General features: G+C 46.5%; 2 protein-coding genes and 1 pseudogene across 9 annotated transcripts; 2 read left to right on the top strand and 1 right to left on the bottom strand.

Annotated features, from left to right (window-relative positions):
• Positions 1-12,698: 12,698 nt before the first annotated feature.
• BLCAP (BLCAP apoptosis inducing factor) lies at positions 12,699-41,305 on the bottom strand. Of its 6 annotated transcripts, none has more exons than XR_004179069.1 (4): positions 41,150-41,296; positions 22,493-29,867; positions 22,363-22,421; positions 12,699-12,733 (listed from the first exon to the last, which is right to left on the bottom strand). XR_004179069.1 is itself a non-coding variant. In XM_031656750.1 (3 exons), exons 1-3 carry the CDS (start codon positions 41,283-41,285, stop codon positions 14,524-14,526), a joined length of 384 nt encoding a protein of 127 aa, XP_031512610.1. In that variant the 5' UTR covers positions 41,286-41,305; the 3' UTR covers positions 13,316-14,523. The 6 variants fall into 6 exon arrangements, 3 of the variants coding, with proteins under 3 accessions (XP_031512610.1, XP_003904816.1, XP_003904818.1); XR_004179068.1 differs by lacking the exon at positions 12,699-12,733 and adding an exon at positions 13,316-14,712; XM_031656750.1 differs by lacking the exons at positions 12,699-12,733; positions 22,493-29,867 and adding an exon at positions 13,316-14,712 and having other exon boundaries at positions 41,150-41,305.
• On the top strand, positions 33,772-37,068 carry NNAT (neuronatin). Of its 3 annotated transcripts, none has more exons than XM_003904766.5 (3): positions 33,772-34,772; positions 35,735-35,815; positions 36,044-37,068. In XM_003904766.5, exons 1-3 carry the CDS (start codon positions 34,701-34,703, stop codon positions 36,134-36,136), a joined length of 246 nt encoding a protein of 81 aa, XP_003904815.1. In that variant the 5' UTR covers positions 33,772-34,700; the 3' UTR covers positions 36,137-37,068. The 3 variants fall into 3 exon arrangements, with proteins under 3 accessions (XP_003904815.1, XP_009214408.1, XP_003904814.1); XM_009216144.4 differs by having other exon boundaries at positions 35,735-35,810; XM_003904765.5 differs by lacking the exon at positions 35,735-35,815.
• A 794-nt stretch (positions 41,306-42,099) lies between the features above and the next one.
• Positions 42,100-44,962, top strand: LOC101026120 (annotated as a pseudogene).
• The last annotated feature ends 25,779 nt before the right edge of the window (positions 44,963-70,741 follow it).

Below are 70,741 nucleotides of genomic sequence, written 5' to 3' on the forward strand. Positions count from 1 at the left end.
CTGCCTCAGCCTCCCGAGTAGCTGGGATTACAGGTGCACGCCACCACACCCAGCTATTTTTTGTATTTTTAGTAGAGACAAGGTTTCAGCATGTTGGCCAGGCTGGTCTCCAACTGCTGATCTCACGTGATCCACCTGCCTAGGCCTTCTACAGTGCTGGGATTACAGGTGTGAGCCACCATGCCCAGTCTCTTTGCATCTTTGTCTGTATTCTCATCCTGAGTAATTACTAATGACTCCAATTTCATGCCCTCAGCTCTTCCCTCTCCAGGCTCACATACCACATACCCAACTACCCCATGACAGCTCAATCGGAATGTTAACTTCTCCCCAAAACTACTCCCCCCACCTCCCACCCTCACTTGTCTTCCCCTTCTCTGCAAACGGTCCAACCTTCAATCCAGTTTCCCAAACCAGGTTCTTCAGCACCACCCTTGGCTCTTCCATCATCCTCTCCCCTCCCATCCAATCACAGCAAATCCTGGCAGTTCTGTCTTCAGGGAATCATGCCCAAGATGGCCTTCTCTCCACCCTACTGCCCCATCCTGGTTCCAGCCACCTCCCATCTCTCATCCTCTTACTGTGATGGCCTCACAACTTTCTCTCCTTCTGACTTGCCCATCCACTTAACACCCCGAAGAGCAGACTTCTTAAGATGTAAATAGGATCATGTCATTTTCCTTCATATCACCAGCCTTCAGTGACCTTCCATGGGCCTTAGCACCAACTCTGGTCTCTTTCTCAAGGCCTGCAAGGCTCACCTGCTCTGCCCTATCTGTCTCTTCCATCCCCCTTGGGTGCTCCAACTCACTGTCCTCCAGCCATAAGCAAATTCTTTTCTTTTTTTCTTTCTTCTTTTTTTTTTTTTTTTTGATACAGAGTCTCGCTCTGTCGCCCAGGCTGGAATGCAGTGGCACAATCTTGGCTCACTGCAACCTCTGCCTCCCAGGTTCAAGTGATTCTCCTGCCTCAGCCTCCCAAGTAGCTGGGACTACAGGTGCATACCACCACGCCCAGCTAATTTTTTGTATTTTTAGTAGAGAGGGGGTTTCACCGTGTTAGCCAGGGTGGTCTCGATCTCCTGACCCCGTGATCTGCCCGTTTCTTTTGTTTCTGGTCATTGGCACGGTGGACACAATGCCTGGAGTGACTACAGCCATCCTGTGACCGTGGGGACAGGAGCCCATATGCTGAGCTTGGGAGAACTGAAGGATGGACAGAACCTGGGTTGTTAATGACATTACATTTGTCTCCCTTGGGACTTCTCATTATATGTCACAATAAATCCCCTATTGTTTAAACATTTTTGAGTTAGGTTTTCTGCCACTTGTGTCAAAATCATTCTTGCTGATAAGTGCCTCAGACTTAATGGTCTTCTGGCTTCTGGAACGTGCCATCCTCCTTCCATGGAGCTTCAGCCCTGTTGTTTCCTCACGTGTTCTTCTCGTCCTCGTTAACCTCCAAGCCCCTGGTTGAATGTTACTTCTCTGATCTAGCAGGGTTTCTCCATGCCACCTATCACCATTTAAAATTATGGACTTCTTTACTTTTTTAAAATAATTTTTTTTGAGACAGAGTCTTGCTCTGTCACCCAGGCTAGAGTGCAGTAGCACAATCAGCGCTCACTACAGCCTCATCTCCCAGGCTTAAGTGATCCTCCCACCTCAGCCTCCCAAGTAGCTGGAACTACAGGTGTGTGCCACCACACTTGGCTAATTTTTTTTTATTTTTAGTAGAGACAAGGTCTCACTATGTGGCCAGGCTGGTCTGGAACTCCTAGCCTCAAGTGATCCTTCTACTTCAGCCTCCCAAAGTGCTGGGATTACAGGCATGAGCCATGGTGCCCGTTCTCTTTACTAGCTTGATTAACATCTGGCTCCCCCACTGGTGTGGCAGCTCTACACAGGTAAGACCTACGGCTGTTTTTGCTCACCATTGTGTACCCTCCCACTGTGATGGCCAGAGAACTTATACAAGTTCACTTACTCAGTCAGGGACCTGATAGGGGAGAGAGATAATGCATTCCAAAGGATTAAAGTGAGGCTAATTTAATGAAAGGACCATTCACAGAGTGTAGCAGGCCCCAGGGTTGATCAAGCACCCAGGGATGAGCAACAGCTGGAAGCTATCACACTTCTAGGTTTGAAGGGATGAGAAAAGAATGTGGGCTTTTGGAACCTGGAGAGAAAGCTGCTGCTTTCAGAAAGAGACCCCACCTGTGGCAATACAAAAAGGATTGCAGACACTGCCAACCCACAGCCAAAGGAAGGCAGCCAGAGAAGCTCACTCTCTTCTCTCCCTCCAACCTCTCCTTGGTTCCTCCATACAGATGCTTCTTGACTTACGATGGGGCTACATCCAAATTAACCCACTATAAGTCAAAAATATCATGTCATTAAATGCTTTTATTTTGTTTTTTTTTTTGTTTTTTTTTTTTTTTTTGAGACAGAGTCTCACATTATCACCCAGGCTGGAGTGCAATGGTGTGATCTTGGCTTAATGCAACCTCCATCTCCCAGGTTCAAGCGATTCTAGTGCCTCAATCTCCCAAGTAGCTGAGACTACAGGCATGCGCCTCCACGCCAGGCTAATCTTTGTATTTTCAGTAGAGATGGGGTTTCGCCATGTTGGCCAGGCTGGTCTTAAACTCCTGGCCTCAAGTGATCCGTCTGCCTCAGCCTCCCAGAGTGCTGGGATTACTTACAGGCTTGAGCTACCATACCAGGCCCATTAAATGCTTTAATACCCCCAATACACCCATTATAAAGTTGAAAACTTATAAGTTGAACCATCATAAGTCAGGGACCCTCTATAGAAGCCAGAAGGCATGGAGTCTGGGTAGTGTGAAGGTTGGCCTCCCAGGCACAGGACAGGATGGAGGATAGAGAATGGCTCTGGAGGGGACAGCGAAGACTATCGAGACCAGTCACCAAATGACCTCCTAGCTACTCATTTCAGTGCACCCTTTCCCTTTCTTAACCACCCTGCAGAATTTGATAATTTTAACTCCAACATTTTCAGGATCAGAAAGTGTACCACGAGGGTCTTTTCCATGCCTTGCCCTCCTCCCTTGAGACATCTCCAATCAGACCCACTTGTTTCCTTTCAGCCGGGCTCAGAGGATAGATCCTAGCTCACTTACAAGTCTTTCTTCTTTTCATCCTCTCCCTTTCTGGGGGTGCCCTCTTTCAAGACCAGGAAATTCTAGGGTTTCTCCTGTTTTCAGAAACCCTCCCTTGATTGCCCACATTTTTCTTGCTACCATTCAACTCCTTCCCTAGTCATCCAACCTTCTCTAAGGAAGGTTCTGCTACTCCTCCACCTATTCAGTCCACTGACCCTGGGGAAGCTAGCTTTTGCCCCTTTGCCCCCAAAACAGTTCCTGCCAAGGTTCATAGGAGCCCCCTGATTGCTGGATTCAAAGGACTTTGTGCTTCTTATTTTTCTGAGATTCGGGGCATCGAGCTGTGGCGATTACTTTCTCCCTGAAACTCTTCCTTACTTTGGTTGCTATGGCAACCTCCTCTCCTAGTTATTTGTCTCATTGCTCAGGTCCTTCCTTTTCCTCTCTCCTTTGTAACCCACCCACACCTCCGTCAGCCCCTCACATGTCTCCGGGACTTATGATTCTGCTGTGAGCCCTCTCCCGTCTTCCCTCTACACTCTCCACCTCCCATCTTCCCTCTACACTCCCTGCCTGGCGGTCTTGCTCCTTCCTGGAGTCCTATTAACCTCTGTCCCCAGGTTGGTCCCTCCAATCAGATTTCTTCCTGAGTCCCAGCTCTGGCATCCAGCTATCTGCCAACCTCCTCCTGGCTGTACCCCAGGACCCTCAGCTCTACTTCTCTGAGACTGAGCCCATTTTCCCTCCTCAAACTGGCTACCATGCTGTGTTCCCCTTCTCAAGCACCTCACCATCTGCCAAAGATCCCAACCAAGACACATGGGAATCACCCTTGGTTCTACCCTCTCTCACACCAGCAGCCAACAATCCTTATGCATTTCTGACTTTATTTTCTAAATTGGTCTCCCTGCCTAGAGACCATCTCCTTCCAAATATAGTCTTCACACTGACCATCTCAGTGGTCTTCCCAAATAACAAATCCAAACACATCACTCTAGTGTAAAAACTTTCAACAGTGCCCAATGACTGCAGGACAGTGTCCGAACTCCTTGACATGGGGGCATCCAAGGCCCTGCAGGGTCTGGTCTCTGTCCACTTCATTTTACTCTTCCCATCCTCTCCTTCTTTTGTTATAGTCCAGGAACACCAAATACCCTCCAGCTCACTCTTGCTGCTTCTCATTCCCAGGGCTATGCTTGTGCTTTCCCTCTGTTTGAAAGGTCTTTCCAATTCCTTCTACTTTGCTCATTCCTGCTCATCTCTAAGAAGTCAGACCAATGGTCACCTCTTCTGGAAAGTTCTGTGCATATTTATGTTTCATTACTGCACTTACCATACTGTACTATGATGGTCCATTTAAATGCTGTGTAGTAGGATCATATTTTATTTATTATTTGATGTGCTTCCCCACCCGCCAGCACACTTCCTTGCCCATCACTGTGTTGGTGCACAACAAATTACCCCAAACATTAGTGGCTTACAAACACTATTCATTGGCTGGGTGCAGTGGCTCACACCTGTAATCCCAGCACTTTGGGAGGCTGAGGCAGGCAAATTACTTGAGCTCAGTAGTTTGAGACCAGCCTAGACAACATGGGGAAGCCCTATCTCTATCAAAAATACAAAAATTAGGCAGGTGTAGTGGTGCATGCCTACAGTTGCAGCTACTTGGGAGGCTGAGGTGGGAGGATTGCCTGAGCTTAGGAGATCAGAGGCTACATTGAGCCATGATTGTGCCACTGTACTCCAGCCTAGATGACACAGAAAGACCCTGTCTCAAAAACAACAACAACAAAAACACAGTTTATTATTCCTCATGGTTCTGGGGGTTGATAGGGCTCAGCAAGGTGGTTCTTGCTTAAATGTTTCATGCAGTTGCAGTCAGGTGGCAGCTGGGGCTGGAGTCATCTGAAGGCTCATTCACATAGTTGACAGTCGGCTGGGGGTTTGCTGAGGCCGTCGACTGGAGTGCCCATGTGTGGATTCACCACAGGAGTTGCACTTCTCATAGAATGGCAACTGGTTTGCAAGAGGGAGTGTTCCAAGGCCAAGCATTGCAGGAGGCCTGGCAGAGGCTACAAGGCTTCCCGCAACCTAGTCTTGCAAATCCCAGAATGTCCCTTCTGCTATATTCTTTTTTTTTTTTTTTTTTTGAGACGGAGTCTCGCTCTGTCGCCCAGGCTGGAGTGCAGTGGCGCAATCTCAGCTCACTGCAAGCTCCGCCTCCTGGGTTTACGCCATTCTCCTGCCTCAGCCTCCCGAGTAGCTGGGACTACAGGCGCCCACCACCACGCCCGGCTAGTTTTTTGTATGTTTTTTTAGTAGAGATGGGGTTTCACCATGTTAGCCAGGATGGTCTCGATCTCCTGACCTCGTGATCCGCCCGCCTCGGCCTCCTAAAGTGCTGGGATTACAGGCTTGAGCCACCGCGCCCGGCCCCTTCTGCTATATTCTATTGGCCAAGAAAGTCACTAAGGCCAGCCTAGATTCATGGGGAGGGAATTACACTTCTCTTCCTGATACAAGGAGTATGATATATATTATAGGAAGGCAAGTATTGGTGGTGGCCATCTTTGGAGACTAGCTACCAAGGTCGCTCTTTCCTGATTCAGTCAGAGCTTTGCAGGATTTGGGTTGCTGCAGCATGAATGTAGTGAGAACAATGGTCAGTAGTTTCAAAGAGTCTCTTGAAACTTAAGCAGAGACAGACAGGATAGTTGGTTGCAGTAGCTGGGCTTTTGTAGAAAGGAAAGAGCTTGAGGGACTGAGCACTTGAAATTGATGCCAGAATGGTAAACAGGGAAGAATGCAGAAGCTGTTTTTCTGCCTGAAGCTGTTTTTCTGCCTAAAAGGAAATAAAAGGGCCGGGCGCGGTGGCTCAAGCCTGTAATCCCAGCACTTTGGGAGGCCGAGACGGACGGATCACGAGGTCAGGAGATCGAGACCATCCTGGCTAACCCGGTGAAACCCCGTCTCTACTAAAAAATACAAAAAACTAGCCGGGCGAGGTGGCGGGCGCCTGTAGTCCCAGCTACTCGGGAGGCTGAGGCAGGAGAATGGCGTGAACCTGGGGAGGCGGAGCTTGCAGTGAGCTGAGATCCGGCCACTGCACCCCAGCCTGGGCGACAGAGCGAGACTCCCTCTCAAAAAAAAAAAAAAAAAAGAAAGAAAGGAAATAAAAGTTAGACCAGCTAGTGGGAAGAAAGGAATCACATAGAGATGTAGCTATACAGTAGATACTAGAGCTCCCAGAATAAATTTGAGGTATCCCAGAGCAGAAGGGACCGTTACCTGGCTCCTCAGGTGTTGCCTGGGAAACCACAAGCTCCTGGCATGGGCTGGAGAGGCTGAGGAGCCCTAGTGGGAGAAGGTGGCCTAGAGGGGTCCTCCAGGGTCCTGTTTGTCTTTGTAACACGGTGGTGATGGTGAGGGTGTAGAGAAGAGGGTGAGTGTAGCCGGTGGACTTGTATGTGCCTCATGGTCAGGACAAAGATTCAGCAGGGATTCTGTGGCTAGGTGGATTGCAGTGGATAGTTGCTGGCAGACCTGAATCACTTGCACGCCCCTGGTGCCAGATCAGAATAGAAGCTCCCAGAACACTGACTACCCACAAGGAGAAGGAGCAGTGGGAAGCAGAGGAGCTGGAAGTGGACCAAGAATCTACTTAAGAGAGTCTTTGGAAATGTCCAGATGTGGCTGTGCTTACCTTCAACTAAGTTTGTGCTACTGAGCAGCATGGAGTGGCGGTGGTGGTGGGAAAAGTGAACCTGAGTAATGAAGTGACATTTTGGAGAGGCTGTTTGTAGGTTTCTGGGCTAGCACCTGAGGCCACCTTCAACCTTTCATTCTGTCTCATCTCTCCTGTGCACTTGGCACCATGCCCCCTATTTCTACCTCCAAAACTTCTCTTGGCTACGCCTTCTCTCCATCTGCACTGTTGCTTAGCTCAGGCCTGCGTTATTTCTCACCTGGACAACTGTGGTGCCTCTTAGGTACTTCCCTGCCTCCAGGCTGTTGGGGCCTGATCAAACCCTTTTCTGCTGGCAGCCAGAGGGATGACCTCTGTTCTCTACCTAGAACTGTGCCAATCCTTCTTGGAAAATTCTGCACCCCAACCTATTTTTTTTGAAATTCACCTTCTTATTTATTGCACAGCCCACTTTAATGGCCATCATTGATTTGCCAGAGGTGAACCCCAACTCAGCTGGGCCAATGGAAACCTTTCTCCAGATTTCTGGACTTGGGAACAGAGAGAGTTCCTAACATGTATGGAGCACTTAGTGTCCATCCCCGAGCTAAATACCTGATGGACATCATCTCCTTTGATCCTCACAACATTAGGCTGGTGCTGTTGTTATCCCCATTTCCCAGGCAAGGACATGGAAGACAGAGAAATTAGACAAAACAGTGAGTAAGCAAGTAGCCCTGATGCTTAACCAAGTTCTTGCACACCTACCTCGATCTCTTTGTGGTCATGAACCTGAGAGGTGTGAAACATTGGTAGTCATGAACGCCAGTGTGTGGAAGAGGCATGCCTGAGAGAGGGAGCTGGCAGGCAGAGAGACGTGGAGACATGGAGATAGGAGAGGGGCAGGCTGCCGGTAGGGTCCCTGGCCCCGGGGGACCGGAAGGTCAACTGAACCTAGCTTGGCCTGTGGTTTGCTTATAGAAGCCAATTAAGTTCCCTCTGTGCCTGAGCTGGTTTGAGTTGAGCTTCTTTCACTGACAAAGAAAAGAAACTTAACTAAATGAAAGTGATCACACCTGTCTCCCTGCTTAAGCACAGCCACGGCCAGGCATGGTGACTCACGCCTGTAATCCCAGCACTTTGAGAGGCCAAGACGGGCAGATCACCTGAGGTCAGGAGTTTGATACCATCCTGGCCAACATGGTGAAATCCTGTCTCTACTAAAAACATAAAAATTAACTGGGCATGGTGGCACACGCCTGTAATCCCATCTACTTGGGAGGCTGAGGCAGGAGAATCGCTGACCTGGGAGGCAGACAGACATTGCAGTGAGCCGAGATCACACCACTGTACTCTAGTCTGGGCAACAGAGTGAGACTCCGTCTCATAAAAAAAAAAAAAAACCAAAAAAAAAAAAAAACAGCCACTGGTTCCTCATTACCCTTGGATAGAAGCTCACTCCTTGTCATGACACAGCAGCACTGCACGTGTGGCCAGCCTGATCTGTCACTGCTCTTCCTCCTGCCACACCCATGCCCCCAGCCCTGTGTGTCCCAAATCAGCTTGATTCCCTGCAGTTCCCTTAAGAACCCAGGAAGGTTGCTGGCCCTCCAGGATCAGGTGAGGTGAGATCCACCCACAGCTTGCTCCTCATCCCTAGCTCTAACGCCCCTTGAAACCATCTAGGATTTTACCCGGGCAGTCTCACCAGCTGTGGGCCTTCCCTTTTCTGGAGTCAAAACTTAACTTCTCTTATGTGTCAGCTCCTAAGAACATTTGACAACATCTTAGAAAATTGCAAAGTACCCAAAGGTACCCAGAGACAACCATGTTCACATCTTGACACTTTTTATCAGAATTGTTTTTAGGGACAGTGCCTGGTTCTGTTGACCAAGCTGGAATGCAGTGGCTATTCACAGGCATGATCATAGCGCACTGCAGCCTTGAGCTCCTGGGCTCAGGTGATCCTCCTGCCTCAGACCCCCAGGTAGGTGGGAATACAGATGCACAATGTGCCTGGCTTATTAGAATTTTTTTTTTTTTTTAATCCAAGAGAATAGAAGGGCTTTTGATGAAGAGCAGCAAGTTTGGGATGGGCCCTCTCCCAACCCCAAACTCTTACCCAAGAGTGTGTGATCTCTGCTCCTGGATGTTGTCTCCTAGCTCTAAGCTCTCAGATTGCTTGTATTAGGAAGAATGCTTTCATCAGAATGTAACAGATCACCTAAGAGTGGCTAAACAACAAGGACATTTATTTCAAGTAATGAAAAGTTCAAAAGTCAGTGGTTCTAGGTATCTGAGATCTGAGTGAGCAGAGAACCACAAGTCTCCTGGCCTTCTCCTCCTGGTCACAAGATAGCTGTCAGGGCTCCAGGCATCATATTTCCACTAAACAGCACCTAGGCAAAAAAGAAAGGGGGCAGCCGAGAAACTTCTCCAAGTGCATCTCTCTTTTTCTTTTCTCTTTTCTTTTTTTTTGAGACACGGTCTCACTCTGCCCCCGGGGCTGGAGTAGAATGGCACGATAATAGCTCACTGAAGCCTCAACCTCCCAAGCTAAAGCAATCTCCTCACCTCAGCCTCTTGAGCAGCTGGGACCACAGGTGCACGCCACCACGCCTGGCTAACTTTTGTATTTTTGTAGAGATGGGGTTTCACAATGTTGCCCAGGCTGGTCTCGAACTCCTAGGCTCAAGCAATCCACCTGCCTCAACCTCCCAAAGTGCTGGGACTACAGGCTAGAGCCACTGTGCCTGGCCCCACGTGCATCTCTTTAATTAGGGAGGAAAGTGTTTTCCTGAAGCTGCCTGAAGATATCCCCTTACAAGTCCCAAGTCAAAACTGGGTCAGGGAGCCCTCTAGACAGCATCTGCTACACCCCATTTCTAGTTCATAAGATCCACTGATCTCCCAGTGGATTAGGCATTGGGTCACTTGGAAACTACTCCCCTCTATCCCTACTCCTCCCGTGCAGTCTTTAAGTACCTCTGTTGGTTATCTTTTTAATTTCAAGAAACTTACTTGCCCCTTCGTTCCTTATTCCACCACATGCCCACAGAAGCTCTTGCCTCCCCACTATTGTCCCTGTCAGCCTTCCTACCCTCTTCCCTTCACTGCTACCTCCCAACTTTTATATCTTTACTTTAACATTGTGACAGATGATAACGCTGACATTCCATTCTGCAACCATAATAAAATTCAGGTCAATACAAAAGTTGAATATTAATGAAAACTAGAAAGATAACATTTTCATTATTTGAGACAACTATACCATATATTTCCTTTGGGTACCTATATATGTAAGTTTTTAGAAACGTCTAGAAAAGTACACATTGAGCCCATTACTGTGGTTACCTCTGGAGAGAAGGAAGGGAATAGGGTGGCAATGGATGGCCCAAAGGGACTCTAGCTTCATCTGCAATGTTCTCTTTTTTTAAAAAGCGGAATGTATTCATGTTTTGCTTGTGTCATTTGACTGCAATTTTCAAAAAAATTCCTATTCATTTTCAGGCAATTATGTGGGCTCCGTGTGTTTGGATGTGCTTGAGTGTTTGTGCCCAGGGAGGAGGAATATTTACTTTGTGTGTGCCTGTGAATGCAGTAGAGTGATTAGTAAGTAGATAAAAAAGAAATGTAGCAAGCAAAAGCAAAACAAAAAAGGGGGCTGGAGAGAACTAATTCACAACAATAATAAAAACTATAGGAATAAACCCATTAGGAAATGGGCAAGTTCTTTATGGGGAGAACAACAGTGCATGAGTGAAGGACATACAAGCTATTAAGAATAAATGTAGAGCTCTACTGTATTCATGAATTCAAAGGCTCGGTATTATATTGATGTCAATTTCTCCAACTTGACAAGCTGGCTTTACAATTCATGTGGAGAAGTTAGTGTGTGGTTCTAGTTAGCTAAGAAAGCTGAGAAGGAAATTAGTGTGTGGTACTAGTTAGCTAAGAGAGCTGAGAAGGAAGCACAACGAAACATGGCATTTTACTTCACAGATACCAAGAGGTGGAATAGCAAAGAAAATAGTCTTGTACTGAAAGGAATACATGGATTGTTGGGAAAAACAGGAGCTTTAGACCCACCTGACTCAGAATATGAGGGAGTTTTACTTCGGATCACAGGGGAAAGGAAGAACTAGTCAACCCCCAACACTGCGATAATTGGCTGCCCGTTTGGAGAAAGGTTAGAGCATACATCAATATGATCATCAAAATATACTCCAGATGCATTAAAGAACCAAATAAAAACAAAATTATAAAAGTATTAGAAAAGAAGAAATAATATATTTAAATATTAGGAGTAGGGAAGGACTAAACATGGTATCCGTATAAAAAAAGATCAAAGGAAAAGATTGACAAATTGGATTATGTCAAAACTGATAACTTCTAACAAAAGATTCTACAAAGAGTTAAAGGCAATGACAAGCTGGAAGAAAATATTTGTCACATATCTACAAAAGATCAATATCCAGATAACATTAGAAAACTCCACAAGCCAGTGGGATAAAGACAACCTAATGTTTAAAATGAGAAAAAATAACAGGCAGTTCAGAAAAGAGAAAATACAAATGCTCAATATACATATGAAAATCTCACAAGCAAACAGGAAAATACAAATTTTAAAAAGGATTCAATTTTTCACCCATGAGATTGGCAAATATTTAAAACAACCGCCTATGGCTGTGGGGATTATAGCCCTCTCATACCCTCTGGCTGGAAGCTTAAATGGCACAGAAATCATGGAGGACACTGGTAGTGTCTGCTAAAACTAAAACTGTGGACATCTTGAGACCCAGCGTTCCATTTCTCTATCACTCCCAGAGATATCCCGCCACAGAGGAACATGCAATGTGGTTTCTGCAGCACTGCTCATGATGGAGGAAACAAAAAGAAGCAATTAAATGTCCATGGAGCTTACAGAAGATAAAATGTGGTACATTCATGGGAATGAATACAATATAGCTATTAAAGGCAAAAGCTATGTGTAGCAATAGGAGTATATTGTAAAAATGTAAGACTGAGTGGAAAAAACCTGCAGCTTATAGTAAAATCCCTATAATGTGGTATGACTCATTGAAAATATATCAGGACTATGTGTTACTGTGGATGGAGACACATAAAACTGTGGAGGGGGTGGGAAATGAGGACTGCAGAGGGTGGTCAAAGGGGACTACAGTTATATTCATATTGTCCTACTTTTAAAAAGGAGAATGTATGCACACTTTGCTTGTTTAATTAAAGTATAATTTGAAAAGATTCTAATTTGTTTTCAGTCAATTATGCTGCTTCTGTGTGTTTGGCTGTGCTCAAATGTTTGTGCCCAGGGAGGAAGAACATTTACTTTGTGTGTCTGTGAATCAAGCACAGTGATTAGTAAACAGGTTGAAATGGGATATGAAAAAACAAGGGCCAAACAAACAAGAGCAGAGGGCAATCTACTCACAGTTAACAGCAAAACCTATAATATACCTAGGAATGAATTCAACAAGAAATATGCCAGGCTCTAACCAGAGAAAACCATAAAACTGTCCTGAAAGATGTAAAAGAGGACCTGAATTGAGAGTAGAGCCATGTGCCGTGGTAGGAAGGCTCTAAATGATAAAGATGTCAGTTTTCCTTAAATTTATTCATAAACTCAGGCCAGGTACAGTGGCTCACACCTGTAATCCCAGCACTTTGGGAGGCTGAAGCAAGTGGATCACGAGGCCAGGAGTTCAAGACCAGCATGGCCAGCATGGTGAAACCCTGTCTCTACTAAGAATACAAATATTAGCCAGGCATAGTGGTGCATGCCTGTAGTCCCAGCTACTTGGGAGGCTGAGGCAGGAGAATCGCTTGAACCAAGGAAGTGGAGGTTGCAATGAGCTGAGATCATGCCACTGCACTCCAGCCTGGGCAACAGCGCGAGATTCCGTCTAAAAAAAAAAAAAAAAGAAGAAAAAAAAAGTTATCCATAAACTCAATGTAACCCCAATAAAATCCCAGCAGAAATTTTCCCGAAACTTGAAAGGCTTATTTTAAAATTCATTGGTAGGACTAATATGCAAGAATGACCAAGGTAATTTTGCAAAAACAACAAAGAGGGTGAGATTTGTCCTGCCAGTTAGCAAAGCATATTATCAAGCTCAGGAGCAGACAAATAGATCAGTGGACCAGAAAGGACCCTATTGGGATTTAGTATCGGACAAAGGTAGCAATTTTAAATTAGTGGGGAAATGATACAGAATTCCACAAGTAGTATTGGGACAATTATTTAACCATTGTTGGGGGGATGAGGGGGAACTAAAGTTAGATCCTAAGATTCATGCATGCATATGGAATTTATTTTTTGTATGTGGTAAAAAGGCATATATACATATACACATACACACACACATATATGTAAATGATAAATGTTAGAGAAGAAATACAGGAAAAATGCATATGACCTCAATGCAGGGAAGGCTTTCTTAAATAAAATTGCAAAAAAAGACATACAATTAAACAGATCGATTTGACTGTATCAAAATTTAAGATTTCTCCAAAGACACAATACAATTAAATGACAAGAATCACAATACAGAAAATATTTGCAATACACATAAAGTATACAAAATGCATAAAGAACTTCTAAAAAATCAATAAGGAAAAGATAACATACCCTAAAAAAAAGAAATGGGCAAAAAATTTGGACAAGTAATGCAGAGAAGGAAATATAAATGGATAGGAAACACACAGACTTTAGCCATCCTGGTAATTCAGAAAAATACTAACTAAAACAAGATATTATTTTTCACCCACCAGATTGGTTAAAATGTAAAACTTGGAGATGGTCTGGAGAAATGGACACACATACTGCTGGCATGAAATTAAATCAGAAAGGCACTTTGAAGAACATTTTAGCAGTTACTATTAGAATTTAAGATGTGTAGACTCTATGACCCACCAATTCTGTTTCTAAGTATCTGCCCCAGAGAAATACTTGTACATGAGCAAAAGGGGCATATACAAGAATGCTGTTACAGGTTTGTCCTATTGAAACAAGACTGGAAGCCTTTTAATAGTCGATCAATAAGCAACAACTAAATAAATCATAGCACAATCGGTTCTGGTTGCCGGCGGCCAGCTGAAAGGGGCAGTGGAGCCAGCTGCGGCAGGTGACACGCGACACGAGGAGAGTCCCGTAAGGCTCCCTGAGCTCAGGAGCAGCACCTCCAGTGTGTACACCACCACATCTATGCAAGCAAACAAAAACAACAATAGAACACAGGACATGTTTCAATGCGCATAGGAAAACATTTTGGATCAATAGCAAATGCCTAACAGCAGCTACCTCTAAAGTGGGGAAGGGGCCTGAGGACAGGTTGGGGAGGCCAGTAGAGACTTCTTTACCTGAAATGCTCTAATTTTATTTAAAGGAAAATATATTCATGTATTACTTGTATAATTAAAATTTAATTCAAAAATTCTAATTCATTTTCAGCCAATTAGCTCTGATTTACATGTGTGCTGTGTTTTCATTTGTGTGCCCAGGGACAAAGCACATTTGCTGTGTATGTGTCTGTGAATGAAGCACAGTGATTAGTAAACTGATTAAAATTTGGAAAGCAAAATGAAAAAAGGAAAAGTTTTTCCACTCACAAAAGCAACAAAATTAATAAGGTACTCAGGAATAAACCTATTAAGAACTGTGAAAAATCTTTATGACAAAAGCAACCAACCTTTATTAAAAGGCATTAAAAACAAAACAAAACAAAACAAATACAATTCTGATTAAAAGGAGATAGACACCATGTCCATAGATGGGAAGAACTGATACTCTAAAGTTGTTAATTTCCCCTTCAATGCAATTCTTCTCAGACTTCCAACAGATATTTTGTTCACAGAACTTTGACAAGCTGATGATAAAATGTACCTGAAAAAGTAAATGTGCAATGTGACCAAGACAATTTTAAAAAAGAATAAGGAGGTGGGCACGGTGGCTCATGCCTGTAATCCCAGTACCTTGGAAGGCCGAGGTGGGTGGATCACTTGAGGTCAGGAGTTCGAGACTAGCCTGGCCAATATGATGAAACCCTATGTCTACCAAAAAATACAAAAATTAGCCAGGCATGGTGGCGCGTGCCTGTAGTCCCAGCTACTCATGAGGCTGAGGCAGAAGAATCACTTGAACCCGGGGGGGCAGAGGTTGCAGTGAGCAGAGACTGCACCACTATACCCCAGCCTGGGCGGCAGAGGAAGACTCCGTCTCAAAAAGAAAAAAAGGAATAAAGGCCTTGGGGGAAGGGCGGAGTGCTCATCTTATCAGGCCATAAGACACTTTATTAAGCTTTGCTCATTAATATGTACTATTAGCTCAGAAATAGACAAATAGATCAACAGAACTGGAGTCTAGACAGGGAATTGAGAGAAAAGATGGTGTTGGAACAATAAATGCTTAGCAAACTGGATACCTATTTGGAAAAAGAGCAGATTAGAGTTCTGTGTCACACCATACATGAAAATACATCTCAGATGGGTTAAAGATTTAAACATTTCAAACAACTATAGAGGTTTTAGATGCAAACACACAACGTATATACGCTGCAGTGGGGACCTGCTTTCATCAGCACAGTGTGGCAGGACACTTTAGCATCCGGTAGGGTTCCAGGCCGACCTCACCTCCCACCTTTGGAAAGGGCCAGCTGAGCATCTCCATCTGGACCTCATAGACTCCTCTCCCTCTTTCTCTCCAGCTCCACCTGGTCCTGGGAAGAGGGACTGCCATACCGAATGGACTGAGGTCTGAAGCCAGCTCCTGCCACTTGTGTTCTGTGTCAATAAGGCATCTCCCTCTCTGGCTTCCAGTTCCTCCTCTATGAGTAGGTAATGGGGTAACGCTCCATTTCTTGTGGGGAAATGTGAAGCTCGTATGAGATGATGAATGTGAGCATGGATAAATGGCATGGAGCTTACAAGGATGAGGGGAGCAGATACCTCTACTTTGTCTTGATCCACTCCCCATAATCCCTGCTACACAAGACTTAACATCCAGTTCTTCTTCCTTGCATTGTAACTTCTGGATAACTGTAGAATCTTTTTGGTCAAAAGAAGTTGGAGTGCTGACTTCTGACATTTAATTCCAAGGCAGAAAATACTGATTCGGCACCAAAGGAGCTTACTACCTGTTGCTAGGTGCTAAGAAACACACAAAATAATAAGACATAATCCCAGCCAAAAGACAGGATAAAACTGGTGCTAATTAGAACTACAGTTGGTACACGGGTCGGATAAAAGCTCCCAAAAGAATATGGAGATCAAGTTACTCTCTAAAAGGTACATAATTTAATTTTGCCCCATTCAGTCAAATACATATTATTGCCTCCAAATGAATTTATCCACCTCCACAGTTGATCCCAGCCCCTTCGGGAGCTCATCTCACTAATTGTCTCCATCCCCAATCGCTCAATTACTCAGGCTCCTTATCCTCAGAATGTTCATCTGCCAGCACTGCTCCCTCCTTTAAGATGAGAAGTCCTGGATCTTGCTTCTTCTTTCCTTAATCAACTCCCACCCAAACTGCTCTGGCAGAGATTCTCAGAGGTCCCCCAATGGCCCTTTGGGGTGCCAATCAGCAGGGCCACCATGCTGCCCAATTCCAGAGGCACCATGGAAGTTGTGCAGGTGCACACTGGAGGAGCTCAGGGATCGCCCTGGTCCTCCTGACCTCTCTGCACACACCCACTTGCTGACCACCCCATCTTTCCACTGAGACACCTTCCAGCTCTTTCTTTTCAGTGCTCTCAGAGGATTCTTCTTCTCTTTTCTAATCTCCAAATGTTGGTGCTCCTTGGGCTTGATTTCTTTGTTGGGCCTAAAAATGCCCCAGAAGCCTGTCAACATCTGGATCCATATTTCCATTTGGGAGCCCCCCAGAGCCCTGGACTGGTCTCCGCAATTTCTCACCTTGTGCTCTGGAGCTGTGCCTTCAGCCATTTCTTCCCCATCTCCATTGGGATGTCTCAGCTGTTACCACTGGACTTGGGGTCTACCTTATAGACCTGGCCCCTTTCCAGTGCTCCTCAGCTCTGAAAATGGCATTGCCATGTCACCAGTAAGGCAAACCAGAAGCTCAGGGGTCATCCTGAATGATGCCCTCTTCCAGTCCCTCTTCATTCCATCTAGCATCAAGACTAACCAGAATATGTAGATCGTGTCCAAATCCTGTCCACTACAACAAAGCTTCCAAACTTGCCTCCCTGTCTACCCATGCTGCTGTAATGATTTCTCCACAGAACAGCCAGAGTCTCAGGCAGATTACAGCAACATACCAGGGCAGGTCACATCCCCTGCTTCCCTCGCTCTCAGGATGTTGGCAGGAGCTCAGCCCTGGTCTCCAAAGCTCTACATAGCCAGAACCGCTTGCCTCTCTGGTCTCACCTCTCCTTCTTCCCTAGTCAGGCCCTTTGCTCAGAATGCTTTCCAATTTGCTTTGTTGTTAACTTTGTTCTCTCCTCCCTATCTTGGTTTGGAGGAACACCTCCTCAGGGAAGCCTCCCAGAGTCAGATGAGGGCAGGTCCCCTGGTTGCACACCCTTCAGTACTCAGTACCTTTCCTTCAGAGTGCCTATCAGTGTTGGAAATTGTACATTTACATATGTGATTGTCTGACTATGTCTTTCTCCCCTACTACCATGCACGCTCCATGAGAACAGGGATTCTATTTTAATTCATTCACCCAAGTATCCACAGGGCTAGGCACACTGCTGGGCTGGGCACACAATTAGGTGCTACAAGAGAATTACGTGGAATGTATCAACTTTCATATTAAACAATGGATGCTGAACACTTTGGGAGCTCAGCCTATACACCTGCTCATCTTTCCTAGCCCCAGCCTCCCAGCCCCTACCCTTCACATCTCCAAGTCTTCCTTCTGGACTCCTTAGAGGACTCTTAGTGCCAGATCCATGTCCTCTCACATCTCACCATTATTTTAGCCAAGGCCATCACTCCCTCAGCATGCTCTTAAGGCCATCAAAACTTACTAATCATGAAATCCAAAGGAAAAATTCTCTGTCTTATTGGAATTCTCTGCTGCATTTGACAGTGTTGATTACTTTCTCCTTGAAACTCTTCCCTACCTTGGTCGTCATGGCAACCCCCTCTCCTGGTTGTTTGTCGCATCTCTCAGGCCCTTCCTTCTCTTTCTCCTTTCCTTTTTTGCCTGCCCACACCTGGCTCCTCAAATGTCACTATGACTCATGATTCTGCCCTGGGCCCTCTCCCATTTTTCTCTACACTCTCTCCCTGGTGATCTCACTTATGCTCCGGGTCCCCATTACTCTGAGTGGTGACAGCCCTGGGCTAGTGCTTCCAACTGAATCTCTTCCTGAGCCCTGGACACCAGGATCCAAGTGTCTGCTGGGTCCCACTTGGCTGTGTCTGAGTCCACTATCCTGTCGCTCAAACTGGCTCTCCATGCTGTGTTCCCCACCCCAGGGGCCTCCCCACCATCCACCCAGGACTCTACTCAAGATACATGGGGTTGGGCACGGTGGCTCATGCCTGTAACTGCAGCACTTTGGGAGGCCAAAGTGGGAAGATTGCTTGAGCCCTGGAGATGGGAGACCAGCCTGGGCAACATGGTGAGACCCTGTCCTACAAACAAACAAAACCAAGACACATGGGAATTACCTTTGGCTTGACTTTCTCTCTCACTCTCACAGATAAGCACCCACTAATTATTTCTGGGTTTTATCTACCACAAGTTCTGATCTCTCTCCATCCCCACTGGTCTAGTTCAGGCCTTTCCCTCTCTTACCTGGAAGTCTCCTGCCTCTGAGCTGGCTACTTCTTCTAATGGATATCTGAGAGTTTTGGCTTTTTAGCATGACTTACTCTTCCCTGAAGCCCCTTATTACTTCTTGGGAAATTTTCCATCTTATGTGGCTGTGGTGGGACCTGGGCCGTTCTCTCACATGGAAGCCATGGAGGCCCCTCCTCCAGATCCTGCCTCTTACCACCCAGGTCCTATCAGAGGGTGGCACAAGGCCCAAGCCCAGCCAGCTAAACCAAGCCTCTCTCTGGACTTTTGACTTCTGTCCAGATAGGGAAGAAATAGAATTCTTTGATGTCTAGGCAATACCAACAAATAGAACTACTACTGAGACCCTGAATGTCCCATTCAAGCCTGTGACCTGGGCCTCACCTACTTCATTGCTCCCTGGATGTTGTCACAAAGTCTTTTTGATACAAAGAAAAACTTCTGAATCTCCATTTCAGACACTGGATTTCAAGCAGAAAATAATTATTCTGCCCCTGCCTAGCTGGCTGCCTGTTGCTAGGTGCCGAAAGGTACAAAAAAAATGAGAAAGACATAGCCCCAGCCATGAGGCAGACGAAACCGTGCTAATTAGAGCTGGAGTCAGTACGCAGAGGGCAGAGAAAAGGGCTCCCAAAGAACATGGAGATCAGGTTACTTGCTAAAATGTACATCATTTACTTTTGTCCCTTTCCACCAATACGACTAATCCCTTCACCTCTACACTTAATCCCAGAGCTCCAGGGCCCCTCTCACTGCCCAGCCCTGCTCTTCCGACTGGGCTTGCACTGCTTCCTCCTTCCCGTGTCTCCTGGAAGAATCAGGTCCTTCCTGGACCCGCTGCCTGCTCCTGCTCCAGCTCCCCCTCCCTCCTTTCTCAGCCAGACTCAGTTCATTCCCCCTACACCAAGAGGAGCTTCTACCCCTTGCCCCAAAGTTGCTGTGACAAAAGTCCCCAAAGGCCAGGTCTGGGAGATGCCTGAGCCTCTGCTAACCTCTGTGCATATGGCCCACCAGTGCCCACTCTGCCCTTTTGGAAACTCTCCTCTGGGTTCTAGGAACCCCATGTTTTTGGTCTTCTCCTCTGGCCCCTCCTTCTCTGTCTCAGCAGAACTCTCTTCCTGTACCTATTCCTAAAATGTCATGAACTCGTTTCTGGCCTTGTCCTTCTTCTTTGAGTGCATCTCTGGTTCTTCATCTATCCCTGTTGAGATGCCCACACTTTCTTTGGTGAGCTCCCAACTGGCACATATACTTTCCTACTTGATGCCAGCTATGCACATTTTCCTTCCTTGCCCACCCTCGCCCTTTGCTCCTGCCTCTGACTCAGACAGGCGGGAGGACTCTAGGTGATAGCCTTCTGGACTGCTCCTATCACATCTATCCTTATGTCATCTCAGTCCAGAGCCAGCTAAGAAATGTCCCCTGGCCCAAACTGTTACTCTAGCAGCTTTCCCTGAGAGGTGGCCATGCTGCCTGCTTTCCTTACCCTTTCATTTTCCTCTGTCCCATCTCTCACAGGAAACTGCTCTTCATGAGGGTCTAGTGGCCCCTAATGACCACATCCAGTGGGCTCTCGGTCCCTGTCTAGCTGGCCTTTCTCTTTTGTCTGTTGGTGGCTCTCTTTTGAAAGTGCTCCACATCCCCAGGTTTCCATGCCAACATAGCCTGCATGTGCTTTTTCTACGTCTGACTTCTTTTTCGCCTTTGTGGGCTCCCCTCTCTCTGCCCACCCCTCAAATGGGGGCAAGGCTCTTGTTCTTGGACCCCCTCTTTTCTCAGCTGGCACGTTCTCCTAGAGCCAGTTCACCAAAGCCCATGGCTACAAGCACCAAAGTTTCAATCCAAATCTCTTGTTTAAATCTGCTGCTGGGATCTAGACCCTCTATCTAGCTTCTTGCAGGCCACCTCCTCCTGGATGCTCACCTCTGACTCAACCTGTCCAAAACTGAGCTCAACAATTTTCTCTCAGCCCCCAAATCTGCTCTTTCTCCTGGGTGTTCTTCCTTTCACCCAGTCACTCATGACAGAAAATAGGAAAGGTATCCTTTACTCTCTTTCTTTAACACCAGCAACCAACCAGTCAGCAGATTCTCCCAATTTCACCTCCTGGATCTGACCACTTCCTCCCATCCTCTTGGCCCCTACCCTTATCCCTCCTGGACCCCACCTGGACCAAGGCAATCATCTCCTCTCTGGCCCACATGCCTCCAAATTTCTCTAAGCAACCAGAGTAATCACTCCAAAAGAAAAATCCTACCATGGCACCTGCTTGCACAAAATGCTTCAGGGGCTCCCTGTTGCAACTGAACACCCAAGTCTTGAATTAGACATACTAGCACTATGTGAGCTGGTTCTGCTTTCTCCACCCCTAGCCTCTCATTTCATACTTCAGCAACCCCCAGCTGTCTATGAGTTCATCCATGATGCCTCTCACCTCTACCTCTGCCTTCTACTTGAATAACTTCTACCTATCCAGTCACCTCTTCTAGGAACCTCCTTGGATATTCCCATGAAATCTGCACCACCAACCCCAGCTGCCCATGCTCCCATGTCCCAGGCATCTCTCTGGCCTTCTCCTTCCTATGTATCATTTTAGTGTCTGTCTGTGTGTCTTTCTTAACTCTGAACTCCCAAGGGCAAGGATCATATTTATCTTTGTGTGTGTGTGTGTGTGTGTGTGTGTGTGTGTGTGTGTGTGTTATACTTTTATAGATACAGGGTCTTGCTATGTGGCCTAGGCTGGTCTTGAACTTCTGAGCTCAAGCAACCCTCCTGCCTTGGCCTCCTAAAATGCTGAGATTACAAACGTGAGCCACTGTGCCTGGCCAATATTTTAAAACATATCATCACGCCTGACACAAAGTAGAGACTCAATAAATGTTGAGTAAAGTTACAGGCCACTTACTCTCTGAAAATTTCTCTCTTCTTCCAACTTTCCAAGAGGTGTACACCAATTCACATCCCCCCCAGTAGTGTAAAACAGTGCCTATTCCACTATCCTCATCAACATTGGGTATTCTTAAATTTTTCCACCTAATTTGTTAGGGAAAATTTGTATTTCCTTGTTGTTTTTATTGTTGATCTTTGGTTATTAGTGAAGTTGAATGTTTTTTCAAAAATTTTTTTAGTCAATTCCATTTCTTTTCCTGTAAACTCAATTTAGGCGACTTACACACACCTGTTTTGCTTTTACTATTGGGTTTTGGGTGTGTTTTTTTAATACATTAAGAATCTGCAACCACTCTGCTTTTTGGTTGTGATATTACTTGACTTTGAAAATATTTAGTTTTAATGGAGTCAAATTGGTTGGCCTTTGCCTTCTTGATGTCATTTTGTTGCTTTTTAGCTTAAATGGGCTCCCCATTCAGTCACTTGTTAAATATTCCTTTTCCCTCTGGTTTTTAATGGGCTCATTTTTCCTTTTGACCTTTGAAAATAATTTTCGAATTTGGGTGTGTGCTCTGAGGTGAAGTTGGAATGGACTTTTTCTCTTTTTAGTCAATCAACAGTCCATGCCTCAATTTTGGGTAACCCTTCCATTCTTGGCTCTGGCTCTGAGCTTAGCTATTCCTGGCTGATTATAGCATTTATGGTCACAGCCTTCTCAGAGCACATACCACCTGAACAGGAACTGAAAGGCTACAGGAGGGTATGATTCCAGGCACAGTGACAGTGAAAGACAGGGAGGTGTTTAAGGGATGGGAGCAGAAAGCCTTTCTGGAAGCCCTGACAGAAGAGTGTGTGGAAAGATAGATCACCTACTTTGCCAATGTGAATGGCTAAATCCAGCTGGCATCCACCTGTCCTGGAGGCTTCCAATTCTGCAAGGAAACATTATTCGGGGTCACAAGAGACAAAGTGCCCACCCCACTCCTCACCTGCAACAACCTACCTGTATAGACTCTGCCAGCACATTTCACCATCGGCTGAAAAATCATCTCAGCCAGCTCCTCTCGAGTTCATCTTCTGGGGGCTGCAGCCATCATCACGATTCCTCCGTGCCGCAAGATGAGGACCTGACCCAGAACCTGGGGTCACCACGCCCCTTATTCAATTACTGCTTTAGGCATGAGGGTATCTGAGGGTAATGCTAGAGCTGGAAGGGAACTGTGGAATATCTAATCCAACTACCTCATTTCACAGATGGGGAACCCAAGGCCCAGTGAGGGGAGGTGACCCGCAGCCACCCAGCAAGTGAGTGGAAAGCATCCTTGCTGGGAGAACTCAGTGTGAGGACTTTGCCCATCGAATCTTGACCATAAAAATATTTGGACCCTGGGTTCTAAAATAATTACATGATGAACCTGTATATTGTTCAGGAAAGTGGCATGGTGTGTAAAGAAGACAGTGAAGTTAGAGGAATACAGGCCTCTTTTTGCCAGTTCTTTCTGGAAGACCTGAAGTTTGTTCCCTCCTCTAAAAAATAGGGATAATCAAGAATCCAAGATGATAGAAGCAAACTCACCCATCAGACTGAGGGTAAGTCTAACAGGGTCCTCAAACCTCAAGACCCTAAATAGGGAATATCATGAGTATGTGAGACCCCCCCCCCCCCAAAAAAAGAAAAAAAAAAACAAAACCCTTGTAAACTGTACAGAACTGTGCCCATAGGAGAGTCTGGTCGTCCTAGTACTGACCACCATGTAGGTGTCAATTCTCAACACTCCAGGCAGCCCGACTTAACGAGCCAAGGGTGGATCCTGGGCTGCTTCTATCGTTTTTTTTGTTTTTTTTTTTTTTTGAGACAGGGTCTCGCTCTGTCACCGAGGCTGGAGCACAGCAGCATGATCTCAGCTCACTGCAGCTCTGTCTCCTGGGTTTAAGCGATTCTCATGCCTCAGTCACCTGAGTAGCTGGGGTTACAGGTGCATGCCACCACGCCCAGCTAATTTTTTGTATTTTTAGTAGAGATGGGGTTTTGCCATGTTGGTCAGGCTAGTCTGGAACTCCTGGCCTCAGGTGATCCACCCGCCTTGGCTTCCCAAAGTGCTGAGATTATAGGTGTGAGCCACCACACCCAGCCCCTTCTTCTATCATCAATAGCTTAACGCTGGTATTTTTCCTCTTTGATCTAATTTCCCATTTCAGTTATTTCACCCCAACAAATATTTATTGAGCACCTCCCAGTGATGGCTTGAGGACAGATGAGGTCACCTGCTGAGTGCTAAGCCTCCCAGGTTTGGGTGGGTGGGTCGTTGCATGCTTGCTATCCAAGGCTAAGCCCCTACCTGTCCATCTAGTGCCGTCCACTCCAGGCCACTTGGGACACAGGCCATCACTTATCCCTGTTCACTGTTGGCCTTTGTCTTCTTGATGTCATTTCATTGCTTCAGCTTGAAGGAGGTCCTCCACTCAGACACTTGTTAAACATTTTATTCCTTTCCTTCTGGTTTTTAATGAGCTTATATCTCCTATTTGGCTATTAAAAATAGCCTCTCTTCCCTGGCCCCTTCCCCCTCTGAAAAGTGTTATGTCCCAGACTTCCAGTCCTATCTGAGCACCGGGAGCCTCCCTGGTGCCTTTGCCCCAGCTCCCTAACCTCAGGCAGCCCTCTACCTCCTTCCCCTCATGACTATAGAGAAGACAAGGACAGTGGTGAAAGTGAGGCTCTGAAGGGCAACAGAATGGGACACAAATCCCAGCTTTGCCCCCATCTTGGGCAAGTGCCTTCATGTTTTGAAGCTCTGTATAGTGGCTAAAACCATGTCAACCCTAGGATGTTCTCTTAAGGTTTCAGGGAGGTACTGTTGACAAAATGCTCATCAGGGCCTGATCCAGAAAAGCACAGGCCAAATATTAGCTAAACCAAAAAAGAACAGTCCAAACGGGTCACGTCCACTTATCCTTCTCTTTCCCTTTATAGTTGGAAGAGGTGATCTGTTCCTCTCGTCTCCACTTCTTCCTCTTATTCTCTTCTCTTCCCATAGTGATGTGGTATCTGTCTCTATTGCTCTGCTAACCCCAAGATGGATGACAAGACCTCCTAACTGACCAACCCAACTGCCTCTTCTTGGTCGTCTTGCTGGTGTTGCTTACCACTGGGGACTTCCCATTCCTTCTCAAAACCCCTCCCTTCACACCTTCTCCCTGGGCGATCTCCTGGACTCTCAAGTGAAAGGGGACATCTCTTCTGGGAGGACAGGTGGGCTCCTCTGGCTGGGTACCTGCAGAAGCAGAGCAGGAACGCCTAGGGGTAGGGAACCAGACTGTGAAATGCTCTGCTCCATTAACAGAATGCCATCCTCTAGGCAATAGGGATGGACAAAGTTAGGCCAAGAGCCACAGAACATGACCTAAGCTGGTAAAGATGGCCAATGGTGGCCATTTGGTTGATGGGTTGAAAGAGACAAGATTGAAAGCAGAGAGACATCTGGTGCAACTCTCCTGCAAGAGTGATCTGAATTAAAAGAAGGAGATGGATATAGGAAAGATCAAGGGACCGGAGAGACGGGACTAGAGGTGCAGTGGTGTCATCACAACCAGGGATCGGGAGGCCCAATCCAATCTTACTGGTTCTGGACATCACTCATACTGCACACCCAGACTGTAAGGAGGGCACAGCTGCCAGGGCTATTAGTCACAGTAGCTGTGGTGTGTGCTATGTGCCTGTGGTCCCCAGTTCCTGTCAGTACAAAATGGAACCATATGGCATTTATAAAAATGGCTCCGAGGGTAGAAATAAGAACTAGATCCTATTTGGCCAGTAAGTAAAAACAAACAAAACCAAAAGCCAACCACCAAAAAGCAGCCCCCCAAATGGCCCACCCCATCAGTGAATAGTAGTCTAAACCCCACAGGATTGCAGCTGGAGTCTGGGGGTTGGACTGAGGACAGGTTTTTCCCCAGAATAGTCTGAGGGAATAGGACCAAAGAGCTTAAATCTTGGTGATGGGCTCACACGGGTGTGTGTGGCAGTAGGGCATGGCTGCAGGAGTTCTCAGATTGTTACTCTAAAGAGGACCCTCATGATCTAGGAGGGGAGGAGACGATGGAAATGGGAAAATGAGCAACGCAGAGGACCACCTAAGATGTGATCAGAGTTCAGGAATCAAGGGCAGCCTGCCCTAGCTGTGAACTCTTGGGCAAGTCGAGAAACCTCTCAGCAGAGCTTCGGTCAATTCTCTGTGAAACAGTGGTTCACGATCTGCACTCCTGCAAGCTCACCTGCCTGTTGGCCTATGGGGAGGAACTCATAAAAGCGGGAAAGCTGGGGAAGTCCCATATGCAGTTAGGGTATGGGAAATGTAGAGGGAGGGAAGAAGAGGGAATCCCCTTGGCTTACAAGTGACTCAGGAGTCCACCGACATCCAGATCTTACAGGGTGTCTACCACCTGGTGGGGCTACTCCTAAACCACATGTGGGCTGTTGCCACAGTGAGGATGCCAGGCTGGGCAGTCTTTTATAAGGTTCTTCTCACATATCTTTGTTCAAAATACTAGTCTGGAGGCTGAAAGATAATCTCTGTCACTTCAGAGTTGCCAAGAGATTTGGGAGGCAAATTGAGTTCCTTTCCTTCTAGGAAAGACTGGGCCACCCAATTACTTAGGGACTCTTAGCAATTGATTGAACCACCTATCCATCTAGCCACCAGGCCAGCCAACCAGCAGGTACTATGCCAGGCCTGGTCAGGTAGGTTCTGTGCTTGGTCAAGGAACAAAGACTAAGCCCCTTATCTTCAAGGGTTGTGCAGGGCCTTGATGACCAAGCCAAAGGATTGGGCCCATAAACAATATGGAATTACTGAAGGGCTTTGTCTGCCTTTCCTGCCTCATAGACACTTCCATGTCTTCTTTGGCTCTAAGTTATGATCCTTGACAGTTCTGCAGGCAAGAGATTTCAAGTTTATTTTTAAATGCAAAAGATCCTTTGATTAAACACTTGATTGTCTTAATACACTTTCTTTCAACCACTATCTCTAAGACTAAAATAACAAGGAGATAAATGTCACTGATGTTTCACAGAAGACAGCTTTGGAAATGTTAAAGACTTCTTCGTCCAGCCCCCTCCTTGACCTATAAATGGGGAAACAGAGGCCTAGAGAAGAGTAAAGAGAGCAAAGCCACGTGGAAAGTGGATGGGAATCAGCCCCAGGGCCTTAGCACCTGCCTCCCTGCCCCCTCCTTGGAGGTTCACCACTACCAGTGTGGGGCAGGAGGCTGTCAGAGGGTTTGGCTTTGGAAAAGGTGTTGAGCTGTCCAAGTACACGCTCCACACAAGCTGCCCAGAAAAATAGTGAGAGGCCAGAACCACCCAGATTAGTCTCTGGAGAAGAGTCATATCTGACCCTTTGGGATATTTGACAAAGCGCTCTCAAACATATGCCTCCTCTGGTTCCTCACTGGGAGGAGGATGGACAGACAGGGGTTACTCTCCAAGAGAGGGAAATGCATGTTGGGTTGCTGGGCAAGCTGGTGGCTAAGTAGGGGCTCAAACTGAGAACTTTGGTCTCCCAGAAAGCAAGCTACACCTTGGTGTTTTCCTTTTTAGGATACCGCCTTTACAGAGAAGGTAAAAAATAATTGACTTCACACAGAGGTACTGAGATATGGTCTCCCAAATAATCTCTACCTAACACCACTAAAGCCCTAATGACATGGTATTATCTACCCACAAGAATGACTCTGTCCTCCCTCCTGCTGATCTGAGCTCCTCAAGGAGGGCATAGTCATTCTGCGCCAGCTTCTCAGAGCTTGGAAAAGAACCTGGCAAATGCTCCTCATATGAATGAATGAGTGGGAGAGCTGGGGGATCAGATCACATCCCTAACAGGCTGGAGCTTAGTAAGGGCCAGTGGCAGGGAGCCATAAAACAGAGGAAATAACATTTATGGAGACTGTGCCTTGGGGCAGATGCTGTGGTGGTGGTGTGTTCTCTATGCGACAGGTGAGGTACAGTCACAAAGGCAGGGCATAAGGGCTGGGGCTCCCTGAAGCCTTGCATCAAGATTCTTCAGTTCTTCAAGTCTCTCTCTGCCCAGCTTTTGAGCCCCTTTTCTAGTATCCCAAAGGGAGACCAAGGGCTTCTGTCTGAAGCCTTCAGTTGCTGCTTAGCCGGGTTCTCTTTTTTACCTCCAGCCTGCCTAACAATAGAAGTTTTTCTCAACATACTTCATTCTCCCCCTGAAGCCTGGCAGATCAAACTCTATTCTTCCTGGGACTTTCAGGAAGATACTGGGGAGGGAGGGTTGTTGGGCTGAGACAGGCCAAGCTCCCCAGGCAGGACCATCTTCCATCAAGGAGAGCACTTCTTCAGTCATTCCTCTTTTCCGAACAGTGGCCCTTTCACACAATTTGGTGCACTGGGGAGTGAGCTTTGCATTGGATGCTAGGAGACAGGGTTCTGGCTCTGCCCACTGAATGGACACATGTGACAGCCCTTCTCTGGCCTCCTTTCCTGCAGCTATTCAACAGGAGTTGGCTTTCCTTTTATCATCTTTCACTGCTTCCTTCTCCCCAGCCTACCCTTTCTCCTGTGTCCCTGCCTCATTCACACTCACTCCTTATGACTACTTCTCCCCATTCCCAGTGATCTAGAGAAGCCAGTAGCCTTCTCCATGCCCTGCTACTTTCACCACTCAAATGCTGTCCTGTTTCTTGCTGACAGAATCCCATCTCAGAGGCTGTTCTGACTGGGTTACTCCCCACCTCCCATCAGATCCTTGTTTGTGATGGTTCCCAGTCGGATGGAAATGAAGAGTTCTGAGGGCTGACTTTTGAAGTCTGCCAATAGCATTTCAGCCTTAGATTCCCTTAGTATCTCCCAACAATTCGCTAGCTTTAGATAGACTGACCTCTTTATCCCAAAAAGCCTTTTTGGGTTCTGATTCTAGGGCAGCCAGATAGTGGTGGTCCTTCATTTTACTTTCATCCCAGTCTCTTTATCTGTAAGCAGAGATGCTTGATTAGATGGTAAAATAATAGTAATAACATCTCATTTATTACTTCACTGCTCAAACCTTTATATATTGTTCTTCAGGGCTCCACCTGAAAGTTAATCCTTCCAGGCCCATATTGGGTCCCCTCTTAGACCCTCTCTTGTAGCAGCTGACACAGTCCATGGCTGCGTATCGCTGGCATTATCTGCTCAATGTTGTGCCCTTTCCCATTAGCCTGGAGGGCTCCTGGACGGCAGGAATGGTCGACCCTATAGTCCCAAGGCCTATTCCTGCATGGGATTCTGCCAAATACCAGCCAAATGACTGACAATGCAGGCCCCCTTGGGAGACAAGAGGAGCCCTCATGGGCCATGCCTTGTAGGAACTCAGTCGCTACAGAAGGGGAAGTCTGCCTAACACTAGCAGTAGCACTCAACAGAAGGCTGAGTGAAATGCTCCAGTCAAGTAGATCTCCAGGGAGAAGAAATCCAGGGAAGTTTCCTGACAGAGGAAGTACCTGGGCTCACATGGTACACTGACTAAAGCATAAAGCACATGCTATCCTGAAAGTGCACTGCCACCTACTCAGAGCCCAGCTAACATCCTCAAATGGGTCCAGGAAGATCCTAGATCTTGGGAGAAAGAACTCCCAGGATATTAGGACTAGAAAAACTGTCTGCTCCAAAGATCACATTTTACCCATCTGGAAACTGGGGCCCACAGCAGGGCAAGGACCAGTTCCTAAAGCAGCCCAGACCTAGGCCTCATGGGGTCTTGTGGTCACTAGGTACCATGTGGGCAACCATTTCATACCAGGAGCCATAGTGACCAATGGAATTGTATGTTTTTCTAAGGCCTGCTGCCCCTACTCTTTCACAGAAAAGGTATCTACTTTTCATTTTCCTAAAAGGCAGTTCAGGAAGAGGGGGCAGTGGCCTGGCAAGGTAGGAAGCATTATGGGGTGACAGAATGCTGATTTGGCAGTCACTTTGGGAAGGGGTGGCTGCAGGGTCCCTGCTGGAAAGGGCCACAAATCTTTCAGAGGGAGGCCTGTTTGTGACTCTTAAGCAGGCTTGACCTGAAACAGAAAGCTGCTTTCTGAGGGAGAGCAAAATAAGCAATAATCTTGGCTTCATTCATCATCCAGGTGTCGCCACAGGAGAGAAGGGACACAAAAGCCTTTGTTTGTTTGCTTTGTTTCTGGAATTTGCAGTTGTCTATTTTGTTAAGTCTTCCCACTAGGCTACACTCATGAGCTCCTGGAGAGTCAGGCCTGAGTCTTGCCCCTGAAATCCCCAGTAAGCCAAGTACAGGGTCTCAGTGTTTGTTGAACAAACCATCCTTTCCAGGTATGACTCCTCAGCTTGTCAAGACTTTGCAGAACCACGAAATCTATCCAGAAACACAGAAAAGAAGAATTCAGAGATAAAAGCACAAAAGAATCAGATAAGAAAATTACCCAGCAGATATGATCAACACAAGTTTGGTTTTTTGAAAATACCTCTAAAATAGACAAATCTTTGGCAAGTTTTGAATGAAGAAAGGAATAAAGTAACAATGGGCAGACTTAAGTGAACAGGAGAAAACCATACTCAATTTTATAGCAATAAATTTAAAGCCTAGGTAAAACAGGTGATCTTCTATGAAATTACCAAAGCTCTTCACGACTGTGACTAAATAAAACCTCACGATAGCCCTGTGCTTGGACAGACAGTACTCCTACTATGCTTTCTAGAAGGAGATTCAGAGGTGAATACCCAGCACAGGACCTGACAAACTAGCCTACATTGCCTCAAAGGTCATGGCCATGGGAGCACGTGCCTATCTACAACATGGAACCACACCACTCTCGGCACTTCTAGCCATCACCTTACGTCCGGCTGATTGGACAGCCAATCTTATTTATTTTTCCACTTGAAATGCCATAAGGGGTTTCACTATTTTTACTTCAAAAGCAGCACCATAAAAATCCTTGATGATTAGAGCTCCAGCTGTCTTAAGTTGTTTGTCAAGGGATCGGTTACTCAAATCTCCTATGGAGGGAAACAATTTCAGGCGAGAAGCCATGGGAGCTGAGAAACGCAAATGTCTCATCTCTGAAAACTTTCAGACTCCCTCCTGTTCATCGCCTGTCCTGCCCCCTGCTCCCCCTCCCCCATCCCCACCATCTGCTCTCCAGAAAGCAGATCAAATTTTCGGGCTAAGGTACTCTGGCGCCAAGGACTCAGCCCCTCCATGCTTCCCCCTGCCCCCCACCAACTCCGAAATCCAACACCACGACCCAAATGGACTGCAGCCACATAAAACCACAAAGTAAAGTTTATAAAGCTTTATTAAACATTTCAAACAGCTGTGCAACGAACACACCAAATAAAAGCTCTAGAATAGCAGTCCAAACGTTTCACAAGTATGGCCTCAAAGTCCCATTCCCTAGATGAACTGCCTCCAGTTCTGTTCTCTGCCTGGCCCATCTCTCTTTCTCCTCAGGCAAGAGAGATGGATGGATCAGACTGAAAGGACAGGCATGCTGATCTCCAGTAGGCAGGGGCCAGGAGAAAGTCTCGTTTGCCAACACTTGTTACTGAAGCGCAGAAAAAGCAGCAAGTGACAGTCACACAGTCTTCCTGGGTATTCTTCATAATGTACAGTCTATATGCGCAGGAACGGAGAAGCCCCTGGCGGGAGGATGATGGCCACTGCTCCCCTGTCTTGTCTGAATCACCTCGGAGTCCAGTGTGCTGGTCACTCTGCAATCCCCATGCTAAATAAAAACTGTAGCGGCACCTACCATATATAGCTAGCTATTGCTAAACCTCAAAATCAGAACATGTTCGATAAAGCTTCTTTAAAAGGAATATACACATGTATTTGTACACACACACACGCACAGGGCACACCAAAAAATATCCAAACATCTATCAAGGGGATCATGGCTGTTATGAAACACACAGGTACTCTCCCACTCACTCAGCTGGGGACTGCTAGAACTACGTGAACACACCATACTTCAATGCTGCAGAGCATGCACGGGAGACACAATGAGGCCCCCCTCCTTGGAACAGTTAAGAAAGGCAGGAGGAAGGGCAAAGGAAGTGAGGCTGGGCAGGAAAGCATGAGCCCAGACACCCAGGTGAAAGAGCAACATCTATCTGTTGCTTCCTTTCTTAAAAATGAAGTGGAGAAAATACTGAAGATTTGTGGACAACAAACAGTCAAGACATGTTTCTGTCTAGCCTGCTGAACAAGGAAAGAAGGATGAAAAAGCGAGGCTCTCGGGCGTCAGCAATCTCTTCAAATTTGAGATAAGTGCAAAAATGAGCCCTGTCTTGGACAGGTACTCCCCCAAAAAAAGGAAAAGGGTAGAAGAGAAGTAAAGGGAAACCAGGAGAGGGACTGAGTCAGTAACATTCTGGGAAGGAAGGAGACCCTGACAAGGAGGGGTCACAGAGGTGACAATGAGACTGGCATTTTATCTGCCCCAGGTCACATTGGGGCGGTTGACCAGGATGGGCCCAGACTCCTCACAGTAATGAGGCGAGGGGGTTGGTCATGCGGCCAGCCAGGACCTAGATGGGGACAGAACACACACAACCACAAGACCACCCACGACTATAGGACTTTACAATAAAAGCACCGGTCAGTGCCATTATTCACATTATAAGGATAAAACATCACAGGCCAAAAAGGCGCCGTCAGGAATGTGACACCCGCGAGGCTGCGGGATTTGAAACTCCAATGCTTTATGACCTATGTCAATGCCTCCCCTCCCGTCTTCTGCTTCCTTGGAAAGCTAACAGGGCAGGCCGTTAGGTGCCCACAACGCCGGGATCATGCGCCGATTCTGGAAGCGGTGAATCGGAGCAGTGGTACAGGAAACAGTTTCCCCAGCAGCTATAGCAGATAAGGAAAAGGGCTGCCAGGAAAACCAAGGCACAAATTGTGCAAGGCTTCCGTTCCAGGAGGAAGCTGAGCAGGTAGAAGCCCATGAACATGGAGTGGCTGAACCACAGGGCGGGGTTGAGGGGCTTGGGGATGAGGAGGACGGGCAGCAGCCACTGGAGGCAATACATGATCTCTGCCGGGCAGGGCCTTCACCAAGGCTGCCGGGCACCGCTGCAGGAACCGACCTAATGGGAGCCAGCGGGCGCAGGCGGCTGCCCTCCGCTTTCTTCAACCCTCACTCTCCAGGAGCTGAGCCGCTGTGCTCTCTGGCTGTCAGCCCGGGATCACCAAGGCAGCAGGGATCCTGAAGAGAAAAGTCAACACAACAGACAAACAGACAAAGAACAGACAGACAGACAAACACACATACAAAAAAAAAAAAAAAAAAACAGGAACAGAATGTATACTTATTTGGGAAAATGGATCATGGTTAACAACAGCAAATGTGAAATGCCCTTTCCTCCCTGCCCACCCGTGAAAGTTCTACTCCTCTCCAAGTCACTAATTCGGGAAGCTTCCTGGGATGTCTCCCCGGGGCTTCTCCTGGGGCATCAGGGAGAGGGCTCTTTGGCACGGTTTCACACAGTGGACTGGCTTTGCCTGGGCCCTGCCCAGCAGAGATCATGTATCGCCTCCTGGGGCTGCAGCCCGTCCTCAAGGGGCCCAGACCTCACAATACCGCCCAGTGGTTGCCAAAGGACTACCAAGGGCTCCCTGCTGTGCCCCCACGTGGTAAGGACAGGGTTCTGTATCTAGCATCTCTCACAGCCATAGGTGCTCAGGCACTGAGTGCCGAGTTAAAGCTGTTAGCGGCGCACTGCCGGCCACCAGACCACAGGCAAAGGATACTGAGGCAGCTGCAGCCTCGAAATATTTTAAGATGGCAGCCTAGGCTAAGCCTGCCTTTTTCAAATAGCCCGGCGTCACTTTGCCAGAACCTGCCAACTTCTCCGAAAGTCAATGTAGAAAAAAAGTCACCATGCTACTTTGTCCAAACTGAAGTCGCTTGGATCATTACACCTCCATCTGCTGCTGGCACTGTACAGAACCCGACCTCTAGGAGCTTTTAACGAAAATTAATTTTCTATCCACATAGGGGCAAATGCCAGTTGGCCCCTGGGCAAAAGGCAGCTTGCTGTAAAGAGGTGCTTTCGGCTGGCCACCGGTGCGCGGGGACCACACTCGCAAACCGCATTCCGGTCTTCCCGTCTGCAAAATCTGCGTTGTGCGAGGGACCCACAAGACGGGCGGTCTGAAAGGGACCCACCTCACTTGGAAATGGGGCTGCGGTAGCCACAACTCTCCAGTAGCGGTAGCGAAATCCCGTTCGGTGATCCAGCCGCCCAGCGCAACGGGTACAAAGAAACAGCGGCTAAGGCCGACCTACCAGGGCTTGGGGGAGGGGGGCGGAAGACAGAGGTCGAAACGACCTGTCCAGCAGAAAACTATCCCCGAGCATATTCCAACCACTTCTCCGTAGAGAGCTCATTCCTTCCGCGCATACGAAGGGCGCCAATCCTTCCTGTATCCCTCCCACAGATACCAGGTGACTACTGCTTTTGCGCCCAAAGCGCAGTGCCCTGGCTCAGCTCCCTACGGTAGCGACCTCCACCGCAGATCCTCATCTCCTCGCTAACGTAAGAGAGATGTAAAGAATCAGACGGGTTACGCGCTCAGGGACACTCATGAAGCAGAGGACCTGGGCTTAAAACTCATTCAGTATTAGGAAAAGAGCGCCGAGCATGGTTCTATTATGCCGAGGCTTCTGAAAGGGGCACCATTTTTTTTGCTCTATGGGGCAGATGACCCCTCCCTAATTTCTGTTTTCCATCCATCCCCAAGGTAGGCTCTGGAGTGGCACCGGGGTCTGAGCTCAAATTTGCAGGCCAGGGACTGGGGAGAAGGGCGCCACACTAAGAGACCTGCACCCCCATCCTCGCCTTGTACTCTATCCAGAGTCGTGGTACCCCTCCATTTTAAAGCAAAATCCAAAAGCAAGCACGGCGGAATCTTCTGGAAGGGGGCTAAGATGGAACTCAGGAGGCGGGGGTCGGTATGGAAAGAGCAGATGGATTATTTTTTCCTCTCCTGGCGAATGAGGAGCGCCCCCAGCCACCCCTCCTCATAAACACCCCCCCAAGGCGCGCATGCGCACTTAAGTGGCGGGCGGGTACTTAAGGCGCGGCCACCTCGGCTGCGGCAGTGCGCCCAACAGCGGACTCCAAGACCAGCGGATCTCGGCAAACCCTCTCTCTCGACCACCCACCTACCACTCTCGGAACCATGGCGGCAGTGGCGGCAGCCTCGGCTGAACTGCTCATCATCGGCTGGTACATCTTCCGTGTGCTGCTGCAGGTAAGTGTGCCAGGGTTTCGGGTGGGAGAGGGTTCCCAACTCGCGCCCCCAGAACCCGCAAGACCGCGTCGCGATTGCCGCCTCCCGGACCGTCCTATTCCGATTGCCGCGATCCCTGCCTGCCAAAGTGCCGCTGCCGGCACCGCGCGCCCCCTGCCCATTCCCTGCGCTGTCCTCCTCGCGCTGACCCTCCCTAGTGCGCCCGCGCCTGCCCGGGAACAAAGACTCGGGGCGCGGCGGGCGACCGCTGCGGACGATCACCCAGGCTTTTAGCGACCTACGCGGTAAGAAAAACCCGCTACACCCGGACTCGACCCCAGGAGGGAGGCGGGGCACTACTGTGTTGCAAGACTTTACAGCTCGCAGAGTGAAAATTTTCCACCTTAAAAAATTGCGCATTGCGGAGAAATTTTATTTAAAAAAAACATATAGCGCTTGCGGGGGTGAAACAAAAAATAAGTTAGAAAAAGGCACTTCTCAGAAAAAATAAAAATTACTTCGCAAAAAAAACCAAACCAAACCAAAACAAAAAAAACCCTACAACGAATTAGAGAAAAAGTAGTTCACAGGAAAAGAGAAAGACGCGCATTGCAGGAAAAATAAATCGGAGAAAAGCACTTGGCAGAAAAAAAAATGCATTAGATTAAAAACGCACTGCAGAAAAAAATTAGACAAGGGAGCTAACAGAAATAAATGAATTGGGCAAAAATGCTTTCAAGAAAAAAATTAGAGAAAAAAGCCCCTCGAGAGAAAAATATAAGGGGAAAAAGGCGCTTCCAAAAAAGGATAATTGCTTTACGAAAAAAACAAATCAAAAAGAGGCAAAAGCGCTTTGTGTAAAAAGAGATAAATCAAAAGAAAGCGCTTTCCCCATAAAACCATTTACCCTAAAAGCTCCCTTTGCAGGAAGAATTCCCTGCTAAAGGAATCCTTTGCCAAAGGAATCGCATATTTCCTTCAAGGTGTTCCTGGAATGCTGCATTTACTGGGTAGGATTCGCTTTTCGAAATCCTCCAGGGACACAGCCCATTGCGAGAAGTGAGGTATACCTAAGTTGTGGGTCCAATCAGCTTGCCGCCATGCAGCTCTCAGCACAGTTGGAAAAGCTCCAGCTGCCCTGACTCGTGGACAAGCTGCGCCCGCGCCCGCCTCTCCAGCCTACGCTGGATGGGCGGGCGGGGCAGGGGGTGGGGCGGGGGTGGGCACGGCAGCACCACAGACATGCTGTGGGTGCTCTCCACTAAGGGTGGGTCCTGGGTTTCTCGCCGCAGGTGTTCAGGTACTCCCTGCAGAAGCTGGCGTACACGGTGTCGCGGACCGGGCGGCAGGTGTTGGGGGAGCGCAGGCAGCGAGCCCCCAACTGAGGCCCCAGCTCCCAGCCCTGGGCGGCCGTATCATCAGGTGCTCCTGTGCATCTCAGCCAGCACGGGAGCCAGTGCCGCACAGGAATGGGGGGTCCCCTGTGCTCCCTCGCCAGAGGAGCACTTGGCAAGGTCAGTGAGGGGCCAGTAGACCCCTGGAGAAGCAGTACCGACAATGACGAAGATACCAGATCCCTTCCCAACCCCTTTGCACCAGTCCCACCAAGGGGCAGGGTCGGGAGAGGAGGGGGGATAGGGGGAGCAGACCCCTGAGATTTGGGCATAGGCACCGCATTCTGATCTGGACAAAGTTGGGACAGCGCCATCCCAGCCCCGAAGCCAGGGCCATGCCAGCAGGCCCCACCATGGAGATCCAAACACCACACCAGCCAGCAGAATGGACGCTCTGACATCGCCAGCCGAAGCCCTGAATCTTGGTGCAGCACCAACCGCGTGCCTGTGTGGCGGGACTGGAGGGCACAGTTGAGGAAGGAGGGTGGTTAAGAAATACAGTGGGGCCCTCTCGCTGTCCCTTGCCTAGGGCACTTGCATTCCAGCCTTGCTGCATTTGCTCCCTCGATTCCCCTTTCCTCCTCACTGCCTCCCAAGCCCACCCTACTCCAAAATAATGTGTCACTTGATTTGGAACTATTCAAGCAGTAAAAGGAAATGAATCCCACCTTTACTAAAACACTTTCTCTGAATCCCCCTTGCCCCTCACTGATCTTGCTTTTCCCTGGTCTCACGCAGTTGTGGTCAATATTGTGGTAATCGCTAATTGTACTGATTGTTTAAGTGTGCATTAGTTGTGTCTCCCCAGCTAGATTGTAAGCTCCTGGAGGACAGGGACCACCTCTACAAAAAATAAAAAAAAGTACCTCCCCTGTCTCGCACAGTGTCCCAGGACCCTGCGGGGCAGTGGAGGCGCGCCAAAACTTTGTCTCTTGTGATTTCTTTAGCGGCATCAACACACACTTCTAAGACTCAGCTGATGTGCCCATTGTGGAACAGGCACTCTGCTTGGGGGAGGGAGGAAAAGGAGGGCCATCAAAATTGCAATAAGCTGGGCCCCTCACACACCCAACCTCATCTCAATGCTGTCCTGTGATAAAGGACCATTTCCCCCCCTCCCCAATGAGAAAGGCTGACATCTTCACTTATGGTCCGGGAATAAGGGACCACTTCCCCCTCCCCAAAGGGATAGGTGCTTTACTTGTGGTCTTAGGAGAAGGGGCCAAAGCAGGTAATCACTTTGGGAAAGATGAGAGGAGGGGAAAAAGGTGGCAGTAGCCCTCCAAAGAGGTACTAGGGACCAAGGGGGTGATTTCAGAACACAAAGCCTTACTCCAGGTCTCCATCCAGGAGCCCCAAGGAAATGAGTACTGGGCAGGGTAGACATTGGCTTAGACAATGAGTATGGGATAAGAGGTGCAGTGTGGCATCTTCTCCACCCAGCTTAATGCTGCAGGCCCCATATCCACCAGGACCACTACAAAGACAATCTGCCTGGCCCTGCGACTCTGCAGGGTCTCCTGGCCCCACCTCATCCCAGAAACCTCTCTCCCCAATACTGGATTTCTGCTTTTCCCAGCACCAGCCTCCTTATTCTTAGGGATGCTTACCAGGTCCCTGGCCCTGGGCTCTCCCCTGCCATCATGTCAGGGTAGGCAGTGGGCTGGCTGCTCGGCCTCGGACTTGTCTTCCTCTCCCACTCCCCAGTGAGTCAGGGCTCTTTCTACACAGGGTCAGCTGACTGTCTCACCAAATGGCCCTGCCGCCTGTTCAGCCTTGTCTCTGGCTTTATGTGTCCCTGTCACCACACACCTGTTGCTGGGTCAACACCAAGGGAGGGAGTTGGAGGGCCATAAATCTCTCTTCCTGCCACTTCTTCGAATCCCTTAGTCACAGCTGTCACAAATACTTCTGGAGCACAAAGTACCTTGCCCCCTTAAGCCTGACCATGTTTCCTTCCCCTAAGCAAGCCCCCCAGTCACCAGCACCTCTAAAGGCATCTAAAACTTCATTCGGTATCAGAGAATTATAGGGGTGGGGAGGTGCAGATCCCAGTTCTGGTCTTGGCTTTGCCATCAATCAGCCTAGGGAACCTGGACATGTCACCTTATACCCTTCATCTTCAGTTTCCCTCTCTAAGAGGGCCTCTGAGATGCCAGTGAACCCTGACATGCTAGAAACTGTCGTCGCAGTGGCAATCAGGACTCATCAGGACTCGGAGAGGATGTGCAATCTGAGACTTCATCTTTCTTAGGCTGGGTGGCTATAGCTGCTACCATAGCCTGAAGGTGAGGCAGGTCTCCTCTCACCCCAGTGTGACTCATCAGCAGGCAATGCCCACACCTCCTCCCTTCTGAACCCCTATCTTGGCAGGCCTCAGAACTGGGAGTTTCTGTGGTTTTCCACACTAAACCCACAGAATCATGAACATACCAACATGTGTTCTCAATGAAGGCTGACCCTCCCTTTGGAGCTTTTGAGGGGTATGCCCATAGCCCCACTGCCCCTGATGCTCTAACCTCAGCCCAAGGGACAAGGTAGATTTCAGGGAGGTGGACCAAAGCAGCATGGTAAGAGCTGGCTGCTCTGGACACAGCACCTCCTGTGCCCCCACTTAGAAAACAAGAGGCTGCTTGTAGCCCCAGAGTTTTCCATATCATCTTGGCAAAGCCCTTTTCCTCCATCCATCCATCAGCAGGGTTGTGAGTGTGACAAGGTGAGATGACAGATTTCCAGGCAAGGGCTGCCCTGGTGGCCTGCACCTGCATGTGTGGGCTTCAATGTGCAATGTCCACTCCCCATTTGCATTCTCCACCCACAAAACCTCATGTTCTGGCAGCAAACAACCCACCAGAGAAGACAATGCATTCACTTTCCATCCAGTGCAATGCCAAGCAATGCTTAGATGGTCCAAATACACCTTGTTTATAAAATTTTTTCCACAAACTATACCATTAAACATTTTATTCTGATAGAGAGCAATGGGAAGAATTGAAAATGCCTAGTATTTTATTGCACAGCCCTTAGTCACAGTGCTGAATGCCCCCTTTGCCTAAACTGTCATTGCTCCCAGAAGATTTTGCCCCCCACAAGGCCAAGGACAGAGCAGATCAATTGGGAAGGAGTTGAGAATGGCTCTGTGGGACTCCAGCAACAGGTGAGAGACCCTTGAGACTAATGCTCCAGGATGTTAAGTTTCTTAGCCTAACCAGCTGAAGTCCAGAGGTGGCAGGTTTAGGTACCATGACTTTTAGGGGTGCAGGGTGCTATGTGACACTGTTACCTTTATCTGTGGAATATTTGCGTTGTCAGTGAAGGAAGGGATGTCTGCTGTCAGGGAAGGGCAGGGGCAAGTTCCTTGAGCTTGGGCAACAGATAACTGTTGGATCGGGGAGCAGGTCTGCGGTGAGTCATTTACTAGATATCTATTTTGAAATGTGTATCTCCTCAGGAGCCAACACCCCAAAGGGAGATTCTGAATTTGCAGTTAACCCCCCCTCCCCGGCCCCCTCACCAGAGATTTAAACGTGTGCACTCATGCACATACACAAAACACTAGTCAAACAACAATCTCTTTTCCCTCGGTGACCTCTGACTTCCTCTATATGCCCCAGAGACATGTTGTCACCATCTTCCCTGGGAATGATCCTGTTTATCCTCCCCTCCCCCACTTGCCCTCCCACAGGGCCCATGCCCCAGCAGGATCCAGATTCCTGAGCATTTCCAGAGCAGGAAGTCAGAGAGGCAGGCAACGCATGGTTCTTGGTATATGGCACAGGGACAGGCTTGAAATGGAATGCATGTGTTTCAAAGATAGGAGAACAACAACAAAAAAAGGCAGCCTAACCCAGATTCCTCTTTGAAACAACATATTACAGATTAAAGGTTAAACTGGTTTTGGCAGCAACTCTAATAAGACCAATTTCAGATATGGAATTGACCTGGTCACTGGAAACCGACCAGGCTTCCCGTGATCAAATCTTTTAACAGATTTGCTTGACATTAATTAGTCTCTGATTTAAAACAAACAAGCAAACAAGATCTAACACTTTGGGCATTAGCACTTAAACTGGAACTTTTTTTTGGTCCCAGCTTTGGTGTCGCCGTCCAGAAGGCTGACGGGATGACTGGACCATGTCAGGCAAGGCAGAGAAGCCGTCCCCAACACACCAGTTCCCTGAAAGGGATAAAGACGATCCAAACCTATAAACAGAAAGGCTGTTTCTTTCCGAGGACAGACCCCAGTCTCCCAACATTTAGCGCTGAAATGGGACACGAAGACCTGGAAGGAAACTAAAGGAGATTTGGAAAGGGGAAGGAAAAAGCAACTGTCTCCCATCCCCCATGCTTCCTTTCCAGGACATTAGTGTGCCAGGCATTCCGTTCTTTCAGCTGTCCTTGAGGGCCACTCCCCACGTCTATAGAAGGAAAAGGAAGGGGTGTCCACCCTTGATGTAAAGTTGGAGGGAGTAAGAAGCGCCCGCGACTCTTAGCAGAGCGTCAACCTATCACCCCAGACACCGAAGCGGGGCCTCGAGCGGGAGACCCTCTCTCCCCTCACCCCCACGCCCCCCGCCCCGGCCAAAAAAAAGCAACTAAACTAACTACACTGATGGGGACAGAGTGACAGGCCTCTCACAAGCTGGGCACCCTGCGTGGAACCCGGGGCCGCAAAGATGGTGGTCGCGCTCCCCAGCCCTGTGCCCCCGGCTCTGCCTGCCTCATCCTGCAAGGACACTGACCTTGGACAAGGCCGGAGCGAGCACCCAGGAGTACTGTGACCACCCCCGGGCTGGAAAGGGACCCCCAAGGCCTAGGTTAGGTCCAATCACAGCAATCACCTGAAGCCGGACAGGGGCGCCCTCCCTTCCCGGGGGTATGCGGAAGGAAAACCCCAGTGACGGGGACCGGGCGACGCCTAAGGTGACCCAGTAGGGACAATATGGCGGCGCGGCCGCATGGAGGGCCTCTCATCCCGCCCCAAGCAGGTTGACGCCACGGTACCTGCAAGCCCTGCCATGGCGCCGCCGCCACTGTCGCCGTCTGCCGCAGCCTGCCTCCACCTCAGCTCGCCACGGACGCCGCAGGAAGCCGGGGAGACGCCCCCTTCGTCTTCTAGTGGAGCCGGCCGAGGACCCATCCTGGAATCGGGCTGCCTACCACAGACGCCTGATCACACGGCCCGAAGAGGGGAGCTCACCCTCGCCCCATCTCCCCTAAATATCAGCCACAGGCCACATTTGAGTCCTTTGTACGCACTTTTACAAAATTCTGGGAGCGCCGAAGTCCTCAAGCCCTAATAATTTTTATCAGGCGCAGTGTGGACAGCCCCGAAGCGCGGCCGGGTCCCCTCATGCATATGCAGCAAATTGTGATCTTTACTTCGTGAGCGCGGGGCGGGCCGGGATGTGTTCCTCTGGGTGAACCCGCTTAGTTCTTCACCGCGCGGACGGTCTGGGGATTCGGGGAAAACCTTCTCGTGGCTCAAAGTCCACCCCCTCCCTAGCGTTTCATCATGCAGCCAGGGCTCAGGAGCTGAGAGATCCGGGCTCAGAACTTGGGACTGCCTTGGGTCAGGCCCCAGCTCCCCCACTTGCCCGGTATCTTGGGCGAGGGAGCCCCTCCCCCGCCCCGACCCGGCTTCTGATGAAATGCCCACCTTACGGCTTTTATGGGGCTTGAATGAGTTCGTGTAGTCATTTATTAGCTAATTAAGCGTATTCCTTGGGCGCTTACTGTACCCAAGCTCAGTGCTAAGGGCAAGTAGAGTGGGTGTCCTGGGTCTGTTCCTGACCTCAAGACGCTGCCAGTCTAATGGCGGGTAGGCGGGGAGACAGTCATATAATCACTGTATATTAGTGACTTGAATCAATACATAATTACACATCATGGGAAGTGCTGTGAGAAGAAGTAGAGAGTGTTAGGAGAAATTAATGGAGTCCTAATGTAGGGAGAGGGGAAGATGGCATTTAGGTTGAGAAACCAAGGACGATTAGGGCAAGAGTGAGAGGGGAAGATGGCATTTAGGTTAAGAAACCAAGGACGATTAGGGCAAGAGTGAGAGGGGAAATGTTCTAGACAGAAAGAACATTTGTCCCAGATGTGGAGCTGGGAAGGGGCAGGGTTAGGGTGAGGTGAGCACCAAAGAAGACAGGTCAGCTGTATACTGTATTTGGCTTTTGTCTTGAGAGTCAGGGGAAGCCATTTTCATCAGGAAAAGGATAGCAAATTTGGATTTCTGAAAGGCCACCCAGGCCGCATGGCTTGGAAAGCACTCAGGAGTGGGTGTAGGCAGACCAGTTAGGAGGTGGTTGCGGCTTTCCAGACAAAAGCTAATGCTGACTCAGACAGGGTGGTGGCTTGGGGAGGTGAAGGAAAGGATGGAAGACTGGACGTGGGTGGATGTGGAGGCATTGGCAATAACTCCTCACTGGGTTTTAGTCTTGAGTAAATGAAAGGGTAAAAGAGTCCTTGGCCAAGACAATGAAGGCTGAAAGAGGAATAGACTGAGGGGGAAGATCACATTCGGCTTTGAGAAGTTAGGTTTGAAATGCCTGGGCAACATGCAGGCAGAGAGGGTGAGTAGGCAGGTTTATGTGACACAGGAGCTCCGAACGGAGTCTGGGGCTGGAAATACATATTTAGGGGCCATCAACACAGAGGTCATGGTGCTGGGTTAGAACTCAAGGGAAAGAAGGTGGAGAGAAAGGTGGGCAGAAGAGGAGGATCAAGGAAAGGAGACTGAGAAGCAGTGGCCAGTGGGGTAGAAAGAGGACCAAGTGAGTGTGGGTCCTAGAGAGGAGGTTTCAGGAAGGAGGGAGTGCTCAGTGGGACTGATGCTGTAGAGGACAGAAATGGAGCGGTAGGGGTTTGGGAATAAAGGTTGGTGGACTATCTTTTATGTTGCAAATTAAACACACAACTACATCAATTGGCTTTAAAAAGTAGTCTGTCACTCAGTGGCTAGGCAGTGTCAGCAAGGCCCGAGGTTCATTTTATCTTCTGTCCTTGTGCTGGTTTCACGCTCATGGTCACAAGATGGCTATCCAGTTCCTGGGGTCACATCCAAAGCAAGGAGATGTCCATTTCTCCTCTAGCTGAGACTCCAACAGGCCTGAATGTGGCCTCCCACCATCCTGCTGCTTACAGGCTAGAGGGTCAATGCATCCATGGCAGCCACACCCAGTATCCAACACTGAATGACAAGAGGAGTCTTGTAGTGGAAGCCCTTGTTCAGAAAAAGAGAAAGCTGGCTTTGCGGATGCCGCCGGGATCCCCATACTATTAGCCATGTCCACCGTGTTGTTCGACATCACTGTCAACGGCGAGCCCTTGGGCCGCTTCTCCTTCAAGCTGTTTGCAGACGAAATTCCAAAGACAGCAGAAAACTTACATGCTCTGAGCACTGGAGAGAAAGGATTTGGTTATAAGGCTTCCTGCTGTCACAGAATTATTCCAGGGTTTATATGTCAGGGTGGTGACTTCACATGCCATAATGGCACTGGTGGTAAGTCCATCTACGAGGAGAAATTTGATGATGAGAACTTCATCCTAAAGCATACAGGTCCTGGCATCTTGTCCATGGCAAATGCTGGACCCAACACAAAAGGTTCCCAGTTTATCATCTGCACTGCCAAGACTGAGTGGTTGGATGGCAAGCATGTGGTCTTTGGCAAGGTGAAAGAAGGCATGAAGATGATGGAGGCCATGGAGCACTTTGGGTCCAGGAATGGCAAGACCAGCAAGAAGATCACCATTGCTGACTGTGGACAACTCCAATAAGTTTGACTTGTGTTTTTTCTTCACCACCAGACCATTCCTTCTGTAGCTCAGGAGAGCACCCTCCACCCTATTTGCTTGCAGTATCCTAGAATCTTTGTGCTCTCACTGCAGTTCCCTTTGGGTTTCATGTTTTCCTTGTTCCCTTCCATGCCTAGGTGGATTGCAGAGTTTTTGATTATGAAATAAAAACTAAATAACAACAACAACAAAAGAGAGCTGAATGTTGAGAGGCTATGGAGCAACAAATTCTTGCACAGTGCTGACGGCAGAGGAAATTGGTACAGCTACTTTGGAAACTGATAGTATCTACAAAATCTAAACATACACCTATGCTGTGATCTAGGATTTCCACTCCTAGGTATATACCCGAGAGAAATGAGTGCCTATGTCTACATGGAGACTTGTGCAAAAATGTTCATAGCAGACTTATTCATAGCTCAAATTGAAAATGGTTCAATGTCCATCACCGGAGAATGGATAAATTGTGGCATGTTCATGCAATGGAATACTGTGTTTTACGTATAAAAGAGCAAACTACTGTTACATGTAATAACACCAATTAATCTCACATATAGTATGTGGACTAAAAGAAGCCAGATACAAAACAGTACATGCCATATTAATCCATTCATGTAAAGCTCAACTAATCTATAGGGTTAGAAATCAAAATGGCAGTTATCTGGGTCAGGTCGCAAGTAGGGATGGGAAAGGAGCAAGAGGAGCTTTTCTGGGGTGCTGGAAGGATTATATCTTCTTCTGGCTGGTGATTACATAAGTGAAAATTCAAGTAAAAATTCACCATAAGACTAGGGGAGGCGGAGGCTGCAGTGAGCCAAGATCATGCCACTGCTCTCCAGCCTGGGTGACAGAATGAGACCCTGTCTTGCGGGGAGAATGGGGGGGTGCGGGGAAGAAAGAAAAAAGACTGGGGGCTTTATGTACTTTATGTATGTTATAACTCAAGAAAAATAGAAGAAAGGGGCCAGGAGTAGTGGCTCACTCCTGTAATCCCAGCACTTTGGGAGGCCAAGGCAGGCGAATCATGAGGTCAGGAGTTTGAGACCAGCCTGGCCAACATGGTGAAACCCCGTCTCTACTAAAAATATTAAAAATAGCTGGGTGTGGTGGCATGTGCCTGTAATCCCAGCCACCCGAGAGACTGAGAATCCCTTGACCCTGGGAGGCGGAGGTTGCAGTGAGCCGAGATCGCACCACTGCACTCCAGCCTGGGCAACAGAGCGAGATTCCATCTCAAAAACAAAAATAAGAAAAATAGAAGAAAGGAAGGGGTGCTGCCATCCCATGGAATGTGGCATGCTGCTAAACAAGGATCAGGTCTGTTTTGCGGGGACACCACCTTCCAGTAACTTCAGGCTGAATGTTAGTATGTACAAGGCCTCAGAGGCCAACCCTTTCTCCCTGGGGCTCAGAAAACTGGGGAAGCTGAGGCAGGGTTTCTAATGCACATGGAATTTGCTCCCGCTCAGCTGAACCCTTTCCCCTCTACCCTCAAGATTACTCCACCTTCCCAGCTCAGTTCCAGGCTGTGGAAACAACACCAATACCGGGATCCCAATACTTGAGGGATCTGGAAGGTCATTCTGCCCTAAAATTTTGCTGAGACGAACTCAACTTCCTACCAAGACTTCCCCAACTTGCTCCCACCCACCAGACACCTGGAGTCACCCATGACTCCTGCTCCCTCTTGCTCCATACACCTCAACTCTTGCCCATTGCACCTGAATTTTCTTTAGGCCTTTTCTGTCCTCACTGCCACCAAAGTTCGGTCCAAGCCACCACCCCTTCTCCCTTGAACCCTGCAGCAACCTCCTCACTGGTCTCTCTGCTGCCTGTCTCACCCAGAACCTTCATCTTCCACCCAGGATGATCTTTTTTTTTTTTTTTTTTTTTTTTTTTTTTTGTTGAAGTTTTTCTTTTTTTCCCGGGGGTGGGGTGTGGGGTGACCTCTGCAGTTCTCACTGTGACCTCTGCCTCCCAGGTTCAAGCGATCCTCCTGCCTCAGCCTCTCCAAGTAGCTGGGAGTTCAGGTGCGCACCACCATGCCCAGCTAATTTTTGAATTTTTAGTAGAGATGGGTTTCACCATGTTGGCCAGGCTGGTCTCAAACTCCTGACCTCAGGTGATCTGCCTGCCTGGCCTCCCAAAGTGTTGGGATTACAGGAATGAGCCACCATGCCTGGCCCAGGATGATGTGGTCCTAGCTACTTGGAAGGCTGAGGTGGGAGGATCGCTTGAGTCTGGGAAGTTGAGGCTGCAGGTGAGCCTTGATCATGCCACTGCACTCTAACCTGGGTGACAGAGCAAGACCCTATCTCAAAAAAAATATATAGATAGATAGAGAGAGAGAAAGAGAGAGAGAGAGAGATGTTGCCTTAAAAGGCTTCTACAGACAGTCTGGAGAGATGGGCAATTATGCAATGTCAATGCATGTGCATTTCCTGTCTGTTAATCCCCATGAGACCTTGAGCTCTTGGAGGGCAGGACTCATTTTGGGTCTGGTAGGAAGGAAGAGGCGGTAACTGTTGAATGAATAAGGGAACAATTGAAAGGCCAGACCGAGCTCCTGCCTTTGTCATGTAATCCTCCTAGTTTCTTTTTTTTTTTTTTCTTTTTTGTGTTGTATTGTGAGACGGAGTCTCGCTCTGTCACCCAGGCTGGAGTACAGTGGCCGGATCTCAGCTCACTGCAAGCTCTGTCTCCCAGGTTTATGCCATTCTCCTGCCTCAGCCTCCCGAGTAGCTGGGACTACAGGCGCCCGCCACCTCACCCGGCTAGTTTTTTTTTGTATTTTTAGTAGAGACGGGGTTTCACCGTGTTAGCCAGGATGGTCTCGATCTCCTGACCTCGTGATCCGCCCGTCTCGGCCTCCCAAAGTGCTGGGATTACAGGCTTGAGCCACCGCGCCCGGCTATCCTCCTAGTTTCTGATTCAGCTGTTAATCAGGTCCATGGAATTCAGTTGAGACTGGATGGCAAATTTGGGGCTAAATGATAAAGAATCAGGAAATGGTTATGTTATGAATAGAACAATGTTTTGTGAAATTACCATACTTACTTTCCTATGCATCACTCTGCTTGACAATTACTTTTTTAAAAAAATCGACATTATCTCCTTACCAGTACTTACCTATTCAGGAAATTCAACCTGTAATGGAACAATAGTTAAATGTTAAAGCACTAAGGAAGCTATGTGATATCAAAAGATTTTAAAAGGGATAAAAAACATTATTACCAAGGTGACCAGAGAATGGAGTAAGCTCCAGGATGGTGCAGACTGCAGCCAGAATGCAAGGGTTCATTTCCATTCTACATTTACCGGCTGTATGTTGTTGAGCAAGTTAATAAACCTCTCTGTCCCTCAGTTTCTCCATCTGTGAAATGGGGACACATTTGACTCTACCTCATGTGATCATTCGTGGGAATTCAATGAGTTTTTATTATAAAATGCTTAGAATAACATTGGTTGGCCGGGCGCAGTGGCTCACACCTGTAATCCCAGCACTTTGGGAGGCCAAAGCATATGGATTACCTAAGGTCAGGAGTTCGAGACCAGCCTGGCCAACATGGTGAAATCCCATCTCTACTAAAAATACAAAAATTAGTCAGGTGTGGTGGTGGGTGCCTGTAATCCCAGCTACTAGGGAGGCTGAGGCAGGAGAATCACTGGAATCCAGGAGACAGAGGTTACAGTGAGCAGAGATCCTGTCATTGCATTCCAGCCTTTGTGACAAGAACAAAACTCCATCTCAAAAAAAAAAAAAGACTAGCACAGGTTACACAGTTAGCACCCTTAGTCACCTATTATTACAAATATGTAAAATTATCCCAGGAACTGGAGGCACTGTGGGAGCCCTGGCAGGGAGGGCCTCTCCCCACCATGGCTTTTAAGGTGTCAGGACAACTGGGTTTAAATCCCTGACCTACTTTCCTGACCTTGGGAAAGTTTCCCAACTCTAAGGCCCTTTTGTTCCACACTTCTCAGGGCTTTCTCAGCTGGGAAGCAAGCGTGCTGTTTTAGCCAGGTCTTTGGTGACACCTAATGGTAAAATGGGGAACTGCCTAATCTTACTAAACTTTCATCCACCTATCAATGGTATAAGCGATAACTATATATCACGCTCTTACCATGTGCCAGACACTGAAAGCTGTGTGAACTGTCTTAGTTCACAGCTTAGGCTGATTGATTTACCCAATCAGCAAGTCATGGCAGCCCTGCCTCCAAAATAAGTCACAACCTAGCCGATCTTCTCATATCACCACTGCCTCCATGCTTGACCAAGCCACCACCACCCTGATACTTGTCTCCACCTCCCCACCATCTCTTCCCACTTCTTCTCTTGCTTTCCAGTCCATCTAAATCCTCCTAAAGAAATGGGAGGGTCAGTTGGAGGTTTTAAAGTGGAAAGTGATCTGATCTGACTTTTTTTTTTTTTTTTTTTTGAGACCAAGTCTTGCTCTTGTTGCCCAGGCTGGAGTGCAATGGTGCAATCTCGGCTCACTGCAACCTCCCCCTCCCGGGTTCAAGAGATTCTACTTCCTCAACCTCCTGAGTAGCTGGGATTATAGGCACCTGCCACCATGCCCAGCTAATTTTTCGTATTTTTTTTTTTTGAGACAGGGTTTCACCATGTTGGTCAGACTCCGGGCTGGTCTCAAACTCCTGACCTCAGGTGATCCACCCACCTCGGCCTCCGAAAGTACTGGGATTACAGGCATGAGCCACTGCTCCCGGCCATGACTTGCATTTTTAAAATATCACTGTAGCTGACGTAAATGAATTGGAGAGCAAGAGAGGAAGTGGGGAGGTGGTGGGGAGATGGAGGCAGGTCTGGGTGGTGATGGTCTGGTTAAGCATGGAGGCAGTGGTGATACAGGAAAGTGGGCTAGTTTGTGACTTTCTTTGGAGGCAGGGCTGTCAGGACTTGCTGATGTGTTATTCAGTAGGTAGGTAGTTGGACATGGTCAGGGCAGGAGAGCTCTTCCCCCTGCCTCCCCATCCACCAGGATTGTCAGGTGACCATCAGGTGGTGGCCAGGCAGTTGTTAAAACTGTCTCGCTAAAATAATGATTGGCTGCAGCTGGCATCAGGATAGGCCGTAGACAGAAACACCTGAAACTGGTGATCAGCAGCTTCCTGATAAGATCACAGGAGTTGGGTGAGTGGGCTCAAGCATGCGCACTATGAGGCAAAATGGTGGGGTTTAAGTGGTATGTGGCCTTCTAGGAACACTCTGAATGGTAAGGGAAGAATGCCTCAAGTGAGCATATGCAAACTGCGGTAAACACACTGCGCATGCGGCCCCTCCCAAATGTGGGCAGGCCCCTGTGCATGCAGACAGCCCACCTCAAGGGAAGAATCAGTGGAGAAGTAAGGCAACCCTGGAAGCATGCCACCGTCTAAGACCCCAAGTCAAAGGTCAAACCACATACTTGACTCTCTCAAGTCGTCAGCTTGGCCCCCTTCCAAGTGTACTTTACTTCCTTTCATTCCTGCTCTAAAGCTTTTTAATAAACTGAAACCACCTTTGCAAAATTATGACTGAGACAGTGAAAGAGATCCAACTTAACAGACTCTTGCTTCTAACCTCCAAGCTGTCCTTGTTCATTCCTGGGCGTAGTCCGAACTAACTTTGGGAGAAACTTAGTTTATGGTTTATAGTTTAAACAAAGACGGTAACAGCCCTTTCCCAAAGCGAACTTCCTTCTTGCCCGGAGACTAGATTTCCTTCGTGGGACTAACATTGGCCACAAGATTAGAAATTATGGTTTAGGAGTCATGCAGCTGGGGGCTACAAGATTCTGACCCTCCCTAAACTGCTCCTGAGATCAGTGCTTGAGATATTTTGCAGACCCTGCACTTGATGGATCAGCTGGCCCCACTCAAATCAATAAACTGGCTCATCTGATTTTGTGGCCCCCACCCAGGAACTGACTAAATGCAAGAAGACAGCTCCAACTCCCTATGATTTCATCTCTGACCAATCAGCACTCTTGGCTCACTGGCTTCCCCCCACCCATCAAGCTATCCTTAAAAACTCTGCTCCCCAAATGCTCGGGAGACTGATTTGAGTAATAATAAAATTTCAATCTCCCACACAGCTGGCTCTACGTGAATTACTTTCTCGATCGTAATTCCTCTATCTTGATATTGGCTCTGTCTAGGCAGCAGGCAAGGTGAACGCCTTGGGCGGTTACAAAACTTTTACTCCTGCTCTGGAAACTTGCTTCGGTTTCTCACTTATGCCACCTGGATCGAGTTCTGTCTTCTGAGGAGGAAAGAACTGAGGTTGCTGCAGACCCATATGGATTCACCACCAGTAACAAAATCAATCCATTGCTCCTCTCCTTGGCCTGTAAGACCCTGTGTGATATGACCATGACTCAAGTTGCTCCCTTCTCATTCTCAGAGGTTCAGTCACACTGACCTGCTGTTTTGGTCTCTGCAACAGCCATGATGGCTTAACTCTGTGCTCCCCCAGATTCCTTTATCTTTGATGGGTTGAGGAGAGGACTCAAGGGTCATTCTCGGAATTTTGGCTTGAAAAATAGATGGATTTACTGAAATGCGTAAAACCTAGGGAAGAGCAGATTTAGGCAGACTCTCTTGGGTTCAGTTGCCCAGAGGATGGAGAATCTTTTTTGTTCTGTTTGTCTCAGATTATCCCAGGAGATTACCCCTGACACAGAAATGGGAGGTGGTAACAGGTGTCAGTGTTGCTCGAAGAGGCCCCTGGGCTTTGTATGAGGCTGCCCTGACCATTGTATGGGATAGTGCCAAGGACTCTTTCTGAAGAGTCAACAAAAGGATAACGGAAATCAGAGTGCTTGTCAATACTTATTGCTCGAGAGGATACTTTTGATCATTTATTGGAGAAGCCAGATGGGCCCACAGATGCGTTAGAATAGGAACTTCTTTCTGGCAAATGAGTCCATTGAGGTGGAAATTTATTTGAAAGACTCAGGTTAATGTGATTCCCACACAAGTGTGTAGGAACTGTGGCTCCATATTCCTACCTAAAATATTAAGTGTACCCATTTTATTCCTTTGGTGGAAAACAACTAATTTAAGTACAAAGGAAATGTATCAGTGGGACATTGGGGCTCATGGAATTGAGAGGCAATTGAAGAAGCAAACTTGAAAAGCTCGGGAACCCAGCAGGCTCTCTTCCTGCCACAGGGCCTTTGCACATGCTGTTCCCGCTGCTGGAGGATCTTGCCTGCCCTTCACCTGGCTGACTCCAGCTCACTTTTAAGGCCTTAACTTTAATGTTGCTTCCTTAAAATCCCTACCTGGTTTTCCTGATGAAGCTGGTATCCCTGGCAGATACTATCTGGGTACCAGGTCCTTTGCTTTTGTAGCCCTTAATATCATGTGACTTAATAATTATTCATTTGATTACCATCTGTCTTCCCAAGTAGACTGTAAACTCCATGAGGGCAGGGGCTGTTTGTCTTGGTTCCTGTTGTACTTCCAGAACCTAGCACAGGGAATGGTAGATGAGATTATGCTACGGGGACAAACAACTCCAAAACCTCAGTGGCTGATGATAACAGAAGTTTCTTTATTGGTCATGCTCCATATGCATTGCAGCTCAGCAGTGTCTGCTGCATGTTGTTTTACTCTGGGACCCAGTCTGATGGAGTAGCCTCAGATTTGGCAAGGACTGGGTATGACTCACTGGTGTGTGGCAAGCCTCTATCAATGGACAAGGCAGAGGCTGGTGCAGCTTGAAGTTGGTTGAGCAGAATTGTGCTGAGGTCCTGGCAGGGAAGAGGGAGTTAGTCCTAGAACAGCTGAGTGTGAAAGACACAGACTTTCCCCTGAAGATCTTTGTCATCCATCACACATGCCTCTTCCAATAAAGCTGAGTTTTAGAGAGGTTAAGTGATTTGCTCAAGATAATACAGCTGCAAGTAGCATAGACGTTAATATGATTTGGTCTGTGTCCCTACTTAAATGTCACATCGAATTGTAATTCTCAGTGTTGGGGGGGTACCTGGTGGGAGGTGATTGGATCATGGGGGCGGATCTCCCCCTTGCTTTTCTTGTGATAGTGAGTTCTCATGAGATCTGATGGTTTAAAAGGGTGTGGAACTTCCGCACTCTTTCTCTCTTTCTTGCTACCATGTAAAGAAGGTCCTTGCTTCCCCTTCACCTTCTGCCATTACTTGTAAGTTTCCTGAGGCCTCCCAGTCAGGTTTCCTGTTAAGCCTGTGGAACTGTGAGTCAATTAAACTTGTTTGCTTCATAAATTACCCAGTCTCAGGTAGTTCTTTATAGCAGTGTGAAAACAGACTAATACAGACATTAAGAACATAGGCTTTGGAATCAGAAATACCTGGGTTCAAATCCTGCCTCTTTGTGACACTGAAACATCAGCATAATGATAGTAATATATTATTATACCCTGAATAAAATAAGAATCCATGAGTCTATGCTGTTAATAAAGAAATAAATGGGAGCAAAGGAGAGCTCTTCCTTACAAGTTGAATGCCAAACAGCTTATCAATTACAAAGGAAAAAAAAATGACAATATAGTGGAGAAACCTGACAGACTGCACCTTAACTGAGTGATCAAAGTTAACATCAAGAATAACAGGACAAACCACACTTCTCTGGTATTTCCCCCAAAAATACATAATCATGAGAAAACATTAGACAAATGGAAGTTTGGGGACAGTCTACAAAATAACTGGCCTGTCTCTTTAAAAATGCCTTTTTCTAAGATAGAAAAAGAAAGGAGCTGTTCCAGTTTAAAGGAGACAAAAGATATGTAATAACTAAATGAAACATGTAATTTTGAACTGAATACTGCACTGGAAAAGATTTGCTATAAAGGACATTATTGGAAAAGTTGGCAAAACTTGAACATGGACGATAAACTAGATAATAGTATATTATTTATTGTTAAATTTCCTAATTTTAATAATTATACTACAGTTACAAAAAACTGGATCCTTGTTCATCTGAAATCTTTAGAAAAATAGAGGCATGATGCCTGCAACTTATTTTCAAATGATTCAGATCTATCTATCTATCTATCAATCAATCAATCATGGATGAAAAGAGTCACACTGTAAAATATTTGAAGAAATTTATTCTGAGCCAAATGTGAGTGACCAGGGCCCATGACACAGCCCTCAGGAGGTCCTGAGAACATGTGCCCCAGGTGGTCAGGGTGCAGCTTGTTTTTGTACATTTTAGGGAGGCATGAGACTTCAATCAAATGCATTTAAGAAATACATTGGTTTGGTCCAGAAATGCGGGACAACTTGAAGCAGAGGTTGGGGGAGGGGGGTGTTCCAGCTTATAGGTAGATTTAAACATTTTCTGGTTGGCAATTGGTTGAGTTTATCTAAAGACCTGGGATCAATAGAAATGAATGTCTGGGTTAAGATATTGTGGAGACCAAAGTTTTTGCAGAGGAAGCCTTCAGGAAGCAGGCTTCAGAGAGAACAAGTTGTAAAATGTTTCTTATCAGACTTAAAGTCTGTGTTGATATTAATGTCGGGGAGGTATAAGGAGGCATGTTCGACTCCCACTTCCCATCACGTCCCAAAAGAGTCTCTCAAGTTAAATGCAGAGCCCTGGCTGAGGAGGAAATCCATTCAGATGGCTGGAGGGGGGACTTAGAATTGCATTTCTCATTTACACTATCTATTTATCTGAGAGACAGAATTTTAAAATAGATGTGGCAAAATGTTAGCAATATGTGATTTGAGGTGAAGGGTATATGGGAAATCTTTGTGCTATTCTCATAACTGTTTTTGTTAAGTTGGAAATTATTTCAGAATAAAAGTTAAAAACTTACAAAACAATACATTTAAGAATCATGGTTTCTGTCAGTTTGGGTTCACAAGAAATTAAAATAAAAAGAAAAAAAGAAAAAAATCATGGCTTCTCTAGTCTATATTTCATCAAAATTCCAATTTTAGCAATGTGAAAAAAAAAAAAACTGTCAGAACTGAATACACATGGCCAGGTGCAGTGACTCAGTCCTGTAATCCCAGCACTTTGGGAGGCTGAGGTGGGCAGATCACCCGAGGTCAGGAGTTTGAGACCAGCCTAGCCCACGTGGCGAAACCCCATCTCTATTAGAAAATGAAACAAAACAAAATTAGCCAGGTGTGGGGTGGTTCATGCCTGTAGTCCCAGCTACTCAGGAGGCTGAGGCAGGAGAATGGCTGGAACTCAGGAGGCAGAGGTTGCAGTGAGCTGAGGTTGCGCTACTGCACTCTAGCCTGGGTGACAGAGCAAGACTCTGTCTCAAAAAGAAAGAAAGAAAGAGAGAAAGAGAGAAAGAGAAAAAGAGAGAAAGAGAGAAAGAAAGAAAGAAAGAAAGAAAACGAACAACTGTGTACACATGAAAGGGTGTGATCAGAAAGTGAGGCAAATCATTTTGCCTCCCTATGCCTCAGTTTTCTCATCTGTATAATGGGGCTGATAATTCTTAGTGTGGCTGTGAGTACAAATCACAAAATGCATGAAAAATCTTTAGCATTAAGCTGACACATAGTAAATGCTTTAAAAATGCTGGCTAAAAAACTAGTAGAAAACTTTTGGGGTAATGAATACATTAATTATCATGATTGTGGTGACAATTTCACACGTATATGTATGCACATGTCAAAACTTACCAAACTCTGTTTTAAAATATGTAGTTTCTTGTATGTCAATTATACTTCCCCAAAGAGATAAAAACTACTATAAGCTCCTTTAAACCAACTTCTACTTACCCCATGCTGTCTAGTCCCCTGTAAAACACAGCAACAGGGACTGTGCCCTTCTAAGCATCTGGTGCACTGTGGCATGTGCAGGAGCCCCGGCCCCACCCAGACAATTCCAAGTTCGCCAAGAGTCAGCTGTGTTTGTTTGCAAATCTGTTTATGACTGTTGATCGAATCATTGTAACCACCCAATTTAATTTAATATGCAAGCCGGGCATGGTGCTCACGCCTGTAATCCCAGCACTTTGGGAGGCCAAGGCGAGTGGATCACCTGAGGTCAGGAGTTTGGGACCAGCCTGGCCAATGTGGTGAAACCCCATCTCTACTAAAATTACAAACATTAGCCAGGCGTCATGGTGCGTGCCCTTAATCCCAGCTACTCGGGAGGCTGAGGCAGGAGAATTGCTTGAACCTGGGAAGGCCAAGGTTGCAGTGAGCCAAGATTGCACCACTGTACTCCAGCCTGGGCGAGAGAGTAAGGCTCTGTCTCAAAAAATAAATAAATAAATAAATAATATGCAAACTGACAAAATATAAGAAACAGACCACAAAATTATAGATTATAGATGAATCTCAAAAACATTTATGTTGAGTGAAAGAAGCTAGACAGAAAAGAGTCCATGCCATCTGATTCCATTCATATGAAGTTTTAGAACAGGCAAAACGAATCCATGGTGGAACATCAGAACGATGGCTGGGGGGTCAGGGATTGCTGGGAAGGGGCATGAGGGAACTTTCTGGATTGATGGCCTTGTTTTACATCTTCATTGTTCCTCTGTGAGCAGGAAGGGCAAGGGAGCTGAGAGACCCAAGAAACAGGCAGACAAATCTAGTTTCTCAGAAACATTTAATAGGGACTTATAAGCAAAAGCAATGTCTTGGGCAGCTTCAAGATGGTGGCTCCCTCCACCTTCCCTCCTGAAAATACTCTTTATAGCAAGCTTTTAGAGTAAAGCTTGTGCAGCTGGTCACGTCTCAGAGTTTCTTTTGAAACTCATGACCACTATGGAGGTTAGATAAACATCTTTATGAGGGGTGATCTGTGCTATAGGCATTGTTTGTTTATGAGGGATTGTCTATGCTACAGGAACACGTTGGTATGCAGGAGTCAAACATCGGTCATCATGGTTTCGCTGCAAGATGGCGTCGCTCTTGCCATGCGACAGGCTGTTTTTCTACATTCATACACGTTCGGGTTACACAGGTGTGTGAATTTGCCGAAGCTCAGAATGATCTGCTTAAGATTTGTGTATTCCACCACATGTAACTTTTTCATAAGCAAATATTGAACTCCGGTTAATGATACAGATGTTGAGGCCGGGTATGGTGACTCATGCCTGTAATCCCAGCACTCTGGGAGTCCAAGGCAGGCGGATCACCTGAGGTCAGGATTTTGAGACCATCCTGGCCAAGATGGTGAAACCCTGTCTTTACTAAAAATACAAAAATTAGCCGGGCATGGTGGTGCCTGCCTGTAATCCCAGCTACTCAGGAGGCTGAGACAGGAGAATTTCTTGAACCCAGGAGGCAGAGGTTGCAGTGAGCCAAGATTGCACCACTGCACTCCAGCCTGGGGAACAGAGAAAGACTCTGCCTCAGAGGAAAAAAAAAAAAAAAATATATATATATATAGAAGTATATATATATATAGAGAGAGAGAGAGAGAGAGAGAGAGAGAGAGAGAGAGAGAGATGTTGAAGTGTTTAGAAAGGAGTGTACTGATATTTGCAACTTACTTTGAAATGCATCAAAAAGTAAGATGACCAGGCATGGAGGCTCATGCCTGTAATCCCAATACTTTGGGAGGCAGAAGCAGGAGCCCAGCAGTTCAAGTTCGAGGCCAGTCTGGGCAACATAGTGAGACCGCCCCACCTACAAAAAAAATTAAAAGGCCGGGCGCGGTGGCTCACACCTGTAATCCCAGCACTCTGGGAGGCTGAGACGGGCGGATCATAAGGTCAGGAGATCGAGACCATCCTGGCTAACACGGTGAAACCCCGTCTCTACTAAAATACAAAAAAAAAAAATTAGCCAGGCGTGGTGGCGGCGCCTGTAGTTCCAGCTACTCAGGAGGCTGAGGCAGGAGAATGGCGTGAACCCGGGAGGTGGAGCTTGCAGTGAGCCGAGATCGCGCCACTGCACTCCAGCCTGGGCAACAGAGCGAGACTCCGTCTCAAAAAAAAAAAAAAAAAAAAAATTAAAAATTAGCCAGGTGTCAGCATATGCCAGCAGTCCCAGCTACTTAAGAGGCGGAGACAGGAGAATTGCTTGAGCCCAGGAGGTTGAGGCTGCAGTGAGCTGAGATTGTGCCACTGTACTTCAGCTTGGGCAACAGAGTGAGAACCTGTCTAAATAATAATAATAATAATAATAGTAATAATACTAAGATTAATGGATGGACAGAGAAGTCAATATTTGATAAAGCAAATATAAGAAAATGTTACGTGTAGAATCTAGGTGGGATATACGTGGGTATTAACTGTAAAATTATTTAATGTCTTCTGTAAGTTTGAAATGTTTCATTTAAAATGTTGGAGAAAAAAACAAGCAAAAGACCCAATATTGTCAAGTTGTTAGAATACTGCTCTCTAGTAAGACCTGAGCAAGGCAACTGTGAGAGAGAAATTTTCAAGAAGTCTGCATGCAGGTCACTTTACAAGTCTTGGGTTCTTGTTCCATTTTAAAGATGCCAAAATTGGAAATCATAGATGTAGTAGTGAACTGGAATTCTGATCAGTGGACTCCTCAGAGAAAAGCCTTAGCCCCATTTCAGAAGATTGGAGAGTGAATACACATTTATATGTTTTAAGTTAAAATAAAACACTCAGGCTTTGTATCTAGCATTTTAAGACTTTAAAAAAATTCACTGACTGCCAGCCCATATAGCGTGTTTGTGTGGATCAGAAACAGTCACTCCCTCTTCTGGCTGCATACAGCTCCACAGCGAGGGAACAAAGCTAGATTTTTGTCCTTCCTTGGCTGAATGTGCTTGTGCAATATACATCCCACTCAACTGCCCATGGCACGCTAGACACTAATTTCCAGGCCCAAACACAAATAGGTAAGAGGACTATGACTGGTTGCATCACCCATCCCCCAAGTCTGAGGGGCACCTCACACTCAACAGAAAGGTCCCCATCAGAATGCCACCCTCCCTGCCACCAGTCCCCACTGCCAGCTTTCCTGGGCCTCGCTCCGATTTCATGATCACCTTGACCTCCTCCTTCCCTGTCTGTCCATCTCCTAGGAATGGGGCTGGTGGTGATGGGAGGAGGATGGAGGGGGATCTCAAGGATTATCAGGGTGATAATCAGCGAGAAACTGATTTTTCAGAAAAAGTGATTAATAACCCTCTCTGCCCACAACACCCTACCTGTGTTTTTTTTTTTTTGAGACGGAGTCTCGCTGTGTCGCCCAGGCTGGAGTGCAGTGGCCGGATCTCAGCTCATTGCAAGCTCCGCCTCCCGGGTCTTTACGCCATTCTCCTGCCTCAGCCTCCCGAGTAGCTGGGACTACAGGCACCCGCCACCTCGCCCGGCTAGTTTTTTGTATTTTTTAGTAGAGACGGGGTTTCACCGTGTTAGCCAGGATGGTCTCGAACTCCTGACCTCGTGATCCGCCCGTCCCGGCCTCCCAAAGTGCTGGGATTACAGGCTTGAGCCACCGCGCCCGGCCCTACCTGTTTTTAAGAAGTAGATGTGGGGGCATTCTAGGTGGTGCAAGGAAGGAGGTCTAAAAAGAAGGGGAAATGAGAGCAGGGGCTCTGAGGGACTCTTTTTGATCCTTAGTGCCTTCCCATGCACACCTAGCAGTGGTTGTCCTGTCCCCACGGCCCCTCCATGGGGACTACAGACTAGCAGGGACATGGATCTTGAGGCCAGGCCCAGGAGGCCAGAATGGCTCCAGGTCCTAGGTGTTCTCTCAGCCAAGGCTCAGAGAGGGAAGCTAGAGCCTCCAACACCCCTGACCCTGAATCAGCTCCCCCTGCACTAAGCCATCAGAGCTTAGCAGCTTGAATTCAAGGACGCCTCTGTGGTCCCTCAGAGTATTTCAGTCCTGCCTGCAACATTCATGCCCTGTGTGACCTTGGGCAAGTCACTTTACCTCTGGGGCATCAGATTCCTCAGCTGTACAGGTCTAATCACAACACTGTTCTCCTGGGATGGTTGTGATGTTCAATGCGTTTATGCAGATGCAGTTCTTGGCACAGGAGATGGCATACAGAGAACACCCAGGAAGCAGCAGCTGCCCTTGCAACCCCTGGGATCCCATGCAACCCTCTGGGTCCTGTGAAGGAGATCTCTATTCTCACACACTTGTCAACTGTAAGACAAATGCTGAAAACCTTTTTGTGGTCTCAATGATCAGGTTATAAACTCAGCTGAAGAACTTGATGAAAGTATCTTGAACACGATGAAGAGACATTTAAGTGATTGAATTAAAAGGTCTTCGTAAGTACTTTCCCAAGCTGGAAAGCAGCTGTGAGTAGATAAGAACCCTTCTCCCATCATTTTGTGGACATCAGTGAATAACTTGACACACTCTATGGAAGGACAGATTCTGGAGATTGCTTCAGATGACTTCCAGAAGCAAAAGGTTGTTGTATAAAAGTCATTACATCATTTTGATAAGGAATGAATTATCAGCGTCCACCTCTATCAGAGAAGGGGGTTAATATCATTCTTCTGGATTCCAAGTTTGTATGTTCAACTGTCTGCTAGTTACCTTCACTTGGATGTCTAACAGGCATCTCAGATCCAACATGTCCAAAACAGAAATCTTGACCCTTGTTTCTTGATCCCAAACTGCTCTACCTGTGGTCCTGTCTCATTGATGGCAATGTTATCCTTCCATTTTTTCAGGTGAAACACCTTCAAAGCATCCTCCACTCTTCTTTCTCTACATCTGGTCAATCTCTGTGACTCCACCTTTGAAATATCTCCAGAATCCAACTACATCTCACCATTTCTATGACTAATACCCTGGTCCAATGCATGATCGTCTTTCACCTGAATTATTGCAAATGCCTCCTTCCTGCCCTTCGTGTTTCTAGCCTTGCTCTGCTATAGTCAAGACAAAGCAGCCAGAGTAATTTTGTTAAAAATAAATTAGATTATGTCAATACTAGACAGGTGTGGTGGCACGCACCTGTAGTCCCAGCTGCTCGGGAGGCTAAGGTGGGAGGATCGCTTGAGCCAGGATCAACCTACTGCACTCCAGCTTGGGTGATAGAGCGAGACCTTGTCTCGAAGCAAAAACAAAACCAAAAATCAGATTATGTCAGTACTGTACTCAAAATCCTCGCGGTCCCTCTATCTCTTCCAGAATTAAATCCTAAATCCTGTAAGACTCTCTGCCAATTGGCTCTCTGCTGTCCCTCTGACCTCATCTTCACACCACTCCAGCCCCATTGTCATTCCTTGAAGATTGCAGACACGCTCCCCACTTACAAACTTGCACTGGCCATTCCCTCTGCTGGAATGCTCTTCCCAGATATTTTCATGACTCACTCCTTCACATCCTGTAAGGTTTTTTTTGTTGTGGTTGAGACGGAGTCTTGCACTGTTGCCTGGGCTGGAGTGCAGTGGTGCAATCTTGGCTCACTGCAACCTCCACCTCCCAGGTTCAAGCGATTCTCCTGCCTCAGCCTCTGGAATAGCTGGGATTACAGGCCCCCGTCACCACAACCAGCTAATTTTTTGTATTTTTAGTAGAGACGGGGTTTCACCATGTTGGCCAGGCTGGTCTTGAACTCCTGACCTCGTGATTTGCCCACCTCAGCCTCCCAAAGTGCTGGGATTACAGGCATGAGCCACCGTGCCGAGCCCACGTCCTGTAAGTCTTTACTAAAGTATGTCCTATAATGAGGCTGACTCTGACCATCCTTTCTGAAACTGCAACCTACCCCCACCCTCAAATCCCTCTCACCCTGCTCTATGTTTCTTCCCATAGCGCTGACGGCCTGGTAACATATTACATAATTTTTATTTAGTATGCTTATTGTTTTGTTTGTTTTTATTTTGAGACAGGACTTCACTTTGTCACCTAGGCTGGAGTGCAGTACCACGATCGTGGCTCACTGCAGCCTATGCCTCCTAGGCTTAAGTGATTCTCCCACCTCAACCTCCTGAGTAGCTGGGACCACAGGCCCACACCACCACACCCAGCTAATTTTTGTATTTTTGTTAGAGACTGGGTTTCACCATGTTGCTTAGGCTGGTCTTGAACTCCTGACCTCAAGTTATCCTCCCGCCTTGGCCTCCCAAAGTGCTAGGATTACAGGGGTAAGCCACTGCTCCCGGCCATGGTTAGTGTTTATTACCTGTCTCCTCCTCTGCAATGAAAGTTCCACGTGGGCAGGGATATTTGCCTGTTGCATTCACTAATGTAACTCTTTATCGCATAGTATCTGGTGAAATAGTGTAGGTGCTCAGTGAGTATTTGTTGAATGAATCTGAGTACTTTCTGAGTGGATATACATTTGAGGAGGGATTCTTACTGCTGGATTTTAAAAAAAATCTAAAAACTAAAATCATCCAATTACTTTGGCTTAGAACTTCATCTTCATCCAAAACTAAGCAGCACTGACAGCCTTTTTCTGATTGATCATAAACATTGCTTTGTCCTTACTGAGAAGCTTATGCACTCACATGCTGTACTCTTAAATTAAAAAATTATATAAAAGATACATGAATAAATGAATAAATTCCTATCTACTAGCAGCAAATAATTGGAAACGAATTTTTAAAACTTCCATTTACACTAGCATCAAAAAATAAAATATTTAGGAATGAATTTCACAAAAGATGTCCAAGACATTTTGTGAAGGGAAAACTCTCTGACCGCGTTTTTCCTCTGCTCTCACACCACAATAGTCATCAACGCAGAAGACTCCTGTGACCAAATGTGTAGGGTTTTGTCCCCACACACCAAGCAGCAGACACCAGCTGGGTGTCCTCTAATTCAGTTCCGACACTGTCTACACAGAGACAGTGTCAGATCACACAGGTTGAAGGCTCCGTCCCCAAGACGGCCACCCATGCCCACCCACCCGTGCCCACCAGTCCAGCCTCCAGAACTTCCGACTAATCAGCTTCAAGTTGGGGCTCCCACAACCCTCTCTTTGGATTCAATTAGTTTGCTGGAGCGGCTCACAGGACTTAGGGAAACACTTATGTGTACTGATTTATTATAGAGGATATTGCATAGGATACAGATGAAGAGAGTAAAGGGTGAGATTTGGGGGAAGAGATGAGGCACTTCCATACCTTCAAATCAGAAAAGTAGGCGAACATTAGAGTCCTGCCTTGGGGCAGGAGCAAGGAGGGCAGGAGAAGGCCAGAAAGAGGCCCACCTGCGGCCTGACATAAACATGATCGCAAAAGATTGTAACAAGGGCTCCTAACAAAAGTTAGGAGCCAAGAACAGTGGGTGAAAACCAAAATATATACAACACCACACCACGACACGAAAAAACCTTGCTGAGAGAAATTTCAAAAGACTGAAATAAATGGAGAGACATGCTGTGTTCATGGGCCTTATGACTTGATATTAAGAAATCATTTCTTACCAAATTCATCTACAAATTAAACACAATCCCAAGGAAAATTCCAAAAGACTTTTGTAAAAGTTGATGAGATAATTCTAAACTTTATACAGAAATGGAAAGGACCTAAAATAACCAGAGTAATTAAAAAAAAAAAAAAAAAAGCAGCCGGGTGTGGTGGCTCACACCTGTAATCCCAGCTCTTTGTTACTTCCTCCGCTTGAAGAACTTTATTATTTCTTGTAGTGAAAGTCTACTGGAAGTGAAATATCTCTGCTTCTATTTGTCTGAAAAATCTTTTTTTTTGGGGATACCTAATAGTTGTACATATTTACAGAATACATGTGACATCTTGATACATGTATACAACGGATAATGATCCAGTGAGGGTAATTAGGAACCTCAAACATTTCTCACTTCCTTGTGTTGGGGACATTCCAAATCTTCTCTTTTAGCTATTTTGAAATATATAACAAATTATTGTGAACCGTAGTCACCCTGCTGTGCTGTCGAGCACTAGAACTTATTCCTTTTGTCTAACTGTATTTTTGTACCCAGTAACCAAACTCTCTATTCACCCTTCCCTCTACCCTTCCCAGCCTCTGGTAACCAACATTCTACTCACTACATCCATGAAATCTATTTTTTTAGCTCCCACATATGAGTGAGAACGTGTGATATTTGTCTTTCTGTGCCTGGCTTATTTCGCTTAACATAATGGCCTCCAGTTCCATCCATGTTGCTGCAAATGACAGGATTTCATTGTTTTTTTTTTTTTTTTTTTGAGACGGAGTCTTGCTCTGTCGCCTAGGCTGGAGTGCAGTGGCCGGATCTCAGCTCAATGCAAGCTCCGCCTCCTGGGTTCACGCCATTCTCCTGCCTCAGCCTCCCGAGTAGCTGGGACTACAGGCGCCCGCCACCTCGCCCGGCTAGTTTTTTGTATTTTTTAGTAGAGACGGGGTTTCACCGTGTTAGGCAGGATGGTCTCGATCTCCTGACGTTGTGATCCACCCGTCTCGGCCTCCCAAAGTGCTGGGATTACAGGCTTGAGCCACCGCGCCCGGCCTGGGGATTTCATTGTTTTTATGGCTGAATAATATTTCATTGTGTGCATGTACTGCATTTTCTTTATCCATTCATCTGTTGATGGACACTTAGGTTGATTCCATATCTCAGCTGTTGTGAATAGTGCTGTAATAAACGTGAGAGTGCAGGTATCTCATTGATATATTGATTTCCTTTCCTTTAGATAGCTACCCAATAGTGGGATTGCTGAATGATATGGTAGTTCTATTTTTAGTTGGTTTTTTTTTTTTTTTTTTGAAATGGAATCTTGCTTTGTCACCCAAGCTAGAGTGCAGTGGCTCAATCTCGGCTCACTGCAACCTCCACCTGCCGGGTTCAAGCAATTCTTTTGTCTCAGCCTCTCAAATAGCTGGGACTACAGGTGCATGCCACCATGCCCAGCTAATTGCTAATTTTTTTTTTTTTTTTTTTTTTTTTTAGTGGAAATGGGGTTTCACCATGCTGGCCAGGCTGGTCTTGAACTCCTGATCTCGTGATCCACCTGCCTCGGCCTCCCAAAGTGCTGGGATTACAGGCGTGACCCCACGCCTGTCCTATTTTTAGTTTTTTTAAAGAAGCCTCCATACTGTTTTCCATAGTGTCTGTACTAATTTTCATTCCCACTAACAATGTGTGAGCATTCCCCTTTCTCTGCCTCCTTGCCAGCATCTGTTATTCTGTCATTTTGGTAATAGCCATTTTTACTGGGGTGAGATGATATCTCATTGTGGTTTTGATTTGGATTCCCCTGATGATTAGTGCTGTTAAGTATTTTTTCATATACCTGTTAGCCATTCGTATGTCTTCTTTTGAAGGCACAGAAATGCCTATTCAGATATTTTACCCATTTTTGAAACTGATAATTTGATTTTTTTTTTTTTTTTTGCTGTTAAGTTGTTTGAATACCTTTTATTTCTGGTTATTAGTCCCTTGTTGGATGGATAGCTTGCAAATATTCTCTCTCATTCTGTATGTTTTCTCTTCACTTTGTTGATTCTTTGTTCCTTTGTTGTGCAGCAGCTTTTTAGCTTGATGAAATCCCACTTGTCTACTTTTACTTTTGTTGCCTGTGCTTTTGAAATCTTGCTTAAAATATCTTTGCCCAGACCAATGTCCTGAAGAATTTCCCTAATGTTTTCTTCTAGTAGTTTCATAGTTTCAGGTCTTTTGTTTAAGCCTTTAAGCTATTTCAATTTGATTTTTATATATGGTAAAAAATATAAAGTTGTCTAGTTTCATTCTTCAGCATATGAATATTCAGTTTTCCCAGCACTATTTAATGAAGAGACTATTATTAATATTTCTCCAATGTATGTTTTTGGTGCCTTTGTCAAAAATGAGTTGGCTGTAAAGGCATGGATTTATTTCTGGGTTCTCTATTCTGTTCCATTGGTCTAAGTGTCTGTTTTTACGCAAGTACCATGCTGTTTTTGTTAACTTCGTAGTATATTTTGAAGTCAGGTAGTGTGATACTACCAGCTGTTTTATTTGCTCAGGATTTCTTTGGTTATTTGGGGTCTTTTGTGGTTCCTTATACTTTTTTTTTTTTTGAGACGGAGTTTCCCTCTTGTTGCCCAGGCTGGAGTGCAATGGGACGATCTTGGCTCACCACAACCTCCGCCTTCCGGGTTCAAGTGATTCTCCTGCCTCAGCCTCCTGAGTAGCTGGGATTACAGGCATGCACCACCACATCCAGCTAATTTTTTATTTTTTGTAGAGATGGTGTCTCCCTATGTTGCCCAGGCTAACTTTGATCTCCTGGGCTCCAGTGATCCTCCTGCCTTGGCTTCCCCAAATGCTGGGATTACAGGCACTGTACCGAGCCCTTCCTCTTCAATTTCTTTCATCAGTGTTTTATAGTTTTCATTGTAAAAATCTTTTACTTCTTTGGTTAAATTTATTCTTAGGTATTTTTTGTGGCTATTATAAATAGAATCACTTTCTTGATTTTTTTTTCCAGATTATTTGTTGTTGGCATATATAAATGCTTCTGATTCTTGTATGTTGATTTTGTGTCCTGCAACTTTACTGAATTTCCTTATCAGTTCTAAAAATTTTTTGGTATCTTTACATTTTCTAAATATAAGATCATGTTGTCTGCAAACAAGGAAAATTTGACTTCTTTCTTTCCAATTTGGATACAATTTATTTCTCTTGCCTAACTTCTCTGGCTGAGACCTAAAGTGAGAATCTTTGCCTTGTTCCAGATCTTAGCGGAAATATTTTCACATTTTCCCTGTTCAGTATGATGTTAGCTTTGAGTTTGTCATATGTAGCCTTTATTGTTTTGAGGTATGTTCCTTCTAGAAAAACTGTTGAGAGTTTTAGTTGTAAAGGGATGCTGAATTTTATCAAATGCTTTTTCAGCATCTATTAAAATGATCACATGGCTTTTGTTCTTGAATCTGTTAATGTGATGTGTCATGTCTTTCGATTTGCATATGTTGACTCATCCTTGTATCCCTGGAATGAATCCCACTTGATAATGGTGAGTGATGCTTTTAATGTGTTGTTGGATTTGATTGCTAGTATTTCATTGAGTATTTTTGCATCTGTGTTCATAGGGATATTGGCTGTGGTTTTATTTTCTTGTTTTGTCCTTCTCTGGTTTTGGTATCAAGGTAATTCTGGCCTCACAGAATAAGTTTGGAAGTATTCCCTCTTCAGTTTTTTGGAATAGTTTGAGTAGAAGTGGTATTCTTTAAATGTTTCATGGAATTCAGCAGTGAAGTCAGTCAGTTCCTAGGCTTTTGTTTGATGGGAGACTTTTTGTTACTGATTTGATTTTGCTATTTGTTATTGTACTGTTGAGGTTTTGTATTGCTTCATGGTTCGACATTGGTAGATTGTACACGTCTAGGAATTTGTCCATTTCTTCTAAGTGTTCCAATTTGTTGGTATACAGTTGTTCATAATACTCTCTAATGCGCCTTTGAATTTCTGTGGTATGGGTTGTAAGGCCTCCTTTTTCATCTCTGCTTTTATTTAGGTGAGTCTTCTCTCTCTTTTATTAGTTAAAAAATAATAAAACCAATTTTTTAACTAATAAAACCAATAAAACATTGGTTGCTCCTGAACAACCAATGCGTCAATAAAAAAATTAAGAAGAAAATTTAAAAATGTTTTGAAACAAATGAAAATAGAAACACAACATCCCCAAACCCATGGGATACAGCAAAATAGTGTATAAAAAGGAGGTTTATAGCAATAAACACCTATATCCAAAAAAGTAGAAAGGGCTAGGTGCACTGTCTCACACCTATAATCCCAGTACTTTGGGAGGCCAAGGCAGGAGGATCACTTGAGCCCAGGAGTTTGAGACTAGCCTGGGCAACATAGTGAGACCTTGTCTCTACAAAAAATAAAAAATAAATCAGCTTGGTATGGTAGCCCGTGTCTGTGGTCCTAGTTACTTGGGAGGCTGAGGTGGGAGGGTTCCTTGAACCCAGGAAGTTGGGGTTGCAGTGATCTGTGATTGTGCTACTGTACTCAAGCCTAGGTGACAAAGCAAGATCCAGTCTCAAAAGAAAAAGAGTAGAAAGACTTTAAATAAACAACCTAATGATATACCTTAAAGAACTAGGAAAGCAAGAAAGAACCAAACCCAATGTTACTAGAAGGAAAGAAATAACAGTGATAAAAACAGAAATAAATGAAGTTGAAATGAAAAAAACACAAAAGATCAATGAAACAAAAAGTTGGTTTCTTGAAAATATAAACAAAATTAACCAACCTTTATCTAGACTAACCGATAAAATAAAGAGAAGACCTACATAAATAAAATCAGAGATGAAAAGGGAGTCCTTACAACTGATAGCACAGAAATTCAAAGGATCATTAGAGAGTATTATGAACAGCTGGATACCAACAAATTGGAAAACCTAGAAGAAATGGACAAATTCCTGGACATGTTGTTTAATTTCCATGTATTTGTACAATTTCAAAAGTTCCTCTTGTTATTTATTTCTAGTGTCATTCCATTATTGTCAGAAAAGATACTTGATATAATTCAAACTTTTAAAAATTGGTTGAGACTTGTTTTGTGCTCTAAAATTGGCCTGTCCTGAAGAATGTTCCATGTGCAGATGAGTAGAATGTATATTCTTCAGTAGTTGGATGAAATGTTTTGGGCTTGGGCTATGAGACTCCACCCGCCTTGGGCAGCTCTCCTGAACCTTGGAGGACCAGCTCATCATGAATCCTAGGCTTCTACTGTTCCTTGCTGCTATCTGTAAGTAATAAATCTTCATGTAACTTGTGTGTGTGAGCATTCTGCCTCAATGGTCTTGAGCAAGCAACAAAGCGCAGACTAAGATGCAAGGTGCTGAGGTGGTAACCAGAGCACAGTGAACCTGCTTTACAGCAGGTCCTGTCTCTTCCTCAAGGAGATTATTAGTCTTTAGAACTCAATTCATTTGGTCACCTTGTTGTTATAGCAGGTAAGTAGGTAGCTACTCAGACATAAGTAGGGCAGGAGAGGCCCCCCAAACCCAGGAATGTCAGGCAACCATCAGGTGATGGTGAGACAGTTGTTAAAACTGTCTCTTTAAAATAATAATTGGTTGCAGCCCGCGCCAGGGAAAGGCAGTCTCCCAACAGATAAAAACACCTGATGGGTGATCAGCTTCCCGATAAGATCTCAGGAGCTGGGCGACTGGGCTCAAGCATGCGCACTAAAAGGCAAAATGGTGGAATTTAACTGGTTTGTGGCCTTCTAGGAACACTCGAATGTACAACTCCAGTAAACACACTGCGCATGCGGCCCCTCCCAAGTGCGGGCAGGCCCCTGTGCATGCAGACAGCCTACCCGAAGGGAAGAATCAGGGAAGAAGTAACGCCACCCCAGAAGCATGCCAACGTATAAGACCCCAAGTCAAAGGTCAAACCACGCACTTGACTCTCAAGTCGCCAGCTTGGCCCTCTTCCAAGTGTAGTTTACTTCCTTTCGTTCCTGCTCTAAAGCTTTTTAATAAACGTTTACTTCTGCTCTAAAACTTGCCTTGGTCTCCTGCTCTTCTTATGGCCTTCAGTTGAATTCTTTCCTCTGAGGAGGCAAGAATTGAGGTGGCTCCAGACCCCTACAGATTCACCACTGCTCACATTGTGACCTCAGTTCTCTGATGAGCTCAAGAAAAGTTATGATTTTATAAATAAATTGTCCTTTTCTCTTTTTTAGGATGAGTGCACCATTCTCTTGCAGTTCTTTTTTTTTTTTTTTTTTTTTTGAGACAGTCTCTTGCTCTGTTGTCCAGGCTGGAGTGCAGTGGTGCAATCTCGGCTCACTGCAACCTCTGCCTTCTGGGTTCAAGCGATCCTCCTGCCTCAGCCTCCCGACTAGCTGGAACTACAGGCACGCACCACTATGCCTGGCTAATTTTTGTATATTTAGTAGAGATGGGGTTTTGCCATGTTGGCCAGGCTGGTCTCGAGCTCCCGATCTCGAGTGATTGGCCCACCTCGGCCTCCCAAAGTGCTGGATTACAGGCGTGAGCCACCGTGGCTGGCCTTCCCTTGCAGCTTTCTATATCCTAAGCAGAAATGGAATCTCATATTAAAATTTTTCTAAGATCAAGTAACTGTTTTGTTTCTATATACTAACATCAAACACGTGAAAGCCCAAAATTACAATGGTACCATTTAAAGTATCTTCAAGGAAAATGAAAGCCCCAAATTACAATAGTACCGTTTTAAGTATCTTCAAATAAAATGAAATACTAAGGTACAAACTTACAAAACACATACAGGATCTGTATGCTGAAAATTACAAAATGCTGATGAACAAATTCAAAGAAGACATCAATAAAGAGAGAGACATCGTGTTCATGGATTGGATCACTTAACATAGTAAAGATGTCAGTTTTCCCTAAATTGATTTATATATTGAATGCAATTCATGTAAACACCCCAGAAAGGTTTTTGTAGACATAGACAAGCTTGTTCTAAAATTTATCTAGAAAGTCAAAACTTTGTGAATATACTCAAAATCACTGCATTGTATACTTTAAAGGGCGAACTTTGGGGTATGTGAATTATATCTCAATAAAGTCGTTATAAAAACATTTAAGCGGGGCATAGAGGTTCACGCCTGTAATCCCAGCACTTTGGGAGGCTGAGGTGGGTGGATCGCTTGAGGTCAGGAGCTCAAGACCAGCCTGGCCAACATGGTAAAGCCCTGTCTATACTAAAAATACAAAAATTAGCCAGGTGTGGTGGTGCACACCTGTAATCCCAGCTACTCGGGAGGCTGAGGCAGGAGAATCACTCGAACTCAGAAGGCAGAGGTTGAAGTGAGCCGAGAGCACGCCACTACACTCCAGCCTGGGCGACAGAGTGAGACTCATCTCAAAACAAACAAACCAACACAACAACAACAACAAACATTTAAGGGGCCCCCACCATCAGGTGCTGCTTCTGCCCTTGTAGAGCCTGAGGGTGAGAGCCTCATGTTTTGTGCCCTTGTACCTCCCTGCTATACCCTAGTCCTAGCCCTGGAGGAAGATGGGGGTATTTATCCCCTAAATTCTGATTCTGGGGTTTAACTCTCCTGCCTTGCCCTCTGTATCCATCCAAGCTCAGGAATGTGGGCAGGTGACTCCCTTGGGCTAAGACACAAGAAGCCATCAGGCTGCGTGGCCACTGATGTCTGTGGCATTGTCAGTGTCTGCCACACTTGGTGTCATCTGGCTACCACTATCTTCCCTCTTCTTCTCCTCCTGGCCTTGGTTCTCTTTCGAGGAATACACCACTTTCCCACCCTGGGGCCCTCACACAGGCTGTTTCTCCTCCCTGAAGCACGGTCCCCACCCGCTTCCTATCCCATCCTTCAGGACTCAGCTCGAATGTCACCTCCTCGGAGAGGGTCTCTCTTCCTGCCCTGTCCCAAAATGTTCTCCATTATTCTCTCTCATAACACCCAGAATATTTTCTTAATAGCACTTATCTCCATTCAGAAAGTGTGTACTCATTTGTTTTTCTAAGTATTTGGTGTCTGTCTTCCCTACCAGGCAGTGAGATTTAGGAGAGAGTGACCGGGTCTGTTTTGCTCGTGGCTGTATTCACCGTACCTTTCTCTGTGCCTGGCACATAGGTGGTGCTCAATAAATGCTTGTCAGGTGCTTTATGAATAGACACCCCTGGCCCTGCTCCCCTAAACAAGCACTCCTAATTTGGGGAGGGAGGCATTTAGGCAGGCACCTGTGGCACCAGGTGGTTTGTGCTATGATGGGCAGGTGAGCAGAGGAGTGCAGGAAGCTAAATGAGGCAGGAATTAATTCTGGGAGCTCCGAGAGGGAAGAAAATCCAGAGAGCAAGTGCAATGTGAATTGGGTTTTGAAGGATCAATAGGAGAGCGCTGTGTACATAAGGACATGGGAAGAGAATCTCAGGCAGAGGTAAGAGCATAGAGAAGAGTTTGGAATAGATAAGAGCCACAGCATCTGACTGTGTGAGTGCATG

The sequence above is a fragment of the Papio anubis genome, chromosome 16 (assembly GCF_008728515.1).
Source record: "Papio anubis isolate 15944 chromosome 16, Panubis1.0, whole genome shotgun sequence".
NCBI classification, from domain to species: Eukaryota; Metazoa; Chordata; class Mammalia; order Primates; family Cercopithecidae; genus Papio; species Papio anubis.

Bases quoted from the DNA above. Each gene is read 5' to 3' on its own strand.
- BLCAP (XM_031656750.1), bottom strand. From the start codon at position 41,285: ATGGGTCCTCGGCCGGCTCCACTAGAAGACGAAGGGGGCGTCTCCCCG. The intron at 22,422-41,149 runs GTACCGTGGCGT...GTTTCCTTGCAG, and splicing joins CGCCATGGCAGGGCTTGCAG to AATTGGAAGCCTCCAGGACA. The intron at 14,713-22,362 runs GTAGGTGATCTA...TTACTTTTTCAG, and splicing joins TAGCCATTCACATTGGCAAA to GTACATTTTATCATCAGCTT.
- NNAT (XM_009216144.4), top strand. From the start codon at position 34,701: ATGGCGGCAGTGGCGGCAGCCTCGGCTGAACTGCTCATCATCGGCTGG. The intron at 34,773-35,734 runs GTAAGTGTGCCA...ATTTCCTTCAAG, and splicing joins TCTTCCGTGTGCTGCTGCAG to GTGTTCCTGGAATGCTGCAT. The intron at 35,811-36,043 runs GTGAGGTATACC...TTCTCGCCGCAG, and splicing joins GACACAGCCCATTGCGAGAA to GTGTTCAGGTACTCCCTGCA.